A 72,089-nucleotide genomic window follows, 5' to 3' on the forward strand; every position below is an offset into this window, starting at 1 on the left:
CAGAAACACAGTGCCAAGACCCCTCCTTGCAAACATTCATGTTCTGAGCAGGATACCTTTGCAGCCAAGAAACGTCACCATTCTCCTCCGCGAAGATACCATCCTTCCTCTATTGCCAAAAATAGCAAGGAAGATCACCGCTCTCGCCAACGCTCACCATCCTCGCGGCCAAAGAGACAGTCACAATCACCTTCTCCGAAGCCTGCGGTTCATCGTTGACATCATAGGCGAAGTTACAACCGTTCGTCGTCCCCCTTCCACAGCGCCGAAGAGGAAGAATGCCGAGGCCCCCTGTCTCGGGCTATCTTAGAAACTCATTTGACCGTTGGGTTAGAAAAACCTCGAATTCGCCAAGGCCGTGGGCATAGAGACGCCCACACGGTTCGGAATTCACGGCACAAGGAAAATTCCAAGAGTGCCCGACAGGAGGAAGGCTCTCGCCGAGGAGCCGATAAAAAGAAAGAAGACAAGAACATAGCCCATGGGAGTCATTTCCATCCACGATGGTCATGTCTAGAGGGGATTTCAACAAATAAAATTTTATAAATATTTAATTTTTCTTTAATCACAAATAAAGTATTACTTGTGAATGGTTGTGATACAAATGATAATGTAAATTAATTATCTATAGCTATAAATCAATTATCTAACTAAGAACGAAAGATGCCAAGCTTACCATAAACTACCCTTTCTCTCGTCACCATAAACTATCATAAACAACCCCGTTTTGTCTTTATTCATGTTCATGTTCATGTTCATATTCTGTTTTGTCTTGTTTTTACTATTAAAATTCTTTTTCAGACACAAAAATTATGAAGATAGTACACGTGCAAAGGTTGTGCTTTGTAATAGCTTTTGTTAACTTCTTTTATGAGTATTTGATACGCCAATATCCATTCTTATCATTTTGTGTGTACTATTTCTATTGATACATGTTGTAACGCCCCCGATTTTGGTTCAAAATATTACTTTAAATTTCCATTTACTTTTAAAAATGTGACTATTCTTTTTTTTTTATTTTACAAAGCAATCATCCATGATAAATTTTAAAACCATAATTAGATGCAAATGATTAAAATAAGTTGTTTAAGACGTTATAAATCTTCATCTCTAAAATTTTGATGATAAAATAAATCTTTATTTTACAAGGATATGCTTCTAAGTCAATCCGCCACAAAGGCAATCCGCCCGTAAGGCAAACAATTCATATGCCATAAAATGATGATGCAAATGGAAATTTGACCACTTAGGAAAATCCCCCTACTTAGACAATCATACAACCATATTGTATCACATCATGCAACACATCATCTAAAAATTTATTTCACATAATCACTCATCTTCAAACATAACCGGTTCACATCACAACCACACATGATAATAACAATCACGCACTAAATAAAGATTCAGCCGCATCACATAATCATACCCAAAAATCACTATGCCAAAATTGATATCTTGTGTCGCTAATTTAATAGAACTTTTAAAAAAAGTGCTATTAAAAAGGAAAAAACACATTTATAATAGCACTTTATGTTCGGGCGCTATTATAAAATACAGACAATGTGATTTTGATAGCACTTTAGGGAAAAACGCTATTGTTAAACTTCAGTAAGATAGCGATTTTCTCAAAATGCTATTAATATTGTACATTAAGATAACACTTTCGGAAAAATGCTATTAGTTTTATTCACTAAGATAGCACTTTTGTGAAACGCTAATATTAAACTATCCTATATTAGGGTTTATACGAAAAGTGCTATTGTTTTTATAATATGTATTAATAAAATTAAACAAAGAAAACATGTTTCTATGTTAGCGTCTTGAAGAAATCGCTATTGTTTATATAATATTTAATTAATAAAATAGTAAATAAAATAAAAGAAAACCAAAACACGTTTTTTGGCGGATACGTTTCATTTGGGCGCACAATTTTGACCATTCACAGTTTTGGCGCAGAATCTTCTTCATCCCAAAAACTGTTTGATTCTTCTTCATCTTAGTCGTCATGTTCCGGTAACCCCACCATCAATTCACCACCTTCAGCCATCGATACACCACCTTCTTCATCTGTGTCGTCGATTCACCACCTTCTTCATATGTGTCATTGATTCTCCCTTGCCAGACATCGATTCTTCCTCGTCGGCCATCAATTCTCCACCAGAAATAAAGAACGAATCCAACAGCGCACTCTTCTCTATTCGTCGGCCCAGAATTCACAAACCGGAGTTGAAGTGTTCGTCAGAATCTTCAAAGGTAGGTATACAAATTCTTCTTTATTTTGAGGTTTTTTCACTTGCTTATTTTTTCTATTTGAATCATAAGGTTAGAAACATAGGGATTTTGGATTAAGATTTCTTCGATCCGTGCCCGCGACTGCAGTAACAGCGTGTTTCGTTTGCGTCGGTGTCGGTAATATCGGTTCCCTGCTCCATTTTGCTTCTTATTTTTGCTTTACACCTTTTGATTTTTATTTTGTATTTGGTTGGATTTGATGGTTATGAGTGATAGAATTTGTGTTTTGTGAAAATTTGGAAGGTTAGAGTGATATTGTTGTTATTGTTAGAACTTTAAAATACTGGATAATACACAAGTTATTTAAATTATTAGATATCATAATATTGAGTTCACTTTATTCATTAAAATAACTCATGATTGACTTATAATAAATAATTGCTTCTGAGTTACTTAGAAATGGGCAAAATTTGTCGCAATCATAGTATGCTCATCAATAACTCATGTTATATTGCAGCTTTACTATATATGTTAACGTTTTATCACCCATTATGTAGCAGTCTAAATAAGATGAGTGATTTAGGATGGCAATCTTTTCACACATTGTTTAACAACAATTACAGCATATCATTCATGAATATGATTGAAGATTCACCTTATATATATATATATATATATATATATATATATATATATATATATATATATATATGTGTGTGTGTGTGTGTGTGTGTACCTTTTTTTAAATACCTTTCTTAATTGATGTCCGCGGCTGCACAATTAGACTTTGCCAGCAACTTTGATTTGATTTCCATTTTAGCAAGGGGTGCAATGTGCATCATGCCATGAAGTGTGATAATGAGAGATTTTTTAGCTTCATTTATTTTATCTTTGTTAAACTTATTCTTTTGCTTAATAATTCTAATTTACAGAGCTTAACTGTTTCCAAATTTTAGTTAGTTAAACTTAAAGTTAAATTTCTAAGATCTTAATTGTATGCAACAGACATAAGCTTGACATAATTCTATTCGGTTAGACTCATTTTGATAAAAACCATAATTTATTGCAAGTGGTTGAGCTTACTACTCTTGTTATAGGAGAGAAAACATAACTAAACCAGAAATTTAAGAACACCTAAACCAGAGCAGAATTGCTTCTAAACTAGAGAAAATTTCCCTCCTTATCGTCTGTGACAATTTTTTTGAATGCATTACCCTTCCCTGTCTTTTGTAAAAGAAAATTCCCTAAATTCAAGGAATATCCCAACAAATATTATTCCCACAGCTTCTACAATCTTCTAGAAGTTGTGCTTATGTGGATTGAATTCAATGATTGAGTCATCACACCTGTGGGAACTCAATATTCTATCATATTCAAAAAATGATGAGACTTGCATGAGTTTGCATATATAATAATAATAATGTATTGGAAATAAAGGCTATATAGAATGTGGAGGGAGAAATGGGAGAAGATATTGGAGGGGGTGATGGAGAGGTTGTTGTGGAAGGTGCAGGAGAGTGTCCAAAGGAGTAAGAGGAGCGAGAGAGTATGAATAAGCAAGAGCTTGAGAAGGTGTCCGAGAAGTGTACCCACGATGTGCTTGAGGTATTAGTTGTATGTTGTTGTTATTATTGTTTGCGTATTTTAATTTTGTATTGTATTTATGTTGTTTTTATGATGCAGAAATTGAATTTGTTGGGTTTACTGTGCCACACAAATTCAAGTCAGTTGAAATGCACAAGAATGTAGTTGAGAAAGTTATGTGTGGTACAAGCGTGAAAGAAATATTTTCTGAAAACTAGGGCAGTATTGAACCTAAACCAACAAAACAAGATAGCGTTAAGAGACGAGAAATGATGATTGAGAGTATTGAAAACCCATGCTTGGGTATTAAATTAAGTCAAGATCGAGATTAGTTATTCGTACTTTATACGCAGGGCCGTCTCAAGATGATTGGAGGCCCTGTTCTAATGTTAAAGTCAGGACTTAATAAAAAAACACAAAAATTGAAAGAAATTTTTTTTTGTTTAAATTATATAAACAAAAACTTATAAATACCATCAATAACATAAAAAATATATAATCTTATGAATGACCTAAAAAATACAAGTTTAAGCTAATTTATTCTTTTAACCATTTAAAAAAAATATTATTCTAACTAATCAAATTGATCAAGTAAGTGAAAAGTGCTAGAAACATAATAAATATATTTTTTTTAATTATATGATAATTAGATTTTAGTGCTAGAAACATAATAAATATTATTTTTTAATTATATGATAATTAGATTTTAATTAGGTCAAAATATCATTAAATTTTTAAATCCTTTTACAATTTTAGATTAATCAAATGGTGTGTAAAATTTTGTATACTCATTATATGAATCATATGAGAATTAAAAAGAGTTGTTAATATTTAAAAAAAAAGATAATTTGTTAATTCAATTAGTAATAATAAATATAAGAATAGTGTATATTATTTTTCTAAAATTGTTTTTTTAACTATTAGTCACACAATTTTATTATTTTATCCTTTGTAATGCTCACACCAATTTTCAAAATAGAGATGATAAATTTATAATTCTTATATATAAAATTATTAAAAACATTTTATAAAAAATAATGAGTATCATAAACAATTTAAAAAAAATTTAACATACATAAAATAATAAATGAAAATTTAAAAATATCTTAGGTTTAGAGGAGTGAGTAGAGTAACTATCAAGTTAATTTTAGACTTTAGAATTGTTATGTATATAAAAAATATATTTAAAGTAGTGCTAATAGCATTTGCTCATTTGCCTAAAATATAAGTAATAATGTAAAAATCCATTAATAACAAAAATAAAATAAAAGTAGTAACGTTATCCTATCATAATAAATTTAGTAGCCTCTATTTAATGATTGAAAGGATATCATTCTAATAATATTACTATAATCATTAGTTAGTAGAAGATTACAAAAAAAATTTGAAAATTTGAGGCCCCAATAAAGATGAGGCCCTGTGCGGCTGGTCTGCTTGCACAGCCTCTTAATCGGCCTTGTTTATACGATTTCTGTACAAGAATTTTTTAAGGGAGATATGTACTTAGACAATTCCATATTACAAATTTGGTGCTCGTAAGTATAATTTTTATGTTACTTCTATTTATATTCATACGTTCTTGTACTTTAACATAAAAATTTGCTCTTGCAGGTACATCCATGAGTTTTGTGTTGAAAGAAATATTCTAAACAAGTACCCATTGCGGATTGCTCTTACTTGCGGTTCGCCAGGACATAATATCTTAATTTACCTACAAGACACGTTGAAAGGGGACATCAAAGATTGTTATTTGGCCCCGTTTTACCGCGAGTAAGTATATATTAATTTGTGTTTTCATTTAGAAATCAATTTTATACATATTATTAATTATTCTGAATGTTTATGCAATAAACATTGGCAACTAATTATTATATGCCCCAAAAAATACTATAGTTTTGCTTGTTGCACTCTAGACTGCCCAATATTGTGGTTAACGCTTTGAATAGGTAAGTGGTATTATTTTTAATACTCAAATTTTAACTTTAGAACTGAATAATTTTTTCTCATGTTTATTTTTAACCGACATGTGTAAAGAGATGAATGGATATAATGCAATCAAACGAAATGTACTTAGTAAAAAGCCAAACTATGTTAACCCAAAAGTAGGTATCTTGTGCTTTTTGACATTATATTATTTGTGTGTATTAGTGTAATATAAATATATGAAAATTATTTGCAGTGGTGAAAACAACTCGACGACCATTCTTATGGATACCATGTTATGAGATATATGCTTCATATTGTCTCTGGAGGCATTACAATTGGATGGATGGAGAATAAGGTATTAACTTGATTCATATATACACATATTTATATTAATTAATTTATATTATCATAGTTTAAATTTTGTTTTAATAGTTTAACAACATAATACCATACTCAAAAGAAGATATGAATGACATCTGATCACGTTGGGCCAATGTCTTCTTATCTTGTTATGAATCTCGACAATAGTTTTTCTTGATTGTTATAATATAAATTTGTATATGTATAGATGTTTTGTCATTTTTATGTGCAAATATGTAAATGTGTATATTCTGCCTTGATGTGAACAATGTAAATTTTTACATTTGATTTAAAATGATATGATATATTCCAATTCTGGTATTCGTTGGTTAATATATTTATAATGATATGATATAGACAAGTGAAAATAATACAAAATGATATAGGCTATTGAAATTGATACATGAAAAAAAAAAGAGATTTAAACCCTCGGTTATTAGTTAAATCCGAGGTAAATGAATATCTTATTACCTCAGTCTTTAAATACAGCTGAGATGTATATGGCGCACACAACAAAATTTAGAAAAAAAAAAGCATTTGCTAGGGATCTAACTAGTTAACTTTTAATTTATAACATCGGTTTTAAAATTACTGAGGTGTTAAGTGATAACTTTTCATGTCGCCCTTCGTTATCTCGCCTCGGTAGCCGAGGTTAAATACATTTCACAACCGAGGTTAGATGTGTTATTTGTAAAAGTTGTCATACCCAAATTATCCCCCCTAAGATTCCACATCATTTTACATCTCATATATATGTATACATCATCAACTCAAAGCAAATACCCAAAACAAGTTACCTGTTCACCAAGTCTTCAAATTAGGGTTTTGTGCATCAAGAAATTCATGCAAAGGATCAATCAATGATTTAAATGATCCTCAGTGTATCATAAAGTTCAATAAGTCTCACTCATCCACATAAAATCTCAAGATCTCATCATTTCAAGATAATCAAACCTTAAGTTCATAAGGAACACCAAAGTAGGGTTTTTATTCATTAATGTTTACAGTTGAAATTTTCATCTGAGAAGGATCCAAAACTTCAAAACATGATTCAAGGGACTCAAATACACCTTTTAAGTCCATTCATATGATCCAAATTGACCAAAAGAATCAAATCAACAAAATTTGAAAATTAGGGTTTCTTGATAAAATTTCATCTGATACACAAGGGCAAAATTGGAAAATTTTAACAAAATCAAGAATCATGAGCTATTATTTCATAAAATGTGATTTGTTGTTACATTTGATCAAGAAATCAAGATTACTTGCAAAAGGGGTTACCATGAGAAAGTTGAAAATTTCACTTAGTCCTTAAAAATCATGTTTCAGCACCTAACTTTCCAAAGTCATAACTTGTGACTCAAGCAACCAAAATTTTGTGATTCAATGTTAAAATTGACGATCTTACATCAAACTACAGCTTTGTTCTTGAAAATAAGTTTAAAGATGCATGGATTAAAAGATATGAATTGTTAAACTTCATGATTTCAAGTTATCCAAAGTTCTAAACACTTAGAAATTTTTGACTCGTTATGGTAACTTGAAACACCAAACTTCAAGGACATTTTTCATGATGATCCAAGTTGAATCAATGCAAACCTTAAACATGAAGGTTTAAGTATGTCATACAAGCTTTCCAAAATGTCAAAGAACATTCATTTATCTTACTTGAGCAAGAAGTTATGAATTTATGAACATGGTTTCATGCAACTAATTATCAAACATGACTTTTGTTGCATTTTCTTCAGCTGCACGATTTCCTCTTCAAATTTGGCACATGTCAAGCTTTATGATCAGCCAAAGATCAATGAGAATCGTAGTGAATCATATCAAAAGAACACCAAGTGTATGGATATTCCAATTGCATGTGAAAAAGTCATCATTACAAATGAGAACTTAATTTTAGTTTTATGTGAAATTGATGAATCACCAAGAAATATCTCCAAATTCCAAGTTGATGATTCATTCTGATCAGAAATCATCTTGCAAATTGAATGATGAAGAGCTAGAGGATTTAACCATAGCTAAGCAAGAAAAGCATCTTTGCATTGAATGGAATATTCCCATGACTTGTTCACTAAGTTACTTGGATTCCAATTTCATTTGCTCTCAAACTGAACTAAGATTATAGCCTATAAATAGAGATAATTTCTTCTTTCAAAAGGACACAAAAACAACTCCAATCCTTGTTTCCTCACAAAATCTCATTTTTCTCAAAGTTTCAAAGCTCATGGAGTGAGAATTCGAATTTATCAATTCTGAGCAATCCCTTCCAGACCATTCATTCTCACACCTCACATACATCATGTAGAAGTAATCCAAACACTCACAACACTTCTATAAGCCCAAGATCATCATCTCCATATTCAACTTGAGCTAACTGTAGCTGAGGTTTGGTAGAGAGTTCTAAAAGGTTTCAAACCAATGCCAATGGTGCAACACCTTCCATAAGGTCCCAGGAAGCTATTAGGATCATCAAATTCACTATGTAACACCTCCACTAGATAATTCGATTTCCTACTTTGAATCTAAGTCACTCTTTTCCAAACTCTATAATCCATACATCACAAATGAAAACTTGAGTTACCATTAAGTTTCTGCACCTATAAGGATCATCTACCCTCAATCAATTGAACAAAATCGTGCACACTCAGGATTTCATGTTGAAGAATCCATTTTAGGGTTCTTGAGGTTCATATGATTAATCTTGCTCCACACTGTAAATAAATAAAATTGAGTAATACCATTCAACTCCTTGTTAAAAATCGAGCAACTTTCGTGTTTACAACATCTCAAAAGGTTGAGAAACAAGGAAGTTAGGAATTTGAATAATTGAATGATGAAGATGATGATGAACATGGTGGTGGTGCGAAGGATTCAAATTCTGGGGAGAGAGTTTAATATTTTTATTTATTGAAGCGAAATAACCAATGAATGTATCATTATCCTAGTGGTTTAACATCGTGCCTTAAGTACTCTCTCATGTCCAAGATCTGGGGTTCGAATCCCCTCACCCCAGACCTTTTGGGTTTTATTTTTTAAACATTTCAAACACTTGTTTTTAAATATAATCAAATAAACCCATGTTTTAACAAAGCCAACGTGTAGCTCAGCTGGTAAACCTTTTCACTAGTGACCCCAAGGGCGTGGGTTCAAACCTTTGGAGGCACATCCCCTTATTTTTATCACTGTTTCTTTAAAAAAGGTTTACAACTTCACACAATTATTTCACCTAGCAAAATTATTCATTTTGAGCTGATTTTTTGCACACTTTTCATTTATCACATATATTTTATGAATATACAAAAAAATCAGAAAAATAATATTTATTTGATGTATTTTTATTAAGGTGAAAAGTAGTACTTTGTAAGTGTTTTAACACTTGTAAATACTTTCCTTTGTTTTTTTCCTTAACCTAATCAATCTTAAACATTCATGTAAATAAAATACCATGTTCTAAGTCTTGATTAATGTACATAACATGTTTACCTTGACTTATTTGTTTTTATACCTTGATTAAATAAAATTTTTAATACCGTTGACTAACCAGACAATTAGGGTTTTCTTAAATCAAACTCTTCAAATATTTTAAGTCAATCATATTCAATTTTCAAATCAATTTTGGCCCTCTAATAGAGTGTAAGTCTCAACCCCTTTTTCTTTTATTCTTTTACAGACGTATTCAACTTTCGATTTTGCGATTCGATCTCAATAATACTCGGGCCTTTCCCTTGAGTTGTAAGCCCCGTCTTTTCTAATTTATCCCTGATTAAATATTGTTCACATGAGTTTACTTTATACTTGTTATATTTGTTATACACTTGACATATATATATATATATATATATATATATATATATATATATAGGGCATATCTAGTGAGAATGAGTAAGTTATATGAGAATGTGAGAATGAATCTAAACCATTAGATTTTAAAATAAATGGTGGAGATTATATGTCATTCTTTTTTCTCTCTCCTTCATCATTTATTTTAATAATGGAGGAGAGAGGAAAAAAGAATGACACATAACCTCCACCATTTATTTTATAATCTAATAGTTCAGATTCATTCTCATATTCTCATATAACTTACCCATAGACTTCTCTTGGGCTCAGAATGCAAGGGCCCACAGACTTCTTAAAAGTTCCCCAACCTCCTCTTGGACTTAGTACAAGGACCCTCAGACATCCTAAAAGCATAGGGCAGGTCTTAGTCACCTTTATCCAGTCTTTGTGAGGATCAAAACCCTCAGCATATACAATCAGAAACATTTAAGTATTTAGGACTCTCTCCTAATCCCCAACATTGGGTCAATTTCTTAGGAATAAGATGCACATAAATTTATCCTCAGCTAAGTCAGCCTCAATCTCGGGCTTCGTACGAGACATAAATATAATTCCTCATCAGGTTGAGCCTCAAATTCTAGGTTTCATACAAAAATCAATCCCATATAACTCACACCTAGAAGGATCTCTACTAGATTTAGCCTCAATCTTGGGGTTTGTACAGGACATTCAAACTCAAAATCTTCCCTAGAGATGAGACATGAGTCATCTCTATGGAAGAGATGTCTCTTCTATTACACCATATTCAAATCAAACATGGTCAAACATTTCCCATTTAAGTGATGTAAGTGGCACACTTGTTGATTCAAAATCCAAGCTGGAGTCCCTATCTTATTATGGTTCAAAAAAACTTCTTTCATTTAAGTGATGTAAGCGGCACACTTGTACACTCAAGTTAAGGCCCCTCTCTTATTATGCAAAGAACACTCTTTTTACTCTAAAAAATGTTTGTGGTGAAATAGGTGAGATATCTCCCCCGTTAAGATGACAATTTGTCTCTTTCTCTTACGAGAAATAAATTTCAGCTTCAATCTTGGGCTTTGAATAAGACACAAAAAAAACACCAACATATAGCCAGAACTACAACTGCTCTGATTTCTCAAATTCCTTTTGAGAATACGTAGGTACGAGGTCTATCCTCGACGAGCACTCAACCATAATTGCCTATAGTTCCCCGAACTAAGATGCTCTGACTTCCTCTAGGGATATGTAGGCATGAAATTTGGGAGAATCTTTGCGAGCACGATAACCAAAAAAACCTATTTAGGTCCTTACCCCTTTTAACAATTCTTACTCTCTTCCTTACATTAAGGAGAAACTTTCCCAAGAACAAACGAGCAATACAATTCATAGCACAAACATAAGCAAAAGGATCCCGTAGAGTACTACAAATACTTATGGTGCTAATACATTCTCTCTGTATAACCAACCTTCCGATCCTCGATCTCTTAGGTGCTCTGCACTCACATGTCAGTTGGGTTTATTTAGATTTTTTCCCCTTCCTTCAAAGGATAGATTAAAAGTTCAAATGTAACGTGTTTCAAAGCCACTGACCCCATCCTCCGTCTGAGGGTGGGGGAGTGGGATTCATTTCTGCGCGGTACAGTAGTGATATGATTTGAAAGCGAGAAACATATACTTATCTTCAATTTAAGCGCATAAGTATTCTATGTTATATCGCATCATACAAGTGCTAAAGGTACGTGTGACGCTTTACAAACTCTCTATGAGGGAATGAATGGTGTCAAGGATTCTAAAATCAACATGTTTACAAAGGAGTTTAAATTGTTTTGTATGGAACTAGATAATCCCTGAATTCCATGCAAACTAGATTCCTCCATTTAATAAAAAAATTAAGCAACTTGGGTAAAAACTATTCCAACAAGGATTGTGATAACAAGATATTGAGATCTCTATGCAGGGAGTGACAGCCGAAGGTTACTGCTAAATAAGAATTAAACAATTTCGATACTTTGGATATCACAAAGTTGTTTGAAAAGTTAGTCGAGCATGAAAATGAACTCAAACGAATTGCGGATAGCGAAGTAAAGTCGAAAAAGAAAGAGAAAGTAAAAGAAGAGAAACAAGATCTTTCTTTGAAAGCTTTGTCATCAAAAGTTAGTAAACCAAAGGAAGAAATTGATAATTCTGATAAAAAAGATCGTGAGAAATAGGAGATGGGTTTATTCGTCAAATGCTACAATAGATACCTCAAGAGAAACAAGCTCAAACATTTTGACAAAGGCTTGATACATTTCAAGAATACTCACCTGCCCAAAAAGGAACACAAGAAAAAGGATAATGACGTTACGTGTTACGAGTGTGGTAAATCAGGACACTATATAACTACATGTCCAACTCTCACTAAACATCATGAGAAGAAAGATAAGGAAGTCTATAAGACGAAATGAAATAATTCTGAAGGTCCTAAGCCTATTTCACATGGGAAGAAGAGGATGAGAGATTCTCCTCGGATTCTTGCTCAAATTCATATGATGAGGGTGCCAATCTATGTTTGATAATCCCATGACTTTCTTTAACAAAATGTATTCAAAAGGACAACCATTCCATGGAATCATTTAAAAGATAACGGTACCAAACAAAATAAATATAAAGGATCTCACTCATAAGAAAAACACATAAAAAATCTATCCAACTTAAAAGACAATTAATGTATATTTCTATTCTTGTATCATATCATTGAAAAAGTACATAAATTAAAATAAATAATGATCTATGATTTAATAATAATTGGTTTTTAATAACATAAACTATTAAATATCTGATCCAATAATTTAATTGATTTGATTCGGTTAAAAAAATAATCAATTTAATTTAATAGATTTGATTTTTCTTAAAGGTCAATATGGTAATTTATTCCCAAGAGAATAGGAGTTTCAAAAAGCCCCATCCAAATTTAAAAAAAAAAAATCATATTCATGTCTCTATTGGTGCAAACCAAAAGTGAAGGATACTAACAATTGTTGTAACAGAAAAAAATCGTACGCACTCGTACCAGTTTGAGGATGTATTCCCACGATCATCAAAGTGACAATGGATTATTTTCCCTACTGCCGGAAGAACTCATCATGGAGATCCTACTGACATTCACGGTAAGATCCCTCCATCAATTCAAATGCATTTCCAAATTATGGAAAACCCTAATTTCAAATCCTCTATTTGTTAAGCGCCATCTTCAAATCTCAACCGCTGAATCAAGTTTAACCCACCAACGATTATTCTTTTCTCATTTGGGTGACACCAACAAAATCTTATATTACCCTTTAAAGTCATTATTCCAAAACCTATTTACTCCCGTTAGATTCAACGGCTTGGTGAAACCCCGATATGATATTATTGGTTCATGCAATGGACTGTTGTGTCTGTTTCATAGCTATAAAAATATTGTCAGACTGTGCAACCCTTCTATCATGTTCAAATCCAAAAAATCTCCAAAACTTATTTCCCCAAGTACATGGATGATCTTGCAAATTGGCTTCGGATACGATCAAGTTAATGACAAATACAAGGCAATGGTAGTTGCACAAAATAAAGATGATTCTACACAATCTTTGACCAAAATATATACCTTTGGTGAAGATTCTTGGAAAACCATTCCGAATACCCCTCTTACACCCATTAGATCTTTAACTTTGCTAGGAAAATTTGTGAGTGGTACTCTTTAGGGGTGATCAAAACCAAACCAACCCAATAAAAAACCGCAAACCAAATCAAACCAAACCGAAACCGCAAAAAACCGCAGTTGGTTCGGATTAGTTTGGGTCATCTTTTAACAAAACCGCACGGTTCGGTTCGGTTTACGGTTTGTATTTTGTAAACCGAATCAAACCGCATTATGTTACAACCTAACTTTTATTTAACTCACATCCAACCCAAACTTAAATCTATTATACCTTAACCTTATGATTACGAATAATTTTCTCATCCTTACACATATGATTTTAGTCCCGATCTTCTCAAATCTCTAATAGCATTAACGCGCCTTCTTTACCACTTACGTCTTCATTCTTTTTCTATAATCTCTACTCTCTTATATTCTTTCTTTTTCACCTTCTCATTTTTATGCAAATGTTCCCTATTTCAATTTTATTTTTATCGCACATCTTCTTCTCTAACCTCTCAACTCTTTTGTTTTTTCTTTTTCACCTTCACTAATCTCTCGTCTCTTCTACTTTTTTGTTTCATTCTAATAATTTTTATATTGTTTTATACTATTATTTTATGTTTATTATTCCACTTTTGAGTAATTTAATTTTTGCATATTAAATAGAAAGTTGTTGTCAAAATATGACGAGTTTTTTTTGTTATCTTATAGTGTATGAATGTCTAAATACAAAGTTATGTTGTCATCTATATGTATACGTATGGTTCAATAAAATATTTGTAAAAAACCGAACCAACCGAACCGAACCAAACCGCATTTGTTTGGTTTGGTTTGGTTCGGATTTTTTTTAAAAGCCAACCGAACCAAACCAAACCGCACGATTTTTTCTCTTGCGGTTCGGATGATTTTTTTCGTCAAAACCGCCCAAACCGCACCGCGAACACCCTTAGTACTCTTAACTGGATAGATGAAAAGAGTGGTGTTAGTCAGATTATTTCCTTCGATCTTGAGAAGGAGACTTATAAGGAAATATTGCTGCCTCAAGATGATGGTGACAAAGTATATGGAGATACTCTATATGTTTTGAATAATTGCCTTGGTGTGTGTTATGAGACTAACCAAACTCATTCGGTTGCGTGGTTGATGAAAGAGTATGGAGTTTTTGATTCATGGACTAAATTCATAACCATCCCTATTGACAAGTTCAACATGCCACCTTCTTTTGTTTTTCCCATGTTTATTTCAGAAAATGGGGTTGTTCTTCTAATGAACATATATACTTCCCAATTTCTCCTATATGACATAAATAGTGGTGAGTTTCTTGATTCATTGGAAAGTAGAAACACTCTAAGGTTCAATCTACATATTTGCTATGAGAGTCTTGTATCAGTGGCATGGTAAATCACATTTGTAAAACATTTTATGTATTACTTGCATGACTTTTGCTTCATATCTTGTTATGTTGTGATATTGCTTTTTATTATGAACGGTTATCTTTATATACTACATGTTTTGGGATTGAATTATATCATCATCTGGCCTAGCATTCATGAATTATGTGATGAAAAGCTATGAAAGTCAAATACTGTAACCATAATATAATCTTTGCAAATATAAGTTTGTGTCTGTCATTCCCCACCATCATTTTTCTGACTTACTCAAAGCTATGAAATTCAAATACTTTTAGTATTGAAGATATAGTAGGGTTATAATAAACAATTTAGTATTTATGGTTTTGATAGTTGACTTGGATTATATAAAAAAAAAGGTGAGGAGTGTGCTATTGACTTTAAAAATCAGAAGCAACTGTGTTTAAATGTGAAGTTCATAAATTTGGCATTGATAGTTTTCTGTCAAAATTGAAAGAACTAAAAAAAAAAAAGAGTTGAAATACAAACATGCATCATATTGTTGGTAATTTTTTTACTTCAACCTTAAGAAAGAAGACAATTGTTTATGAGATCATGCTAAGTTGAACGAAACTTGTTTCTGAGATCTAGCTATCGGTTTGAAGATGATATAAAGTGTTAAACTTGATGGAGCGTGCACGATGGGACTTTTTATCAAAGAGACTAGAATATAAGTTCCTTCTATTGTCTAGATAATAGATATTATCATATAAAATGTAGCACTCACACTCTTGGAGGGATATTTAGCTTGACGTATTTAAAATTAAAGCATATCTCAAAATCTTTTTTTTAATAGGCAATGATATTAGAAATCGCACTATGGGTGTAACCTTTACATCGAAAAAACTCTAAGAAGAGTTGAACTAGTTCAAAGGTAATTTATACCAATCATAAAAAATAAGCCTAGAATCGGAAACACTATTACACATCCATCTCCAAGAGTAAAACATTATGTTGGATATTACCGCTTCGAAGCTAAAAGGGGCATTATCAAAGATAATAACATTCCTCATTAACCATATGCTCCAAATTAAATTAAGTTTATCTCTAGTCTTGGCTTCTTTCACCTTGTCTTGAATGCAACCGAAGTTCTTGAATTCTTCAAAAGAAATCTCCACATCATTTCCCAACCAAAGGAAGATTATTTCCCAAACCCCTTTCGGTACAAAACATTGGAAGAAGAGATGTTTCAAAGTTTCCGGATGATTAGTACAAAACAAGCAATCAAGAGAAGTAGCATTAGACAAACCTCTATTGGCCAAAAGGTCTTTTAGAGGAAGTCTATTGATAAAAAATCTCCAACCGAAAAACTTAATCTTTTTCGGTATGTTAAGCTTCCAAATGACTTCCAACAATTTGATAGAAGAAGTTGGCCAAGCTAAATCCTTTGCATATGACACCAAATTGGATACACTAGCTACCGAAAAGCAACCATTAGTAGTTAGTTTCTAATGGTAGTTGTCACTAGCCGAAGTGTTCGGAACAATGTCGCTCAAAGTCGCCTTTAACCTCCTCATATGAAATTTGAAAACCGAACCCCTCCCGTGAATGGCCAAGTCGCTTCTGAAGAGAACTTCAAAATTCCAAAAGTGGACACCGTTGTTCCAAGAGAGCACATCACTAATCGCGCAAAGTTTATTGGTTGCTAGATCGAACAAATACGGAAAAGAGGCGCAAAGAGTTTGATCACCCAACCAACTACTATGCCAAAAAAGAATACTATTACCTTTCTTAAAGTCACAAACGACCCAATCGGAGAAACCTTCAACAGAATTTTCCTCTTTAAAATCGTTAAGAATAATGTCCCTCCACCAACTAGAATCCTCCCGATTTAAAACTTCTTTACAAGAGGCAAGCACCTTAATTTTTGGGTTTTGATATCTCAAAAGTAAAAAATTACTCCAAATTGCTTTATCCTCCTTCAAGATCCTCCACTTCCATTTTAGAAGAAGAGATTTATTCATTTCTCCTACATCTCTTATGCCTAACCCACCTTTCTCTTTAGGCTTGCAAACATTCATCCACTTCACCCAATGAATGCATCTTTGGTTAACATTTCCACTCCACAAAAAATTACTAAGAAGGCCTCTAATCTCTTTGATGATTTTGCTCGGAGCTTTAAAAAAGGAGAATGTGGACTCCAAATGCCAAGGAATTTAAAAGGAAAGTTTCCTTTCTTACAAGAGAGAAAAGAAGTAGCCGAGTTTAATAACCACTCGCCAATGTGGACTCCAAAAATGTTACTTTTGTGAAAGTTGATTTTTAAACCGGATACAAGCTCAAAGCCTTGCAACAACACTTTCTTGTTCCAAAGATTATCACAAGTGGGTTCTCCAATAATAACGGTGTCATCCGCAAATTGGAGAATATCCACATGATCTTCTACACCATATTTGAACGGCTTAAAATCACCCACCTCCACCGATTTTCTAGTGAGAGCTGTTAGACCTTCCACAGCAAGAACGAAAAAGAAAAGGAGAAATAGGATCACTTTGACGTAATCCTCTTTGAACCTTAAAATCTATGGTGGCACTACCGTTTACTAAAACGGACATATGGCTAGTGAAAATGCAAGAGTCCATCCATTTCAACCATTTCTTCCCAAACCCCATTCTCCCTAGTATCCATATAAGATAATTCTAAGAAATAGAATCATACGCCTTTTCGAAGTCAATTTTAAGTAAAAGACACCCCCTCTTCTTTTTCTTAGCCCAATCTAGCAATTCGTTCACCAATAAAACTCCATCCATCATACTTCTACCCGGAACAAAAGCGGTTTGATTTGACGAAACCAACATGTCCAAAACACCTCTCATTTCTCTCGGCTAAGATCTTCTCTAAAATCTTATATATGCTTCCCACCAAACAAATAGGCCGATACTCAAACAAGTCTTGCGGATTCTTGTTTTTAGGAATAAGCGTAAGGAAAGAAGAAGTAATGGCTTTAACGAGCGTAACTTTGGAGTAGAAATCGTTGCATAACTTCATCAAGTCTTCTTTAATAAGGAACCAAAACCTTTTGAAGAAATCTAAGGAGAAATCATCCGGCCCCGGGCTTTTTCTCCCATCACACGACCAAATAGCATTCTTGATTTCCTCTTCAAAGAAAGGAACTTCAAGCTCCAAAGATTCTTCAATCGATAATGAGTTCAACTTAATTCCACGAGGTTCCGGTCTATTATGAACATCTTCTTTAAAGAAATCTTCAAAGTGCTTAAAGATAAAATCTTTAACTTCTTTAGTCTCTTCCACTCTTCCCGTCCTAGTGCCAATGGAGCATAAAGAGTTCCTTCTTCTTCTATCTCTTAAGGAATTGTGAAAGAATCGAGTGTTTTCGTCCCCTTCGGCTAGCCAAAGTTGCCTAGACTTAAGTCTAAGAAACACTTCTCTTTTGTTAAGATTATCCCAAAAATCCTCCACCACTTTTAGTGTTTTCTTAACCACCTCTTCCGGTGTGTTACCTGCAAAATGAACAAACAAGTTATCTAAATCATTCATTTCTTTCCCATCTTTGTCTATTTTGAGGTCTATCCAACCATAGACCATTTTGTTCCACCATGAGATCCGAGTTTTGAGGGCTTTTGCAGCAGAGTCTAATTCAGACGTTTTGGAAGTTTCTTCTGATTCAACATTTGACTTACCATTAGTTAGGTCGATTGATCCTGAAAATTCTAGTAACTCACACGCGATGTCGTACTGGATGTTATGACATCCACAATCACACAAAATAATATTTTAAAACAGAAGTTCATAAAAACAGTAAAGAACACAGCAAATTATTCACCCAGTTCGGTATGTAACAATACCTACTCTGGAGGCTACCAAGCCTGGGAGGGAATCCAATATAAGCAGAATTAATTCAGAGTTAAACTCCCCCGTTTATAACTCCTCACTTAAGACCTACCCACTGTAATTCCAATCTAATCCTAGACCTGAGTATCTCCACTCACTCCCCCTCAATCACAGCAGCGATTACAAACAGACATTAATCAAATAAGAGAGAAGACACACTTCAAAACACACCTTGATCTGCTTAAAAGCTTCAATCAAGAGATACACACTCGTGCTTAAAAGCTTAGAGTGACAAAGTACAAAAACAATATATTCCTATACAATCATCACAAGACAATTGCTTGGAGTACAAGAGACTAAACACACAGACACAGAACTACAGTTCCTCACAATTAACAAATCTCTCTGTGTTCCAAATTAGGATTGCAGTCTTCTTATATGCAGCTCTTGGGCGTCGGGCTTTCCAAGAACCAAATTAGGGTTAACCAAGTTAACCTAATTTACACGTCATCAGGTTGTTACAAAATGTGTTGTTAACAAATCTTCTGAGAGAAATATCCAGCACACAATAAAATGTTTCCTAAATTGTAGATTGAGAGAAATCAAGAAACATAATAATAAAATATAACAGCTCCTGCTGTCAGACATGGATTTCATGACATCGATCATGACATTCACTGATAAAACCTGTATTAGCTTAAACATATGCATCCTGCATAACACATATAAACACCCAGGTATGTTTTACCACAAATGCAGCCAACATGAAAACACTAACAATCTCCCTCTTTTGCAAATTTTTGGCTAAAACAACCTGTCACACCATATCAGAGAAACACTTGCAGCAGAAAACACACAACCATACATAATCAGAGCTAATACAGTACAACATACCCCACAAACATGCACTACTACTACCAACAGCCTGCATACACCAACCACAGATACTGCTACTTCTGCACAACAATCATCAAAGCACATAACATGGCTATACTACCACTACAACCATACCACATGAGCAACTGTCAAGTAGACCAGAAATAAACTGCTATACTACACACAATCATATCAATCAGATCAACACAAAATAAAGCATCAAAATTGTTGATCACACATACTTGTTGTTTTGGGGTGACATTACTACTCCCTCTGTTTGACCACAAAAGTTGCCAAAGCAATCAATCCTCTTCTCTCTCCTTTTTTTAAAGTAATTTATGAATCCTCATAGATGCAGACTCCTAACTTGCTTCGCAAGTTTTCAAACTGTGTTGCATCAAGAGCTTTTGTGAAAATGTCAGCTAGCTGAAGTTCAATGGATACATGTTCCAAGCAAATCACTTTGTTTTCTACAAGTTCTCTAATAAAGTGATGTCTGATATCAATATGTTTGGTTCTGCTATGCTGAATAGGATTCTTGGAGATGTTGATAGCACTGAGATTGTCACAGTACAAAGTCGCGACATTCTTTGTAACATTGTATTCACTCAACATTTGTTTCATCCAAACCAGTTGAGAACAGCTACTACCAGCTGCTATGTATTCTGCTTCAGTAGTTGATAACGAGACACAATTCTGCTTCTTGCTAAACCACGATATGAGATTGTTTCCTAAGAAGAAACACCCTCCAGATGTGCTTTTTCTATCATCAGCACTTCAAACCCAGTCAACATCACAATACCCAGTCAGGATAGGGTCACACCCGTCAGTGTATAATATGCCATAGTCAGAAGTTCCATTTACATATTTGAAGATTCTCTTGACTTGGTTTATATGACTTACCTTGGGTTCTGCTTGATATCTAGCACATACTCCAACTGCAAATGCAATATCTGGTCTGCTGGCTGTTAGATATAACAAACTTCCAATCATGCTCCTGTACAAACTCTGGTCAACACTTGTGCCCCCTTCATCTTTAGATAAATTTAGGTGTGTTGGAGCAAGAGTTCTTTCGTGACTAGCATTATCCATTCCAAACTTTTTGACTATGTTCTTGACATATTTTCTTTGAGACAAAAAGATGGAGTCTTCCATTTGCTTAATTTGTAGTCTAAGGAAATATGTCAATTCTCCAACCATACTCATTTCAAACTCAGTCTGCATTTGACTGACAAAGTGTTTTACCATTCCATCTAACATTCCACCAAACACTATGTCATCCACATATATCTGAGCAATCATGATCCTTCCATCTTCATTCTTTACAAAGAGAGTTTTGTCTATTCCTCCTTTCTTATATCCATTTGTGGTTAGAAATTCAGTCAATCTCTCATACCAAGCTCTGGGAGCTTGTTTCAAACCATAGAGAGCTTTTCTTAGTTTGTAGACATGGTCAGGCATATTTGGATCAACAAAGCCTTTAGGTTATTCCACATATACTTCCTCATTCAAGTATCAATTCAAAAAGGCACTTTTTACATCCATCTGATATAGCTTGAACTTCAAGATGCAGGCTACTCCTAGAAGTAATCTGATTGACTCATGTCTTGCCACAAGAGCAAAGGTCTCATCAAAGTCCACTCCCTCTACTTGAGTGTATCCTTGAGCTACCAGTCTGGCTTTGTTTCTAGTTATGACTCCTTATTCATCAGACTTATTCTTGTATATCCACTTGGCACCAATGATATTGGTTCCTTCAGGTCTAGGTACCAGTTCCCATACTTCACTTCTTTTGAACTGTTCAAGTTCATCTTGCATGGCACTGATCCAAAATTCATCTGTCAAGGCTTCCTTCACATTTTTTGGTTCAATTTTGGACACAAAGCAAGAGTTGGCAATGGTTTCTCTTGATCTGGTCATTATACCACTGTTGAGATCACCTATGATAACTTCCTTGGGATAATCTTCCTGAATTCTGATAGATGGATCTTTGTTGATTGCTTCAGGTTCAGGTTCTGAGGGAGGCTCATTACTGACTTCAGGTCGGTCTGTCCTCTCATCCTGAATTTCAAGGAATGTACTGACATTCTCTGTGACATCGAATTCTCCATTTTGGTCATCAACAATAACATTGATGGATTCCATCAAGAATTGTGTTCTGGTGTTGAATACTCTATAAGCTCTTCTATTTGTGGAGTATCCCAAGAATATACCTTCATCACTTTTGTAATCTATTTTTTTCTTTGTTCACGATCTGTCAAGATGTAGCACTTGCTTCCAAACACATGAAAGTACTTAACAGTTGGTTTCTTTCCTCTCCACAGTTCATAAAGAGTATAGGAGGTTCCTTTCCTATGTGACTCTATTATGAACATAACAGGCTGTGTTCGTCGCTTCAGCCCAAAAGTACATAGGCAGCTTCTTTGCATGGATCATAGCTCTGGCTGATTCTTGTATAGTCCTATTTTTCCTTTCTACTACTCCATTTTGTTGAGGTGTAATAGGTGAGGAAAATTCATGACTGATTCCTTCAGATGAATAGAATTCAGCAAATTTGGCATTCTCAAATTTCTTTCCATGATCACTCTTTATTCTGATTACAGCACTTTCCTTTTCTCGTTGCAGTCTAGTGCATAGGTTCTTGAACACCTCAAACACATCTGATTTTTCTCTAATGAAGCTTATCCATGTGTATCTGGAGTAATCATCAACCACCACATATGCATACCTTTTCCCTCCAAGATTTTCTACTTGCATTGGTCCCATTAGATCCATATGTAATAGTTCCAGAGTTTTGGAAGTAGTGAGTTGATTAATCTTTGGATGAGACATCTTAGTTTGTTTGCCAGCCTGACATTCTCCGCATACTTTACCTTCATCAATATGTAGCTTTGGAATTCCTCTCACAGCTTCCTTGTTTATGATCCTCTTCATTCCTCTCAGATGTAGATGACCCAGTTTTTTATGCCACGGTCTTACCTCTTTTTCTTCTTTTGCCATGGAACATATAGATGAATGACTTGCGGTTTTGGGTTCCCACAAGTAACAGTTATCTTTGGATCTGACTCCTTTCATGACCTCCACATTTTCTTCATTAGTGACTACATATTCATCTTTAGTAAATCTAACTCTTAGACCTTGATCGCACAGTTGAATGATGTTGATTAAGTTTGCAGCTAGTCCTTTTACCAGAAGAACACTATCTAGTTGAGGAGCTCCAGAATGTCCTAGTTTTCCTACCCCTTTGATCTCCCTTCTGGCTCCTTCATCAAAAGTCATATAGCTAGTGGAATGAGGCTTGATATATTCTAACATGTTCTTCATTCCAGTCATGTGTTTTGAGCATCCACTATCAAAATACCAGTCTCCTTTGGTTGACACCCTCAAGGAGGTGTGGGCAATTAAGGCATAAACTTTGGCAACCCATTGTTGTTTCTTGATAGGATCATGCTGCTTGGGCTTGTCCTGAGCTGTTTGATAGGGGTAACCATACAGTTTGAAGCAAAACAGTTTTAGGTGACCAAACCTTCCACAGTAGTGGCATCTCCATCTTTGACATTTCTTCTTTGTTTGGTTCCAGTTTCTCTTTCCATGATGTCGTGACATCGGTCATGACATCTGGTTGAACTGGTGAGCTTCAGGTTTTGACCTTTTGCATCCTAAAATGGATTCAGGTTTTCCTATAAATCCTAACCCAGACATGTTGCCTACTTCCTGTCCAAGTTCCAGAATCTTTTCCAAGGAGTCAGTTCTATTGTTCAGTATTCTGATCGATCTTGAAATCTGATCTAGTTTGAAGTTAAGCGTGCTGACTTCACCATTGAGATGTACTATGGTTGCCAGATGTTCTTTCTTCTCAGCTTCCAACTCTTCTATAAGTTTCCTTTGCTTCTCCCTTAATTTACATACTTTAGTACTCTTGACACATAGCTCATTGTATGAGGCTGCAAGTTCTTCAAAGGTAGGATCCTCTTTACTGGATTTGTATTCAGGTGTACATACACTAGTTAGTGCAACACATTTCTCTTCAGTATCACTCTCTGAATCTCCATCAGACCAAGTGACAGACAACCCTTTCTTATGCTCCTTGAGATAGGTAGGACATTCAGCTCTAATGTGTCCATATCCTTCACATCCATGACACTAAACCCCTTTGCCTTGATTGGTCTTCTCTTCAGCTTTGAATCTTCTGCTAGGATCATAGGTCTTGCTGATGTCATTGGAAGTGTTCTTCTCATTGGGTCTGGACTTCTGATCAACCCTTTTAACGAACCTGTTGAATTGGACTTTTGGACTTCTGATAAATTTTCATCACTTCCACCATTGCTTTCTCTTGAATTATCTTCAGTGTTGGAAACAAAAGCTATGCTCTTGTTCTTCTTTTCAAAAGAGTCACAAATACTCATCTCAAAGGTTTGTAGAGAACCAATAAGTTCGTCCAGCTTCATGTTGTTAATGTCCTGAGCTTCTTCTATAGTAATCACCTTTATAAAAAATCTCTTAGGCAATGATCTGAGGATCTTTCTTACCAGCTTTTCTTCAGACATTTTTTCTCCTAAGGCTCTTGAGTTATTTGCAATCTTAAGGATATTCATGTAGAACTCATGAATGGTCTCATCCTCTTTCATCTTGAGATTTTCAAACTTGGTGGTAAGCATTTGAAGTTTAGACATCTCCACCTTGGATGTGCCTTCATGAGTTGTTTTGAGAATATCCCAAACTTCTTTAGCCAGATCACAGTGTTGCATAAGTCTGAATATGTTCTTGTCAATTCCATTGAACAAGGCATTTAGTGCCTTGGAATTGCCCAAAGCCAGCTTTTCCTTAGTTTTGCTCCATTGTTCTTTAGGAATTAGAACAGTGGTTTCATCTTCCATTACCTTCTTAGGATGTTTCCATTTATTTTCCACAGCTCTCCAGGCCTTGATGTTCATAGACTTTATGACAACTACCATACGAGGTTTCCAGTAGTCATAGTTAGAGCCATCCAGAATGGGTGGTCTATTCCTAAACAGTAACAATTCCTTCTCCATAGTACCAGAATTTTGTTGTCCCTATATCTCACCCAGATGTAAACAGGCAAGGTGTCTGCTCTGATGCCAATTGAAAATTCTAGTAACTCACACGCGATGTCGTACTGGATGTTATGTTATCCACAATCACATAGAATAATATTTTAAAACAGAAGTGCATAAAAACAGTAAAGAACACAACAAATTGTTCACCCAGTTCGGTATACAACAATACCTACACTAGGGGCTACCAAGCCAGGGAGGGAATCCAATATAAGTAGAATTAATTCAGAGTTAAACTCCTCCGTTTACAACTCCTCACTTAAGACCTACCCAATGTAATTCCAATCTAATCCTAGACCTGAGTATCTCCACTCACTCCCCCTCAATCACAGCAGTGATTACAAACAGACATTAATCAAATAAGAGAGAAGACACACTTCAAAACATACATTGATCTGCTTAAAAGCTTCAATCAAGATACACACACTCGTGCTTAAAAGCTTAGAGTGACAAAGTACAAAAATAACCCATTCCAATACAATCATCAAAAGACAATTGCTTGGAGTACAAGAGACTAAACACACAGACACAGAACTACGGTTCTTCATAATTAACAAATCTCTATGCGTTCCAAGTTAGAATTGTAGTCTTCTTATATGCAGCTCTTGGGCCTCAGGCTTTCCAAGAACCAAATTAAGGTTAACCAAGTTAACCTAATTTACACGTCATCAGGTTGTTACAGAATGTACTGTTAACGAAATCTTCTAAGAGAAATATCCAGCACACAATAAAATGTTTCCTAAATTGTAGATTGAGAGAAATCAGAAAACATAATAGTAAAACATAACAGCTCCTGCTGTCAGACATGGATGTCATGACATCGGTCATGACATTCACTGATAAAACCTATATTAGCTTAAACATATGCAGCCTGCATAACACCATATAAAACATATCATGACATTGGTCAAGACATTAAACACCCAGGTATGTTTTACCACAAATGCAGCCAACATGAAAACACTAACAAATCCAAAAGGAGCAACAGGGATATCCTCAGTCAGAACGTGGGTAACCTTTTTCAAAGTTAAGAAAAATTTCATCTTAGCTTGCCAACATTTGAAATTAGATCCCTCAAACTTGAATGGACAATAACGGCCGCAGTAGTACCGATATTTTCCTCAGTAGACATGGCTGTTACAGAGAACGTCTTAAAATTGTTGCTTTTTCGGTTTTGAAAATATTGCCACGAAGAAAATTATCAACTAAGTTGAGGATCGGTACGCTTTCTTTAAGATATTTCACGGTATTCCCAAAATTATGCAAAACATATCTTAAAACCCACGACGCCTCTAGGATAAAACAACTCGTTCAAGAAATACGATTCTCACTTGCACTTTTGATGAATCGGTTGAAGTAATACACCTTCAGATGGTATAACAACCAGTCATAGTATCTAGAATAAATCCAGTTGGAAAAACAGAAAAGAAATATTTAAATGAAGCAGAATAGGGAAAGAGAAGAAAGAATTCAAATGTGAATTCTAGAGTAAGTTGCAAATGAACGAAAGAACTCTATTTATAGGCAACAGATCCAACCGAGTGGAAAAAATCGTGGGAGAGTGGAACTGGGCCAATCAAACTAGCTGTTTTTTCAACCGGACTGAACCGAGCCGGCTGTACAGCGGCGCGCACGCGTGTGTATCTTGACGGCTTATGGGTGTGTCCTCCCTCCAAAATTGTTGGTGCCCTTGGGCCCAACAACAATTGTCCAAGTTGGAATATGTATACACTACTAATATTTGTATTTCCTCCAATGTGGGACTAAAATGAATCTTTTCAAATTCATTTCCATACTAGTTCTCACTTGTGCTCATTTATTGCCCATTTAATGTCAATAAATCATTCCAACTCCCACTCCAAGTTGACATCATTCCAAGAATTCTAACACATAATTCCTTGAGTCAATAGTATTTGGTGCAAGAACATTCCACCATCTAAGTCAATGTTTGTTTGGAGATTGATGTCATTCAAAATTGCTATTTATGATGCTATTATATCTAGAGGGTGCTCATTGGCATCTTGTTGTTTATTGTGCAAATCAAGCATAAAATCTATGGAACATTTATTCTTCAATTGCAGTTTTGCAAGATTGCTATAATCTATAATTAACCTACTCAATTAGAGGAGCTATAAAAAATTTGTTCTACTGAGTCCCCACAATCTTCTCTTATCCTCAAGTCTTCTTTGATAGGGATTCTCAATGGTATCTGGTTTGCTAGGAAGAATGTCTGATACATGCACACATTTATCTCTAACAACAACACAATTGTAAGTATAAAAGCTCAAGCCACCATCTCTGGTAATAATTCCTCTGCAACTGCCAACTCCTCCATAGGGAACTTCACTTTTCTCAAAGCCTTTGACATCAAGATTCACTACCCTAGAGCCTAGATCATTAAGGAAGTGATATGGCAACCACCTCACTTAAATTTGTTAAAGTGTAATTGTGATGGTGCTTACTACCATGAATCTCACAACTCGGGTTGTTGTGATATTTTCAAAAACAACCATGGAGAAGATACTCCATCATTGCCTTCTCGGAAAATCTCAATATTATATTTTCCATTCAAGATGAATTCAAGCAGTAATTAGAGCTATTTTGATTGCTCTAATATATGAATAGAAACGGATTCTCTTACGGTGGTCCAAGCTAAACTAATTTAGTAATCATAATACTTTTATAAAACAATCCACATCACTATTACTATTTAAAAATGGAAATTAAAGTTATTTAAATTTTAGAAATTAAGAATATAAATTTAAAACCAACCAAATATTTTTAATGAAATAAATTATATTTGGTTAAAAATTTATAAAATAATATAATATATGGGATATGTGTTCTCTTCTCATGTTAGCAAATGCATCTACTTACTGCTTTACAAAATATTAGGTCATTTAAATTTGACATGCAACAATATTAACAAATTCTATTTTAATATATATATATATATATATATATATATATATATATATATATATATATATATATATATATATATATATATATATAATATATTAACTATATTTTAATTTTTAAGAAAACAACAAGTGTCAGACGCGCAAGTGTTTTTTGTTGGCCTTTTATTTTTTCAACAATTATTTGCATATTTTTTTGGGGATAGTTGATAATTTATACCTATTATAAAATAGATTGAAAAAGAAGTTAATATATATAATATATATTAATTATATTTTAATTTTTAAGGAAACAACAAATGTTTTTTGTTGGTGTTTTATTTTTTCAACAATTATTTGCATTTTTTTTGGGGACATCTATACCTATTATAAAATAGATTGAAAAGAAGTTAATATATATAATATATATTAATTATATTTTAATTTTTAAGGAAACAACAAGTGTCAGACGCCCAAGTGTTTTTTGTTGGCCTTTTAGTTTTTTGCATATTTTTTGGGGACAGTTGATAATTTATACCTATTATAAAATAGATTGAAAAAGAAGTTCTGGTTAAAAATCAATGGAACTAAATTTTCTACACACCTTTGTCATTACGTTTGTCCAGAGTTATAAAAGTTGTGTAGCTTTGATCTATTCAGGGGCTAAATTTTTCTCTCCAGATGGGGATGTATTATGGTGTCATCTACCGGAAGAACTCATTCTCGAGATCCTACTGAGACTTCCGGTAAGATCCCTCCATCAATTCAAATGCATTTGCAAATCATGGAATACCCTAATCTCAAATCCACAGTTCATAAAGCGCCACCTTCAAATCTCAAAAGCTAAACCAAGCTTAACCAACCAACGACTGTTCTTTTCTTTTTTCAACGAACCCCACAAACTTTTTTATTACCCTTTAAAACCATTATTTGAAAACCAATCACCTCCGGTTAGCTTCAGCCACGTGAAGGAGCCCGAATATAATGTTATAGGTTCATGCAATGGGTTGTTGTGTCTTCATGATAGATTTCAAAATAGTGTGAGACTGTGGAACCCTTCAATCATGTTGAAATCCAAAAAATCTCCAAGAGCGCTTAATTTGGTAAGTAAGCATAGTGGCTTTGGATATGATCAAGTAAATGACAAGTACAAAGTATTATTTGTTATGCAAAATTTGAATGATCCAAGTCATATTTTCACCAAAATTTATACATTTGGTGATGATTCTTGGAAAACCATTCAGAATTTCCACCATACACCCATTAGGCCCCTTCGTTTGCCTGGGAAATTTGTTAGTGGAACTTTAAATTGGATTGTTAAGAAAAGAGATGTTAGCTCTAATCAAAGTGCGATTCTTTCCTTTGATCTCGAGAATGAGACCTACAAGGAAATGGTGCTTCCTCGAGATGATGGTGATGACGAAGTACATGGACATCTTCTTTATGTTTTAAATAATTGCCTTGGTGTGTGTCATGTGTCTAACAAAACTAGTTGGGTTGCATGGATGATGAAAGAGTATGGAGTTGTTGAGTCATGGACTAAACTCATGAGCATCTCTTATGACATGTTCAACAAGCAACCGTATTTACCCATGTACATTTCAGAAAATGATGTTGTTCTTCTAATGAACAAACATACTACCCAATTAGTCCTATATAACTTAAATAGTGGTCAGTTGATTAATTCATTGTATGATACATTGGAAAGTAACGATACTTTTAGGATCAATCCGCATATTTGCTGTGAGAGTCTTGTATCAGTTCCATGATAAATCAGATTTGTGAAACCTTTAAGTATTACTTACATTACTTTTGCTTCATATCCTCTTATGTTGGACTTGGGATAATGCTTTTTATTACGAACAGTTGTCTTGCAATAGTTGTAACCTTTATATACTCATTATGTATCTTCTGTTTCCATATTATATTATAAAATAACAAGTGGATTGGATTCTATCATCATCAGGTATAGCATTCATTTGCATTAGCTGTTGTTAATAGTTGTCAATATCTTGAAAAGAGGGTCTTCACATAAACTTGTTGAGAATGCTGTTTATTGATAAAATTTTGCTGATATGACTCATGTACAGAAAAAGCAAAAGAAGTTACTATTTGCAAAAAATTAGTTTTATAATTTGTATTAGGAAAAGGAGTATTAGGAAAATCGCAAGTGCAATTAGCAAACCAGTTATAACCGATGAGTTCTAAATTTCTAGATCATGAAATCATCAGTATTGTTTAAGACACAACAAGAAAATCTGCAATTAGCTACGACAAATATAGCAGCTAGTTCGAAGCTAATCTCTATCAAATAGAGTTAGTTGGAGATTTACTATGGATTAACTACAATATAGGCCGTAGCATGGATTGAGTGGCTAATTATCTTGGACAAATGTTCGTAGCAAAATTCCAACTAATATTTATATAACTCTAGCAAAAGCACAACTAAGTTGTAGTAAAACGAAAGCGTATAATTTAAGATTCCCAACTACACAGCTAGAAAACTACCTTAAAAATATCGTAGCGAATCTCAAGCTAAATTATAGAGTGATTTAATAAAAATCATTTATTTGGAGTTTTATAATTATTTCTAATCAAAACTAATTAAGCTAAATTGTAAACAAAATTATTTCATATTTGTATATCTTCATGACTAATCCACTAATCATTGAAGTTACCAAAACTCAATTTTATATTATCATTGACAAAACCAAAATACATCAAAATCACATTCTATTTCAACTTAACTTATCATAACTTTTATTTCATCACAAATCGGTTTACAATAGACTGAAACTACTCACATTTGATTAACTCACTCTACATTTGCAAATATGCATTTAAGCATTTGACACTACAGTAGTTTAACAAAACAACTAACATAAAAGTGTTGATAACTCGTGAACATCTTATGGGTCTCTTAGAGACCGCCTTAACAGATATTACTCTAAGGAACTGAACTTCGGTTGTTGGTTGGTGAATCAGAGGGTGTGGGAAAGAATCTAAAGTAGTAGTGATGTTCATCTTCTTCATGTCTCTACTTTGGATTCAATTCAACTTCATGACAAATTAATCCTTTGAACTTACCAATGACATATAAGAGTTGTTGTGTCTTTAAATCTATCCAATAATATAAGAGAAAATTGTTAGATAAAGCTCCAATACATAATCACATATTACAAGGCTATATATTGACAAACCAATAAACAAATCAACTAACCTGATCAACCATCCTTGGAAGGTTTCAGGCCCCATAAATACTCTTATGTCAGACAGGAGTGTGGTCGATGGCGGAGAGCCAGAATCCTGCCATATCGGCCTCTTTGAGGCGCCGTTATAGCGGGTTATGGCGAAAAAACACGCAATATCGGCTGATATTTACAATTGCGGCAAGCCCAAAAACTGACATATATATCCGCCATAGCGGCCATGCCGCCGCAATTTGATAACACTCACAGACCTTTTGCCAGCATCAAATTTTGACTCAAAAACACATTAAATCGGACTACACAGATAAAATTAAATGAATAACACCAAATATCGAAGAGAGTAAAAGGAGAAATTAGGATTAATATCATATTGGATTTTAATTATAGTACACATTACAAATTGATTTACAATTACAGGCAAAGGCCATAGAGTTGATGCAACAATATATCCATCTTTATAAATGTTTTTTCACATTTCAAATTATACTTATGATCTGAAACAATAACTTCTATGTGAAAATACAATGCCAATTGTAGCTAGCTTATGAGAACTAATGTAGGCTTGACAAAAAGCTCCAAAAACAATATCATTAACATTTAAATATTATGAGACAATGTTGAGCTACTTAGACCTTAATCTTAATATCTTCTTCACAGCTTAAACTTATATACGAGTGTTCTTTAACAGTTTATTTATAAGTCCACTAATGTTATTAGAATTGATTAATTGAAAGATTAATTTGGTAATTATTATTTTTAAGAATCTACCATTAGGTTTGTACCATCCTAAGCCAATGTGTTACTTAGCTCCATCTCTAAGTTTTTCAATTCCCAGGTCTGACTCCTTTCACAAGCATCAAACACAACATATAACTAAAAATAGGATTCAATCAAATTTTGATTTAAATGAATGTAAATATAAATATGTAGTTACATACACACATACCTTTATGAAGTTACCGATGTAATCACAAAACACCGTCGAAAAGTCATCTTCCTAGCCCAATTGACCATGACCACTCTACACGGAAGCCAAATTTTCAATAAATTTAGAGTGTTCGAAACAAAATTTTGTACCATAGAAACATAGTTATACACATTGTTAAAAAATTAAGGGTGAGATTGATGAAGTAGTTTTCAAGTTGCCCAAATACTAACCGAAACAAGACAATATCATCATATATTACAAATTAATAAGCTTTGTTCTTAATTGAAGCATGTACTTAGCTAACTTTAACACATCACTGTCACATAATTATATGCATGCATTGATGATCAAGATGGATCATAAAATAAAACCACTTGCAGTAACCGAATATTTTGGTTACATGCATTTTAAATGATTTACAAACTCATCTACAATGTAAAAGTTCCTACTATATTAAACAAGACTGTAAGTTTGTATGATAAAAAGCTTTGTTGGAATCATAAATTGAAGAAAAAAATTTAAGCATAAGATTAGGAATTTCATAAGCTTTGTTGAAATCATAAATTAGTCACAGGGGCCTTGCGAGTTTCCCTTTTGGTCTCCAACATTAAAGTGATTACTTTGAGTCATGAATTATAGATAAGAACTGAACAATTACCTCAAGTAAAAAATGTGTTTTATGTTCCTGGTAGTTTGTATTGGAATTGGACTCATATATCTTCATTTTTCATATCAAAAATCACTTTGCTTCTCTCATAATGAATGGAACAAAATTTCCACATACAAAGCTTGATACTGTCTCATATTGGTGGCCCTGCAATAATAGAAGAAAAATATGATTATTAAGAAGACAAACAGTTCTGAAACATCTTATCAATTTCTTATCAGTAGGCACACATTATTCTAATATGAAATTATTGTATCCATCCAATTACTCATAAATTCCTGTTCTTGTTATTGTATAAGCTGGAAATGATGTGGCCACAGAGCTCATGACCAGCTTCTACTGCATTCCACAACTCATTTCATCCTCATAAGTTCCTACTACCTCATATGACAAAAAGAACAGGACAAGTGGAATCAAAATGTTTCCAAGAAAATAACAAAGCATTCCACAACATAAAACATACATTAATATCATCAAGATTTTCACGAGCTACAACTGATGAGTCCTGCAATGCATTTCATAGAGAAATACATCCAAGACAAAATGAGAATTAGGACAATCACACTTTCTGAGTGGGGCTATAAGGTTAAAACCGCTTACACATATAATGGCTTCTTAAACAAGTTAGGAATTCAAATGTTTTATAATTAAAAGATAAAAAATAGTCAACGTAAAAACACCATAAACATTCAAATCTATCAAATTATTCGAACATAGTTAGCCAAAGACAGGGACTTGAATTACATTATACACATCTGCAGACTCTGCATAATGTTTAAACATACAACTCTTTCAATTTATATCTTATGGAGCACCAACACTTCAAATTGAAAGTGTGTATGCTGTCAAGACACAAGACAGCATCGACACCAACACAAGTAATTCTATTCAATTAATTTCATTTCCTAAAATTATCATTAGAGATATCGTGTCGACATTGAATGGATGCTCAATAGTATCATCAATATCATACACATTATTAGCGGCTCTAATCATTTATTTTTCCTATCATCAATATAACAGAAACATACAACATAATCAATTTACATTATTAGATTTCAAATTCCATGTCACCTTTTTTGAAGCTCACACTCTGAGTTTGGAACTTGTTAACGATTTGTTCAAGCAGCTTCACAACTTCTCTTAGAGCATTTCGTGACTCTTTGAAGCTTCAAATATTTTTTCTTCAACTGGATACAAAAAATCAAAACAGAACATGCGGATTTCAAATTCAATCGGAAACCGGAAGAACCTGAAATTGACAAAATACCAATTATAGATGTTAAACAGCTAGATTAGGGTTTCATATGAAAAAATGAGCAAGGATGATATAATGTGAAAATCGATTGGAATTGGAGAGAGGATAATAGATCAATATGATTGGGACAAGATCTAATCGAGAATGAGACGAATTCGATCGCAGACAGAGACATCGATCGGAGATGCAGACAAGGTCGAACGAAGATGCAGATGATCTTGATTGATGCAGACAAGGACGATTGGAGATGCAGGCGAAGTGGATCGGAGATGCAGACGAAGTGGATTGAAGATGCACAGGAGATCGATCGGAGAGGAAGAGACGAAGCTAGATCGCAAAGGAAACGCATAGTTGAATTTTTCTTTATGGATAATTCTTTTTTTTAATGAAAATAATATATATTAAAATTCTATACATACTATTTTTCTGCGAACTTGTTTTAAAAAATTGTAAAATTGAATCAACAAATTATTTAATTGTTCTTAAAAATGATTTTTATGTTTATGTAAAATTGAAAATGTTTAATATAATCTTTTTTTTGTTTAAAAAATTGTAAATTACATGCAAATTTGTTATGTTTTTTTCTTACATTGTTTTTAACTTCAAACTTAAAAATAAATAAAAAATAGAAAATACAGTAAATTAAGAACTGGTTTAGAAAAAAAACAAGTATTAGCTAGAAATTTTTATTGGTAGTTAAAGCATATCCAACCAGTCTCAAATTAACTTAAATATATAACTGTAGCAATATTTTGGTAGCTAATATGATATTTTCTTGTAGTGAGAGGGGATCTATAAGATTTAACAATCTTTGCAAATATATAAACTATTCAAATATTTGGAATTGCTATTGTAACCAAGTAAGAGAGTAGCCTTGAAGTGAGATAGGTATATAACTTGTAAGCAATTGCTTCTGTACGTAACCATTTTATGCTAAATGAGATGAATGATTCTAAAAAACCAATGAATAGCACAACTAGAGACCAAATTAACACAGACACTAACTAGTCTTTTGATAAAATGAGTCTCTAACATCTTTAAAATACAATTAGAAATAAAATAATAAAAATATTTCGGCCTCATTTTTCCATTCATCTAACAATGAAAGTAAATATAAAATAAGTCACTCTTAGCGACATATATCATTAGGTCTGTTTGATAAAAATAGCGGTTAACTGATAAGTTAGCTGATAGTTTATAGCTTATGACTGATGGCTGATGACTGGTGACTTGTAGCTTATAGTGGATGGTTGAGACTGATAGCTTATAAGCTCATTGAAGTGTTTGGTAAAATTAGCGGTTCAATTAACTTATAAATGTAAAATGACATAAAAGATATTTAATATATAATTATTTTATTTTAAATTAAAATAAATTATAAAGGTTAAAAATAGATTTTAATTAAAATAATAAGGATAAAAAAGGAAGAAAATATAATAAGCTATAAGACATAAGCTAAAACGCTATTTGAAGTAGCGTCTGGAAAATAAGCTATAAGCTAATAAAATAAGTTATAAGTTCGTGATGAAAAAATCGTTACCAAACGGGTCTAAATTATCATATGAGCTTATAAGACATAAGACATAAGCTATAAGCTCGAAAACATGTCTTACCAAACAGAGCCATTGTAATTTCTTGAATATAATTCAATGATAAAGATATATGGCAAGAGATTCATCCTTCATACCCCAACTACCTTGACCCCATATACATTTAGAAAATAATTTCATTTTGCTACATAACACCTTGGAAATACCTCTTTTATCCTTTCATCATCTAAGATTTTGTATGCGAGTTTGGATAGGAGGGATTTTATAAAATAGGAATAATTTGGTGAAACAAATATAAAGGTTTTAGTTGGGAGGATTTTGGAGGATTAGATTTTATTCATAATACTAAAAATCCCCTAATTTATGGAACTTAAAATTTATATTGAAGGGAGGTTTTGAAGTTTTTGAGAGCTTACATAAATTTTTCAAATATCATTTATTTTGTTATAATATTCTAAAAATTAAAAATATAATAATGATAAACATTATTTTATTATTTTATACTTTTGCCTATATTTTTATTATATATTTTTAAAAATATAGGCAAAAGTACTATCATAATACATTTTGTTATATATTTTTATTAAAGAGACCTACCTATCCTTGTAACTTGTGAGTACAAGTAAATCTATTTTTCTTAAAATGTAATTATTTTATTTCACTAATTTGTAAAAACAAAATGGTATGTGAGAGCAATTTCTGGAACAAATAATGTTTGTAAAACTTTGAATAGCAGTTTAAGGGATACCTCATCATATAAAGTGTTTTGGTTTGGGTTGAGTAGGTCCACAGACGAGCAGGCCCAATCTAAGGTTTAAGCTCAATTGGGCACACGTCTCCTGAGGACCGTTAGAGCGTCAAATCCACGTGGGCCACGAAGGGCACGTGGTCAACCCATTAGCAGAAAACTCGGACTGTCACCTCCAAACTCTGCGGTCGGTTCACCCAAGACGTGAGTCACTCGCTGACTCTGCCCTACCACGTAGGATCCTGGAAGTTTCTTATTTCTAGGAAAAAAACAGTGAAACTTGGCCAAGCGCTGCGGGCTATAAATACCCTCTTTCATTAGAGGGCCAGGTATTCATTCCTTACTACTCTTACTCATGTACTTGCGCACCTTTACTCTCCTTCTTACTTTGACATCTGAGTACCTTGCAGGTACACCCCCGTTCTCAGAAGATCATCCGTTGCAGGCCATGGCGATCTACTCTGATCAGGTATGATCAGTGGCGCCGTCTGTGGGAACCACTGCTTCCCCGTCTTTTTCTAGCACAAGATCAAAGTAGATTCAAATCAACCTGCGATCATCATGGCCAACAACAGCAACGCCGATAGCTTAAATCCAAAAATAACTCAATATATATTATTTGACATATTTTTCTTGAGTTAGAATTTGCATTGATGATAATCTTTGACAATAAATTAAAAAATAAAGTTATAAATTTTTTAATATGATACACATGATAAAATAAGTATTTGAATTGTAAATAATACCTGACAATAAATAGTGAAAAAAAATTTTCATTTATTTTTTTTAGGATGCAAAACATTTTATTTACTTAATTTTTTTTGTAAATTTGTAATTATAAATTATAATTAGTTATAAAATATTTTATTTACTTAAATAAATTTTAACTCGTGTCTCGCATGGATATACTTAATAGTAATAATAGAGTAAAACAAATATCTTTTTCGGACTAAATTTAATATGCAATCACTATTTATTATTTCTATGCATCAATAAATGAAAGATTGAATCCAAGACCAACTTGAAATTAGTGTATTTTATTTGGAATACGTGCGAGAATTAATGTTTAATAATTAATAGTACTTCATCCGTCTCACAATAAGTGTCATCTTTCTAATTTTTATTTGTCTCAAATTATTTGTCATTTTAGAATACTAATGTGATATTTATTATTTATTTCCATTAATTTGCCCTTATTTAATTAAAGTAAATATCAATTACTAACTTTAAAAAATTGCGAAACCTATATTTCCACTTAATTAAATAAAAAATTATTTAAAATACCCCACACATGTTCCTCTTTTATTCTCCTATAATAATTAATTAATTATAATAAAAAGCATTAGTTAACTAACCAACTACCTTCTTTCTTTTTCTCTTTTTTACTTTTTTAAATTTAACCAAAAAAAAAAAAAAAACAACAATTTAAATATTCTTTTGTCAAGTCTTCTAACCCGAGCGATTCTAAAATGATTTTCAATGCTATAAATCATTTGTAAAATCATTTCCAATACTCCACCATTTTCTCATGCTCTCACTGCCCATTTAGCTCTACATGATTGCAATTGATAAAAGGATTGTTTAGGATCCATCCTTAATGATTTTAGATGGAGCATAAATTTAGTAATTTTGGCATAAAAATAGAGAATAATTTTGTAATCTTATATTTTTATATTTTTTCTATAATTATATCACATTGATTTATATTATTATATTAAAATAAATATTTATCAATTTTCAAAAATACATCAATGTTAAACCATTACATATATAACATAAGAGGTGTGCTATTTATACACTATTTTTTCTACACTGTATTTTACACCCAGCATGATAACAAAGGAAAATGTATTGGCACATAAATCCAAGTTAAATAAATTATTGAAAAAAATAAAATTGATACATTTACTGATATTTATACGGTGTAGTGTAAGATATAGTGTACATATAACTTTTCTCATAACATAAGTGTTCGCTTATTTCATAATTCAACCATAGTTTTTTTTCCGAAAACATTTAATTGTTCTTAAGAATTTAAAATAATATGATATTTTATAATTAATATATTTATTTTTTATTAAAAATGCGAATAACGAGTACAGATATTGATACTTACATACTCAGAAGACACTGGAACAGGTGCTAATGTTGTAACCATAATGGATATAGACTCGAGTACAAAGATTATTTCCAACAAAAAAATATGGAGATGAGTATTATAGATTTGTGTACCCTACATCTAACTGGCCATCATTATTCCACTAACTTATTATTTTTACTTTTAATTAATATAATATTATTTTTTAATTAATAAAATATCACATCTTTTATAATTAATAATTCCACTAACTAATACTTTTTTCTTTTAATTAATAAAAAATTATAATAAATAATAATATTTAATTAAAGTAAATATTAGTTACTAATTTTAAAAAAATGTAAAACATATATTTCCAGTTAAATAATTAAATAAAAAATTATTTAAAATACCCCACAAGTAATTAGAGTTGTTAAAATGGACTCGATCCATCGGGTCGATCCATAAGCCCAATAATTTAGCGCGGGCTGGACTGTAACATACCTTACAAAAAACACGATCCTATCTTTTTGGCCAAACCCATCGGGCCTATGTTTTTTAGAGTCGGACCGGGGAAAGCAGGCTTTGGGATGGCCCATTCAAAAAGTTTTTGATAAATTTTGGGGAAAAAAGAATGAGATAAGAGCATCTCTAATGGTGCAACTTACATTTGAGTTCTTTATGGGACCCACTAAGCCACATCATATTAAAAGAATTTATTTAATTTTAATTTTAATAAAAATCTGATATGGGTCCCACAACTTTACCTCATAACTTAATTTGATTGGGTACTACAATCTTTTAGTTGTTGCATTGCAATGCAACTCTATTATGACATGGCATATTTAATTATTAAATTAATGGTACATGTGGAGAACTCAATAGAAGAAACTACCTTTGGAGATGGTCTAAGATATGATTGATAAATGTGTTTTCAAATGATAAAGAAAAGTTATACAAGATGAAGATACATTTTCAAGATGATGTGATCAAGAAAATGATTGTGAGATGAAGAAAAAATTTAATAAGCATTGGTGATAATATTAAGTTACTTTGTACATTTCCTTGGATATTAATTTGATGAATATTTTAAACATCACTTAACTAGGTTTATGATGACTCTCTACTTATGTTATGTACTTTTATCCAATACACATTTTTTTATAAAACTAACACAATAATATTGAAATACGGGCCGAATTGGCCCATAGGACTATACGGACCTTTCAAAAACGGATATGATTCATTTTCTATAGCCCATTAAGCAATCGGATCAGGCCGGCCAACCCATTTAAACATATTGGCCCATCAGACCGAATCGAGCAGGGTCACACCGACCCATTTGACAGCTCTACACGTTGTCCTCTTTTATTCTCCTATTATTATTAATTAATTAAGTAATTAATCATAATAAAAAAAATTAGTTAAATAACCAACTACCTTCTCTCTTATTTCTTTTTCTTTCTTTTCCTTTTTTTAAAATTTTTCAATGCTATAAATCATTTGTAAAATCATTTTCAATACTCAACCATTTTCTCATACTTTCAGTGCCCATTTACCTCTACATGATTGATTGTTTAAGATCCATCCTTAATGACTTATGATGTGTGCATAAATTTAATAATGTTGGCGTAAAAATAGAAAATAATTTTGTAATTGTTATGAAATTAACTAAAACAATATAGAGATGAATGAGGGAAAGAGAAGAGAGAAAGTAATATTGTATTATCATATTCTTTCAAGTACCATTTACATTGCAATGTGGGTATTTATTTATAGGACCCAAGGGAGATGGAAAATCACATCTATTAAGTAGGGAATAGGAAGATGAAAAACAAGAAGAATGATGGACATCCACTAATATAAGTATTCATAACACCCCCCCCCCTTGGATGTCCATTGAGGATATGCCTCATTAAAACCTTACTAGAAAAAACCTAGTAGGAAAAAAATCTAGTGAATAAAAAAGAGTACAATATCCTTTAAATGTGAACTGCCTCGTTAAAAACCTTACCAGGAAAACCCAATGGGACAAAACCATGGTGAAGAGAAAAAGACTACAGAAAATATTTATTTCTCCCCCTCATGCATACATTTATATGTGAGACGATATTCTTTGTAGTAGTTACTTAAAATGTCTCTTCAAAGTGACTTCATGTAGTGCTAATAGTTATGCAGGATTTTACGGAGTTGTTGCCATGATTTGTTTTATAGATCTCCATGAAATGGTTGTACCATCACATGTAAATAAATAACCTGTCTCTAATCTACCATTGTGAGGATATGACAAGTAACTTGTATCTCTAAGATAGCGAAGTATATGTTTGACTTTGTTCCAATGTCTCCGAGTTGGTGAATAATTGTATCGTGCTAATAGATTAACCGCAAATGATATATCAAGAAATGTATAATTAGCAAGGTACATTAGTGCTCCAATTCCACTAAGTTATGGTACTTCAAGATCAAATAATTTTTCATCCTTTTCTTGATTCCTGAAAAGATATTTCTCCACATCTAATGAGCTAACAATCATATTGAAGTAGGCAACATGTGACATTTATCCATATAGAAGCATTTCAACACTTTTCTATATAGCCTTTTTGATGTACAAATATTCCTTTATCCAAATGCTCAATTTACAAGTCTAGACATATTTTGTCTTTTCTAGGTCCTTCATCTTAAACTCTCTATTTAAGAAATTTATAGATTTTGGAATCTCTTTAGGAGTTCCAATAATATTTATGCCATCCACATAGACATTTATTATTGCAAATACTTGTCCACGTCATTTTATGAAAATACAAGGACAAATTGAGTTATTTGTATATCCATCCTTTAGTAAATATTCATTGAGGTGATTATACCACATGCGTCCAGATTGTTTCAACTCATAGAGAAACTTGTTAATAAGTGCCAATTTGTAGTGCTTTTGTATATATAGTTTTGTGGCACTTATCGTGTTTTTGTGTAAATTTCGTTGAATAATCCCCTGTTTAGTGTGTAAATACATTTGGTTTGTATATACTCGTGTTTTGATTCATTTGTGTACCTTTTGATAGTTTTCTATTCATTTCGTAGGTATTGATGCGTATTTGGAGCATGAGCAATAAAGTATCGAAGATACGGCTTCAAACGCGGGATTTTGAACAACAGAACCAACTCATCAACGAATAAGGCTCACAATCAAAGAATAAAAAATATCAATTTGGTTGATGTTTTGTCATATTTAGATAGGAAATTGAATAAGCTTTCCAACGCTTCAAACCGGGCGCAAATCGGAGTTACGGTTCTCAAGTTATGGCCAAAACATTGATGTTGCTACTGGTGTAATTCGTCTGATTGGCTCGCCCGGCGAATCTGGCAGGAAAAAAATAGGTTTTAAGGGCCAAAAACACATTTTTTTAGGTTATGATTTTGGGTTATTTGTTCCCAACTCCATCAACCTTCATTTTTTGGTAGAGGGAGGCTTTGAAACATCAAATGGGGTTGCATCTTGATGATCGGAGGTCGAATTTTTCATCGATTGGTCTTGACAAACCAAGAAATATTTGGTTCCTCTTCTTCTCTTCTCTTTGTATACTCTATTTTTTGGGTATGTTTGTATATTTACTTTGAACATATATATATATATATATATATATATATATATATATATATATATATATATATATATAGGGCATATCATATGAGAATGTGAAAATGAATCTGAACCATTGGATTTTAAAATAAATTGTGGAGATTATGGGTGAATCTTATTTTTCTCTCTCCTGCATCTTGAAATAAATGAAGTAGGAGAGAGAAAAAAAAGATTCACCCATAATCTCCACCATTTATTTTAAAATCCAATGGTTCAGATTCATTCTCACATTCTCATATAAATATGTCATTCTCATATGATATGCCCTATATATATATATATATATATATATATATATATATATATATATATATATATATATATATATATATATATATATATATATATATATATATAGGGAGCATATCAAGTGAGAGCATTTTTAAATGAGAGATGAGAGGAAGAAATATCAACCGTTGGATTTATCAAGAGAGAGAAATTAATAGCCTCATTAATGTATTAACATTCTCTCTCTTGATAAATCCAACGGTTGATATTTCTTCCTCTCATCTCTCATTTAAAAATGCTCTCACTTGATATGCTCCATATATATATATATATATATATATATATATATATATATATATATATATATATATATATATATATATATATATATATATATCATGGTTGTATAATACATGCTTTACAAATCAATTTTGTGCTTTCCTTGATCTTTTTGCATTTATGTTTGGATTTGTGTTGTTGTAGAGTTAGACCTCACAAATCTTGATTAGGGAAGGAAATCTATTAGTTTCTAGATTCTATAGATAGATTTAGAGCTAATAATCATGTGGATATCGAAGCTTAATGCTTCTGTATTGTTTGAGTCGGTTGAGAGATCGTCGACAAGAGTAATACGGTTTTTCTCTCAACTCAGTGTTGCAGAGATGGGCACTATTGTGAGCGATATGTGATATTTTGATGAGTATTATATGTTGAGTGCGACTTATCAATATGTTTAAGTTTGTTTTGAGTAGCGTAAATTCATGCTTGATAGTTTCTCCTCTCTAAAGAATGTATTCTTTCTTGTTCATATGTTTAATTCCCACATTTACTTTTTACCAATTCAATCCAAACTTATAACTACGGACATTGTTGAATGGCAGTTCAATATCACTAATCTCTGTGGACACGATAAATTCTCGGATAAATACTTCCAAAACTTTTGTTGCTTGCCGCTTTACCGCTTCAGCACTTGTTCAATTTGATGGATTTGTTTTCTCGAGATCCAAAATTATGTGTCTCTAGTACATTGAACCTTTCATGAAGTTTCATGTAAATGTCACTATTAAGTGAACCATATAAATAATATGTCATAACATTCATCATGTTCAAATTAAGTCCTTCATGTGCTACAAGGCTAATTAAATATCCAAAATCGATTGAATCCACTACAGGTGAATATGTTTTTATCAAAATCAATCTTAGGTCTTCATGAAAATCATTGAGCAATAAATCAAGCTTTATATCATTCTTATTTTGTTATTTCACAAGAACTCATTTACATCTAATTGGTTTCACACCTTGAGGTATTCGGACTACAAGTCCAAAATTGAGTCACTTATAAAGTGAGTTTAATTCTTCTTCAATTGAATATATTCATTTTGGCCAATTCTCACTTAGTCTACAATCTTTAATAGAGTTTGAATCATGACCCTCATTATCATTGATCACTTTTAGCGATATATTGTATACAAAAACTTTGTCAATATTGACTTTATTTGGTTATCTCAATTTCAGTTTCATTCTATTTCATCCATAACATAATTTATCGAGATATTTTTATTTCATACTTCAAGTACTTGATTTGTTTTTCTACAACTGAAAATTAAATTAGTTCAAAGTGCTCTTAGAATTTTCATATCCTCACTTGGGTCATCTTTAACTTTAGTTTCTTTTTTTGGTAGAGGACTTTTAACATTGGAACCAACTTTCCTACTATGCTTCATGCATAGTTTTAATTCATTTGCAATATTAGATTGTCCAATAGGAGAATCCACTTCAATTGTAGTATTAGCATCTATAATTGGTTGTATAAAATTTGCAAATGAATAATATTTCAAACTTCTGGTTCATATTGGTTTGTACTAGGATCAAGATATAAAATTGTTCATTAAACTTCTTGTTCATGATTTCAACTGCTAATTCCCTCCCCCTAATATTGAAAAAATTAATTTATTAAGTGATAATCAGCCTACTGGGCCGTAATCAAGTATTTTATTATTTGCTCCAATTGTATCCTCAAAATTGGGATTCATATCAATTATATTTTTTCAATATTCTTTCATGATTCATCTTATTGTATTATATTGGAGCAATTGGAATATACACAACACATCCAAAGATTCACTTAGATGAGAAGTACTAGAATAAATTAGGGAGGACTAAGATATAGTATCTTGTTTGCTTGATGCGAATAAATATTTTAATGTACTTGATTGCATATTTCCAAAGCATAATTTAGAAGTTATAATCTCATAAGTATCAAACATATAACTAACTTTAGACGTCTAAAGAATGGATCTTCAAGTCCTTTTTTTTTCATATGAACATATCTTACTAGATGTTCAATATTAATTTTTAATAATATATGTGATACTTATCAAGAAAGTTCTGAAAAGAAATAAAATTCAGAAAATGAGATCGTTGTCTGAGAAAACAATTTGACAAACTTATAGTTGTGAGTAGACAATAAATATTTTGTATGATATTTTGGTCGATGCAACAATTAATGTCATGAAAAAAATTAATTTTTCTGATTTTTAATTTCCATTAGAAACAGACAAAATTTACCGGATTGAAGAAACTTCGGGTTCTTTAATATTAATTATTCGCATCATATTATATGTGAGATGACCCAACCGGTTTTACCAACGACACATTTAAGTGTAATTTGTAAACTCCTGGTTTACAATAACATGTGCTTCAATTGTACTAATATAAGTATAGAACAAGCCTGAGAGAAAAGCTGCTAGCTTTTTTATTATACATTTTAGGTCTAAATTCATTTGTGTAATACAAAGATATTCAATACCTTCAATATAATTCATGTGATTTATCTATGACAAAAATATTTGGCAAGACATAAAGAGAACACACAAAAAGAAAATATAAGAGATTAAAATTCATTCGAATCTCTGCTTTATCAAAATATGAGAATCTCGGCTCTATCAAAATATGAACTTACTTTCTCGTGTCTTTAAGATGGACTAACAAATGTCATCCATACACTATACTTGTAAGAAGAAAAGAATAGTATAATCAAGATTTATATGAGAAATTTAAGCACTATTATAACAACTTTAAAATATATGCAACTTTAGACTATTGATATATTATTTAATAGGTTGCAACATGTATATAGTTTTCAAGTAATGCTGACTTAAACCAAAAAAAGAATTCTCAACTTTTTTTTCTATGAGAAACAAAAATTTCCTACTCAATCTTAAACGAAAAATAGTAAATAGAGTATTATGAGTTCTTCAAGAACTATACAATGATATGTTGTTATCCTTCGGGGATAATTTGCTTTATAAATTTTTCAAAAACTATATAACTGATTTGTTACCAACAATGATCTAAAAATTATAATCATCCTTCAGGGGTGCGTTAAAATTATGTGTCATTCTTCTAGAATGACAATCTTTTATAAGCATGCATCGAAATTACAATTAATATTATCCTAATTGAATAAGATATAATAGGTTGTTGAATAACTAATATATTTTATGAAACTAAAACAAACAAAGAAAAATATACCTAAAAGCTTGGTGCTGATAACGTGTTATGAAATTAACTAAAACAATATAGAGATGAATGAGAGAAGGAGAAGAGAGAAAGTAATATTGTATTATCATATTCTTTCAAGTACCATTTACATTGCAATGTGGGTCTTTATTTATAGGATCAAAGGGAGATGAAAAATCACATCTATTAAATAGGAAATAGGAAGATGAAAAACAAGAAGAATGATGGGCATTCACTAATATAAATATTCATAACAGTAGTCTTATATTTTTATATTTATTTTTATAATATTATATTTTATCCCGCTAATTAAGGATGACAATTTAGTTCATCTCCCGTGGGTACCAATAAAAATACCCATAACGGGTAGATAAAAACCTGCATAAATAAGTATAGGTCTTTGTTTTATTTTTTTATTTTTTTTACGTTTGTGTTTATTATGATTTTTTTTAGGATAAAAATAATTCAATAATTTGAAATTGAAAGTTTAAAATTAATTTTAAAAAATATAGATGAAATTTTAATTGAAATGTTGCTCAAAATTGATTACCATAAATTATTCATGAAAGATTTACTATTATACTTAATAGTATAGGAGTATGTTTTAAAGAATCAATATCAATGAATTATCACTATTATTATTAATGATTTACTTCTTTTCAATAAAGTGACAATAACTAATATCTATTATTGACATGTTATTAAGTCATTTACAGTCCATTCAATTATAGAGTACATGGACACTTGTGGATTCAAAAATTACACAAAATACGGTGGTGATGGAAAACCCTCTGCTAGGGTTTATTGGCCCCTCTGCTACGACGCTAGGGAATTCAACTCCGAGTAACACGGAAAAAAGCAAGGCTGAAGTTGACCTTCAGAAGAGAGTAGCAAGAATGTAAAGGAAGGGAAGGGTGGCTTGATTGAGAAAGGTGTCTCATTCAGAGACGCCATGGTTGGGAGGAAGGGAGAAGCAATGGATGAGGAAAGCGAAAGCAGTCAGGTTGGTGTAGGAGAGTCAGAGGCTGAGTGGGGGGAAATCAGAGTAGAGGAAGAACTGATAGGTGGTTATGAGTGTCCTAACTTCATCTTTTCGGAGAAGGAAGAGAAGCGTATTCAAAGACCTTGGAAGAGAGGTGTTATAGTCAAATTGTTGGGAAAAAGAATTGGATACAAGGCGCTGGAAAATAGGTTGAATCAAATGTTGGTTCATAAAGGCATTATTGGTATAATTGATCTTAGCAATGATTACTATTTGCTGGTATTCTCACATGAAAATGATAAGAAAGCGGCAATGGCGAACAGTCCGTGGTTTATCTACGATCATTACCTAACAGTGAAAGACTAGAGGCCAAACTTCCAACCGGAGATTGATACTATTAATGAAGTGGCAGTGTGGGTTAGAATTTCGAGTCTCCCGGTTGAATATTATGATACGAGGGCACTCTTTGTTTTTGGTTATCGTATTGGTCATACAGTAAAGGTGGATAAAAGAACTATCAAGCAAGAAAGAGGCAAATATGTTCGGATCTGTGTTACTATTAATCTGGCAAAGCCTCTTCTTGCAATGCTGAGAATTCAAGGGAGCATTTATAAGATAGAGTACGAGGGATTACCCTTGCTTTGCCTAGTGTGTGAACGTTATGGAAATTACAAGGAGAACTGTCCAACAATCATCAGAGAGAAGCACGCTGTGGGAGAAAGCAGCAATACTGGGGGAGAAGCATGAATTATGTGGGGAGTGGCGGTAATGGTAGGAAAGGTGGAAGAGGGTCCTTGGAAAATAGTTCAGAAGAAAAAGAGGGTTAGGAAGACGGTATATGGTCAGAGGAACATAATTCCGGGAACGTTAATGAGAAAGTAATTGCAGGAGGATCTCATTTTCTTATTTTAGGAAATGAGAATCAAGGTGATATAGATGATTGTAATAATAATAATGTGAATCATATTAATTTTGAAAATAATAATGCTGATAAGGTGATCCCTAGTAATCATACAATAGAAGGAGCCTTAAATGACATAAAAGTTGGCATTAGCGTAAATGATTAGGTGGCAGCAGCGAGGAAAGTTGATAAGGAAGATATCATAGATTCTTTAACATCGTTGGGAGTTAATGGTGAGGCCGAGAATAATATTACTGCTTCACGAAGTCAAAGAAGTGGTACCAGGAAACATAAACTGAACGCAAAAACAAGAGATCAACCCTAGAAACACGGGGAGGTATTCAATTGAAGGAGAAAGTTGGAGGTATCAGCAGATCTGGTGTGGAGTATACCCTAGAGAAGTTTATGGCGGGAGAAACTGAAGAGGTTGCTCAGTATAGAACTTTTAATTTATAGAGGAGAGAGAAAAATGAATTATTGGAGGAATTGAGAGGATTAATGTGTAGGAATAAGGTTACAGGTGTTACACATGCAATGATTATAAGACCCGTGCAAATGAGGGAGATACTATTGTTATCGATGAGCCACCCGATATAAATAGTATACGTAGAATTTTCTCTTGCCCTATTGAGAACCCTCATACTTCGGAGTGTCTCAAGATGGATGGGAGCGAGAATAGTTCTGCTGAGGTAGCAGGATTTGAAGACGATGTTGATGTTATGAAGGAGACTCCGTGTTGAGTTGGATTGCGTCTGGAACTGGTTCACTCATATTTATCGTTATGATGTGTACAAACTTAAAAATAATGTGTTGGAATTGTAGAGGGGCCACTAGTAAGGCGTTTTATAGATATTGCAAGCAATATTTGGATAGTAATAATCCTAGTGTGTTAGTAATCTTTGAGACAAGGTGTGATCCTCTAAAGATTAAGAAGGTTCTAATGAAGCAGGGATTTGATATGATGGAATATTCAGATAATATGGGGTTTGCTGGTGGTATTGTTATAACTTGGAAATCTAGTGATATCAGTATCTAAGTACGTACGAAAAATCATCATTTATCCACACCAAAGTTTGTATGGAGCATAGGGAGGAGTCGTGGTTTACGACCGTCTATGCAAGTCATAATGATAATAGTAAGAAGTTGTTGTGGGATGAGATGAAGAATATAGCTCGAGATTTGAATGGGAGTTGGATGGTTGCTGGTGGCTTTAATGATATTGACTTTGTTAATGATAAGAAAGGAGGTTTTCCAGCTTCCATTCAAATATGCCAAAAGATGAAAGATATAATGGACAGTTGTAAATTGAACAATATGGAGACTCGTGGGCCTAGGTTCACGTGGAGAGGTCCTGTTTTCCATGGAGGTCAGAGAATATATGAGAAGCTCGATAGAGCCCTTAATAATGATGATTGGAAAATTCAATTTCCAGATGCATCCGTCCAAGTTTTAGTGCGTGTAGACTTTTCAGACCATATCCCCATTCTCATTAATCTTGATGATAGCCAACGTTTTTACCAAAAACAATTTTTTAAGTTTGAAAGAGCTTGGCTCATGCATGAGACATACCATAATATGCTGCAAGAAGTGTGGAAAGATGATCAACCATTTATCTGTAATCTTAGTAATGTGGTTAATGGTATTGATAATTGGAAATTTGAATCTTTCGACCAAATCAAGAGAATGAAGAAGAGAATCATGAGAAGATTAGAGGGAGTTCAACACAAGCTTCAGGTCAAGGATAATTATGGAGGTATGAATATTCTTGAGAAACAGTTACAAAAGGAATTAAGTGATATTTTGAGTAAGGAGGAGATGGTGTGGTTTGAACGCTCCATAACCATATGGCTGGTGGATGGTGATTGGAACACTAAATATTATCACCTGAAAACCTTAGCAAGACGTAGGAGGAACAAAATTGTGATGCTCAAAGATGATAATAACAATTGGATCAATGATCATGATAATCTTAAGCTACATGTGACTATGTTCTTTAAAAGGCTTTTCTCGTGCGCGCAAGGCTGGTGCAGCTGGAGCCAATCGCATATGAGCTTTCCCAAGTTAACTACCGACAATTTGAAGCCTCTTGGGGAAGATATTAGTGGAACAGAAGTTAAGCGAGCCCTTTTCTCCATGAAGCCTTGGAAAGCTCCTGGGCCGGATGGTTTTCCTCCTGGTTTTTATCACAAATCTTGGAAGATTGTAGGAACATATTTGATACAGTTTGTTCGAGATGTGTGGAAGAACCGAAGTGTTATGTATGACTTTAACAAAACATACATTTGCCTCATTCCTAAAGTCGCGCAACCTAGTACAGTGGCCCAATTCTGCCCCATTTCCTTGTGCAACACGAGCTACAAAGTTATTAGTAAGGTGGTGGTTGCAAGACTCAAACCCCTTATGTCTCATCTTGTGTCTCCCCTTCAAACAGGATTTGTTTCAGGCAGATCCATTCACGAGAATATCATTTTAGCCAAGGAAATCATGCACTCCATGCAGAAGAAGAAAGGTAGGAAATGTTATTTTTCTATCAAAATAGATCTTTTGAAAGCATATGATAAGCTGAATTGGGAGTTCATCTGGAGAATTCTAGAGGAGATTGAGCTGCCAAAGGATATTGTTAATGTTATCATGCATGGTGTTACGAGTGTAGAGACTAATGTCAGCTGGAATGGGAGTAAGAATGATTTCTTTCATCCGCAAAGAGGAATCAGGAAGGGAGATCCTATCTCTCCCTATCTCTTTCTTCTTTGTATGGATAAGTTGACTCATTTAATTGATTATGCTATTCATATGAAGCAATGGAATCCATTTCATAATGGTAGAAATGATACTAGCATTTCCCATTTTATGTTCGCGGATGACTTGCTTATTTTAGGTGAAGCTAATGAAGCTCAGTTGAAGTGTGTGAAAGACACCCTTGATCAGTTATGTTGTATGTAGGGATAGGAAATTTGTAATGAGAAGTCCAACATCCTTTTCTCCGATAATGTTTCTCGCAGCATGAGGCGCAAGCTGGTGCAACTTTATGGCTTTCGCGAAACTCATAAGTTTGGAAAATACTTAGGTATTCCCATCAAAGGAAAAGCTAATAAAAAACAAGATTTTCAGTATGGTATTGATCAAGTGGCGAGTAAGCTTTCCGTTGGAAAGCGAGAAACCTTTCCTTCGCCGGTCGTGTGACCTTACCTAGAAGTGTTATTGAAGCCATTCTGGTTTATCCTATGATGACTAACTCCCTCCCTAAAGCTTGTATGCGGGAAATTGAAAAACACCAAAGAGATTTTATTTGGGGAGACACTGATTCTAAAAGGAAATACCATGCTCTTAGTTGGGATAATATCACCAAAGCCAAATGCAGTGGGGGGATAGGTTTGAGAGATCTTACCACCATGAACAATACTTGTATTATGAAGTTAGGTTGCAAAATCCTTAATGGGGATGGTGACTTGTGGTGCAATATCCTGCGTAGTAAGTATTAGGTGGCCAAGAGCTGTGAGACCTTGCATGCTAAGCACTCAGACTCTCATTTGTGGAAGGATATTGTCAAAAACTCTATTCACCATAGGGATATAAGTATTTGGAGGATTGGAAATGGCACAACTATTAACCCTTGGAGGCAATGACTACATTGAAAAAGGCTTGATTTTAGCTGAATTAAATGTTAACATTCCTTTGGAATTGGTTAATATTACAGTTAAAGATTTATTAACTGATTCAGGAGGGTGGAATTGGGATTTACTCAGTTGGCTCAAAGTTAGCGTGCAGATGAAGATTGCTGTTGTACTTCCTCCAGAAACTGATAAAGAAGACGATGAGCTTGTGATTGCTGCCGATGAAGAAGGAAACTTCTCTATCAACCAGATGTATAGGGACCTGGAGCATAGTGGTGATGGTGTTGATTGCAAATAGTGGAGTAAAATCTGGAATCTAAAGGTGCCTGAGCGTGTCAGGTCCTTTGTGTGGATTCTGAGTGTGTAAATTATTTCAATTTTTAAATCATTGAATACAAATATTTCCAATAAAATATATATTTTGTTATTTAAACGAAGTCAATTATTTTTATTTTTAATGAATTGAATACAAGTATTAATAACATAACATACCTTTTTAAACTTTTAACTAGTACTTCTGGGACACTCGTTAGCATTTCCCATAAAAAATAACAATAAATATTCAGGTTTTGAAATATTATCGACCATTATAATAAACATTTATATTATCGATCTTTTTTTTAATTCATTAATATAAAACGGGACAAATGATCCAAATATCTTTAAATTGTGTTATTTTTATAAACGAAAACAAGTTACTATTGTTTCAAACATTTTTTATAAATAATAGTAAAATAAAAATAATATTTATATTTAAAAAAATATAATATTAATTTAAATATTTTTATATAAAAAAATTATAAACATCCATTTACTATCTCTTTTAAAAATAATATACTCATTTGGTTAAACAATTTTATCTTTATTTTATTTTATGTTATTTTAATTTTATTTTAGAAACAATGTGCATCATACTATTATCAGAGTGTGAAAGCTCGTGTATCATACTAGTTAAAAAGATGAGACACAAAAAAAAAAAAAAATAGACGCATCCAACTCAATGGACAACAAGTACTAGTAGTATAATTTTTCTATTTTCATTATATTATTAAAATAGTATATTAAAATAAAAGGAGAAATAAATAATAGTAATATAATTTAAAGGTAGTGCACTGATAATTTAATTTTACACATACAACTAATCAAAATCTTTACACTTGTTATGTCATATTAATTTTTTTAATTGAATACAATTGTGATTGATTTACAGCATAAAAATATTTATTGATTTTGAATGGGATAACTACATATCCGATTAAATCAATAAATAGTTTAATTGACTTGATTTGGTTTTTTCAAAACAAATCAATCTACTTAATATAAATCTAAGGTTGTTATGACGGCAACTTTGAACACAACTCTAACCCTAATTCTTACGTGGCATTATATTAGAATACTAATGCTTATGTGGCATCATATTAAAATTTAAAATTTTTATCACTCCTATTTTAATTCTTCACACTAACTCCAATTCAATACCACAATTAATAATAATATTAAAATAAATAATAATAATAATAATAATAATAATAATATAATAATATTGAATAATGACTATATATTAAACCATCACTATTAATAATAATAAAATAATATCTAACTAATAATAATAATAAAATAGTAATAATTATTATTATTATCTACTTAATATAAATTCAAGATTGTCATGACGGCAACTTTGGACACAATCCTAACCCTAATTCTGGCATCATATTAGAATACTAATGCTTATGTGGCATCATATTAAAATTTAGAATTTTTATCACTCTTATTTTAATTCTTCACACCAACTCCAATTCAATACCACAATTAATAATAATATTAAAATAAATAATAATAATAATAATAATAATATAATATTATTAAATCATCACTATTAATAATAATAATACATTAATATTAAATCATCACTATTAATAATAATAAAATAATATCTAACTAATAATAATAGTAAAATAGTAATAATAATAATAATAATAATAATAATAACAATATAATAATATAATAACCGACCATCCTAATTATAAATAATAATAATAATAATAATATATTCAATTAACACTATCATGTCTTAATTAATATCCTAATTTTCTTTATTTTATACAAAAATTCTTTAATTCTTAAATTATAATAATAATATAATAATATTAAACCACCACTATTAATGATGATAATATAATATCTAGCTAATAATAATAGTAAAATAATAATAATAATAATAAATGTGTATTTATTTTAAATATAAATATCAAATAAATTATGATGATGTGAGAATCTCACAATTGCTTCTCAATCTAAACCAAAATAAAAAATCTATATTTATTTTAAATATAAAAATCAAATATATTTTGCTTTAAAAAATTGTCAAACAAATATATCATAAATATATATATATATATATATATATATATATATATATATTAAATAACTTTAATTATATTATTTATTAAATTGACATTATAATAATTATTTTTATAATAATAATATTAAGCCAATGCTATAACATAATAATAATAATAATAATAATAATAATAATAATAATAATTGTAACACCCCACACATATATGTCTAGAATAATATGCATAAAGTAGTAATTATGGTTTCATAAAGACAACAAGTACATAACGTCGCAGCGGAAAGATAATAGTACATCATAAGTACAAGGTACAAAAGCCGAATGTATCATGGCCAAAAAGACAATACATCTAAAATAGTACAATATCCAGCAAGGTACTATAAAAGCATGAAATATGAACAAAAGATAACATCTAGCAATAATGTCAAAGGAGTAGTCCGCCTTGCCTTTGCCACGATCTTGTCTCGAACCACCTGAAAAAGATAGAATTGGAATGGGATGAGATTACTAAATCTCAGTGAGTCCGCCTATCCTATTAGTTCACTCGGATCTAAAGGGTACATGCATAACAAACGAATCCACCATGGATTCAGGGTTATCCTCACATCCGTTACAAATACGGAGCAAACAAGGGACTTGTCCACCATTGAACTCATCGTGTCACAAATACACAATTGTATAACAAACAAGTATGCAAACCCATACCCGTGTACGGGGAATCCAGAAGCGCGTTAATGCCTCGACTAGGTTATAAAATACACACCCTCGATGAGTTACACCCATGCCTATTGCCAAGAGACTCGTACAAGCACACTGCAAGAGTAGTTAAGCGGGTTCGCACAAGCCTATTTGTTCGCGAGATGACATTAGCCGAAATGGTGCCATTGTCCCGACAACTACCTTTACGCACGTGTGTTCACACCAAGTACCGAATTGTCATCTTGACGCATGAGCCCATCGGACGAAAGCCTAGTGCTTAGTATACTTGACTTCACTAGAGGTGAGTTACCGATTATGTATTAGCCTACATGGTCACATAACCCCACCATACCGAGCACGCAAGTGTGTTAACGCCAAGTGAGTAAAATGCCACGCGACCCTCACAAGCACACTGCAACGGTAGCTCAGGTGTGAGCCCCAATGATCACAAGATCGAGCTATATCATGAACCACAAAGTCCGGGACACTCCATTAACCATAAAGTCGGAGTCATGTTCCCAACCTAGCCCCTGGCCCGCTTCGATTCAAGCATACACACGCATAACAAGCGTAAACTCATATAAGACAATCCAATCCAATCCGAATGTTTAACCGAAACATTGGACATCAACACATTTCATACCTTGTCTCATCATAACATTCAATATCAATTACAAGGATAGACAAAGAGTTGGTAAATAATCATACTTAGCATTATGCATAACACGCAACATATGTAAATGAACGGAAGGACGATAATACGTGTCATAAAACACCGCCCATATAACATACAGAAGCATATTATTAGTCGGGGAGGAGCTCGGTTCCGAACACGGAGCCAAACTGCACTCAGGGGAAAGAAAAGATAAAATTCTGCACAGCATCACCCGCTTAGCGGACTGCTAGCGGGCTTTCCAGTGGCGAAGCTCAAATGTTCTTCCGCTTAGCGGCCTTATGTCCGCTTAGCGGACTCGCGATTTTCTGGAAAAACAAACAGTATCCGCTAAGCGACCTTAGCCCGCTTAGCGGACCATCACAGATACAGAAAAACGCAGAACTCACCAGTTCTGCTATGGGGTACCTTAACCCCTTGAATCCACCTGCATGCACGAAATAAGGATGTATACGACCAAAACACAGCATGGGCAAGCATAATCTAACACCACAACATGTTATTAGCAAAGATTTCATGCATTCTTTCTCAAATCCCTAAACCCCAAAAAAAAAATCCCCAAATGGAATTAAAACCCCATTTTCTATCTAATGGACTCACCTTAGAGATGAAGATGAAGTGGCTACGAAAATCTGAAGGAGATGATTGAGAATAGCTTGACCAGTGGTGCATGAAATGGATGTGAATGGTGTTGTCTTCTTCTTCACTTCCTCTCTTCCATGTTTCTTTCTCTCCCTCTCTACCAAAAATCTGTTTTATTTCACAATTATGAGAAATTGTCTTATCCAAACAATCCCTTATGTCTAATTAAAGGGTACAGAGACTAAGATGCCCTTCAACTGAACGTCAATTACCATTCTGCCATTTAGTTCCATTACAACTAAATAGTATTTCTCTATTTATTCTTATGATAGAAAAATAGGATATTACAATAATAATAATTATAATAATAAGGTTTAAACTATACGAAATTATTTAAATAAAAAATTAAATTTGATTTTATCACTTTAAATTAACACATTTATGTCACAAAAAAATTCTCACTGTCTCCAATTATTGACAATATTTTAAAATTTTATCTTATCCCTTTAATTCTCATATTTCTAACATCATTTCTTCTAATTATTTTTTTAACTTTTATTTATAGAGGTCTTTTTTTAGTACATTCTAATGTAAAATATTCTACCACATGTTTTTGCTTTTGTCAATAAAGAAGCGAAAAATTAAGATTTAAATATATTATGACAAAGACTTTTATAAATTTATGAAATTTTTATAATATAATTTTCATAGCTAAATTTTGATATTATCATATAAAATTTATATTTATCTATATCCCATCAAAAAATATCTCTCAAGTAAATAATAGGATAAAAAAATATGATAATTAAAAATCCCCTATATTTCTTAATTGACATTCTTTTTTTTTTTTTTAATTTTCTTCCTTAACTTTTCCTTAAATTGCCCGTTTCAAACTTCCTACATTTTTGTAACTTCTCACATTTATAATTGGCTAAATTACAGTTTTGGCCCCCCTATTTTGGTCAACTCATGAAACCAGTCCCTCTATTTATTTTTTAAACAGATTTGGTCCCCCATGTCCATTTTTCATTCAGAAAACACTGTTGTGTACTATTTTTTTAGATACGTAGCATACTTTTATTGACTTGGAATAAGAAATATTAATTATTGACGATGTTTTCTTCCTTTAACCATCTTCTCTGATCTTCGTCTTTTTCTCCCAGCTTGTTCGTTCATCTCTTTCATTTTCTAGAAAGCGCTCTCTACGTTCTCTCTCGTTCAGAAAATATCTCACGAAAACAAAAAACTGAAAAATCATCATTTTTTGGACGAAAAATGGACATGAGGGATCAAAACTTTAAAAAAATTAAATAGGGGGACTGCTTTCGTGAATTGGCCAAAATAGGGGGACCAAAAGTGTAATTTAGCCTTTAGCCTTCTATTTAGTCTACTTATTATTTTTAACTTTTATTTATATAGGTTAAACTTTTAGCATCTTTTTATGTAAAATATTCTACCATTTGTTGTTTGTTTTTGTTAATGAATATAAACGAAAAATTAAGATTAAAAAATATTATGACAGAGACGCTTATAAATTTATTAAACTTTTACATTAAAGTTTTTATAGCTAAATTTAGATAGTATAATATAAAGTTTATATTCATCTATACACATAAAAAAATATCTCTCGAGTAAAAAATAGGATAAAAAATATTGTTTGAAAGAAAAATATCTCTTCTATCTCTTATTTGATTTTCACCATTTTATTTTTTTCTTTAACTATTCATTTAATTGTTCGTTTCAAATTTTATAACTTTAATTCTCACAAAATATTCAGTTTAATTTCTCATATCATGAATAGAAAATGATAGGTCATAACATTAATGATAATATAATAAAACACTAATAAAATGTCATGTCTCTTTGCATTACTCCACACATATATAACCTCACTTAATCTCATATTCATATGAATTGTCTGCTACATATTTCACAAACTCACCATTTTATATGATTTTTTTTATCATGTATGCTAATAATACAACTTCAACAAATAAGTTGTTTTTTTGTTTTTCTCCTAATGTTTTTTAAATTAGTGTGTTTTAAAGGTAAGTTTGTAAGTAAGTTTATCTTATTATTATATCTCATATTCAATTATTATATTTTCATGTAAAATATATTATATGTTTTTGTTGATCAGATGTAACTGAGTTTATTATTGAAGTAAATCTAATTGAGAAGATCATACATACAAATGTTGATATCAAGTCCCTCAATATTTAAAGAACCAAAGACACATAGATTAAAGATAACTATTTCTTCCTATTTCTTTCTTTAATACTTATATGGATGAACTATGTATCACGTCAATAAAAATTATATCAGAACTAACACTATTTAGCTTCAAATTGTGTAAGCTAAAACAATATTTGTCTACTTTTTATTCAGATGCAACTCTTTGTTCAAATCGACTATTGGAGATCTAAGTGATGTTATGGGAGATTTAGATCATCAACAAGTAAAGAATTGATGACAAAAGAAGAAGGATATTATGTACTCCCTCCGTCCAAAATATAAGAGAAAAAATGCATTTTTCTTGTCCCAAAATATAAGAGAAAAAATCATTTTTTATTTCTTTCGAGGTAAAATTAAATGCAGATTGTATTTAACTTACATTCTCTCTCATCATTTCTATAACCAACAACCAATTAGAACTTTTTTACATCTTCCAAAGCACTTTATTTCAAAAAAAAATCATAAATTAAGTGATTGTGTTTTTACTTTTTTTAATAAGCATGATTTTGTTTTTTTCTCTTATAATTTGGGACGGAGGGAGTATATTAATAATTTATATTATACTATAATAAATTAATAATAGTAAACATGCTTATATTATTAAATTATTTGAGATATTTTTATTCACTTTTTAAATTGATGTTATTGAACATGTTTCATATATTATGAAATTGTATTAAAAAAAACCTTTTACTCTATGACTATTTTGAAAATATTGATTCAATATTACATTATTTAAAAAATTTAATTAAAAAAATTTCGCAACCGTTTTTTGAATATTTTATACATTCCTATATTATTATTAAATTTATAGAAGGAAAATTATACTAACTTTTAAATTTATAGTTTTGAAATTCTTAAGTGTATCTACTATGCTATTAAACATAAATTAAATTCACTAATAATAATCATATATATTTAGTACCAATAGAGAGACTAAAAGTTATTTATTTGATATGATTGTTAATTGAAAACACTTTTTTTATAAATAATATAATATATTTTATTTTAATAATATATAATAATCAATCCATTGACTCAATTTTTAAATATTTTTTAGTTGAGTTATATTTTATTTTAATATTTAATACTTAAACCATTTTCTCATTTTTTGAATAAAAATGATTGGTCATAAGATTAATACTATTACAGATTATAAATATAGATTATTTAGAAATACATTCGTCTCTTACAATTCTCCTATATATTTTTAACCATTATAATTGCATATTAAAATAGACACTTTAATAATATAGTATCAGGTATTTTTTAACACATTATTTTCTATAATCAAATAATTTTATATTTTAAATTTTAATTTTATGGTTGCCTAAATCAATTTAAATTCTCATAGCATTAGGAGAATTCTTGAGGTTGAATGAACTATAAATTTCAAAAAAATCTTTTTAAATGATTTTTTTTCTTCATATATCAATGAAAAAGAATGTTCTAATCATTATAATTTTTCCAAAAAAAAAAACTAAAAATAAATACATTTTAAGATTATTATTTTTGTTTCCGCCTCTTAGACCACTTTTGTTATCATTTGTCCTCACTATTTTAATATCGAATACAGTTTTTTCTTCTTTTATTATAGCAGCAAGCAAATCCTTAATCATATACATGTAAAGCTAATTTAATCATAAAAAATATGCACGTTTTTCTCAAGCCATAATTTTTATTTTTATTTCTCTAACAAATAATAAAATTCATTTTCGTAATTATACATATCAAAATTATCATTTTATTATAAATAATTATATTCAAACATATACAACTATTTATATATAAAAAAAGAGTTTAATTGATATACACTGTCAGCGTAAAAAAATTTACACCATCATTACATCATGGACATCCAACTGTATTACTTTAAAAGAAGTTAAAATAAAAGTTAAATTTTTTATACTTATCAATAGTTGTGATTCACTGTAAAAAATCTTTACACTGTCAGTGTATTTCAATTAAATTAAAAAAAAAAATCAAGTAAACCAAAATAATTTATTTTCCTATGATAAAAAATTTATTTAAATACATTCTAATTAATCTCGTGCAAACACATGGGTTTATTACCTAGTTTCATTTAAATGATTTGTATTAGGATTAGAATCGATATTGGAAAGGAAGTTAGCAAGGAGATTTTCCACACCTTTATATTTGGCCAGAGATGTAAATGTTTTATATGAATGAAGAATCCACGCCTTCTGTTAACTTGAGGATGTATCCCCACCAGCATCAAAACGACAAAGTTTCCACTCAACCTATTTCTCCCAACTGCAATAAATCATGTTCCCAACGGCCTGAGGAACCCATCATCGAGATCCTCCTGAAACTTCTGGTAAGATCCCTTCATCAATTCAAATGCATTTGTAAATTATGGAAAACCCTAATATCAAATTCGCAATTTGTAAAGCGCCATCTTTAAATTTCAACCACTAAACCAAGTTTAACTCATCAAGATTGTTTTTTTCTCATTTGGGTGACTCCAACAAAATCTTATATTACCCTTTAAATCTATTATTCCAAAATCTATTAACTCCCGTGACCTTCAACAACTTGGTGAAGCGATATTTTTGGTTCACGCAATGGGTTGTTGTGTCTGTTTCATACCTATAAATATGTTGTTAGACTGTGCAACCCTTCTATCATGTTCAAATCCAAAAAATCTCTAAAACTTATTTTCCCAAGTACATGGATAATCATGCAAATTGGCTTTGGATACGATCAAGTTAATGACGAGTACAAGGCCCTAGTAGCTGCACAAAATAAAGATGATTCTACTCAATCTCTGACCAAAATATATATCTTTGGTGAAGATTCTTGGAAAACCATTCCAAATGCCCCCCTTACACCCATTACACCTTTTAGTTTGCTAGGGAAATTTGTGAGTGGCACTCTTAACTGGATAGTTGTAAAGAGAGATGTTAGTGTGATTATTTCCTTCGATCTTGAGAAGGAGACTTACAAGGAAATATTGGTGCCTCAAGACGATGGTGGCAAAGTTTATAGACATACTCTATATGTTTTGAATAATTGTCATGGTGTGTTATGAGACTAACCAAACTCATTGGGTTGCGTGGTTGATAAAAGAGTATGGAATTGTTGATTCATGGACTAAACTCATGACCATCCCTCTAGACAAGTTCAACATGCCATCTTATTTTGTTTTTCCCATGTTTATTTCAGAAAATGGTGTTGCTCTTCTAATAAACATATGCATTTCCCAATTTCTTCTGTATAACGTAAATAGTGGTGAGTTTGTTAATTCATTGAAAAGTGCCAACAGTCTAAGGTTCAATGTACATGTTTGCTGTGAGAGTCTTGTATCAGTGCAATGGTAAATCACATTTCTGAAACCTTTTATTATGTATTACTTACATGGCTTTTGCTTCATATCTTGTTATGTTGGGATATTTCTTTTTATTATCTTGCAAGAGTTAAAGGAAACATTTTAATAAAAATGTAATACAGTAAAAGTCATTTTTGTAAAAAAACATGTTCCATATTTTTGTGAAAACTCAAAATTGATTATTTGTTAATTTGATTATATTAAATAATATGGGTGTGTTGTTGAAGGTCCGTGTAGTTGAGAGTAGATGGAGGGGAGGGAATGAGATATTTATAAAAATATGTGTTTGGTTCATTTTTTTATAATGGGAGGGGAGCAAAATCTCTCCTAGACTCATTTTTGCTCCCTTCCAAATTTGAGAGATTTGGAGGAGAGGGAAGATTCAATAATCACAATTTTATGGTTAACTCATCAAGATTTGGTCAAGGGATATTGTTGAGTGGTCAATGGTCAACAACTAGTCTCAATCATCTATTAATGGTTAACTCATCAAGATTTGGTTGGCTCGTGGATACTTGAGCTCACTTGCGAATCTGATTCTGATATCTTGTTCATAGAGTATAAGGATATCATAAACACAGTTCTCTATGACTTTTGTTAGGAAGAAAAGAAAACAGAGGAAATACATGATAATTCTAGTAAGAGAAACTTAGACAGATAATGGTAAAATTTTCTATGATTATATTCTTAGAATTTGACGGATCTTTTAAATATCCAAAGGAAACTTAGAGAGAAAATGATATAAGCTATTTGGAGTTCTTGAGATTTAGATGACCTTTAGGGGTACTTAGAAGAATTGAGAAAAACTTCTTAACACTTTGGGTTAGTGTGGTTTGTATATGAAAAGTTGGAGAGAATAAAAAATATTTAGGTTGAAATTATAGTTTAATTTTAGAAACTTGAAAGACTATTTTCTATTAAATTATTTGTAATCTCTTGTAACATCTTTTGGAAAAATAATGAATCCGAGAGCAACTATCTCTCTCAAGATGGTTGAGTTAGACTAACAAGTTCTTTGAGTACTCGTCTTTTATCTTTCTCTTTCTTGTGGTGGAATTTCGTACATTATGGTAGATTAATTTTTGTTTGAGGCATTTATTTTAGTTTTCATTGTTCTTCGTCCTACACATTGTTATTCTTGGCGTGGATATTTTTATCATTATATTTTTCCAACGAGAAGGTTTTTGTGTGGATAAAGCTTTTAATTTTACAAGAAGTGTCGTTCACCTTAGGACAAAAGAGTTAAGTTTACAAGTGAGTATCATAAATTTTAAATGAGATATCAATAAGTTTGCTGAACACAACAAATTTGAGTTGTAGAAAGTTAAGATACAAGCAATCTTAACTTAAGAAAAGTATGTTAAAGCATTGAAGGATAAAATATCGATGTCTGCACGCCTAACACAAGTAAAGAAGATCGAGATGGTGGATAAAATCAGAAGTACCATCATCTTGCGCTTCATGGATGAAGTTTTAAATGAAACCCTCTAGGAGAAGACTACAACTTAATTGTGGACAAATATTGAATCATTGTACATGACCAAGTCTTTGGCTTATTGTTGTGTTTAAAACAACAATCATATTCATTTTGAATGGTAGATAATTTTCTTAGTCTTGTAAGAATTAGAACAATCCATGTGAAGACATTTAAATTCACTCGTCACATGTGATTTTTGTTTGCACAATTTAGACTTCACTTATTTTTAGTGCAACAAATGACATCCTTGTGTTTTTCAACTTTGGTGGGATATCCGTCTTTGTATTTTTATATCTTGTGACACATGTGCAATCTCATATCTACATGTGCATATTTATAAAAAAGGTTGTAGCTAAGGCTGGTGATGTTATGGAAGTAAGTTTATTTTTTAATGGTTGACTAATTAGTAACTGATCACATTCAAAGTATTGTGTGGTGGTAAACTACTAGTGAATGGTGTTGTTGAAGAAGAGGAATTTGTATTATAACCTCTTGCATTATGAGTCTGCTCCAATGGTAACACTATTGGTGTGTTTGTGCTTTGTTTAATGATTGTGTTGTCTGGCATTAAAAAAAATAGAAGCATAAATCTGGCCTGTAGTCTGTCGTAAGCTTATTTCTTGACCTCAAGCGACAATTACAAGAGTTAATGACCTTCAAGGCACACTGGTGTTCATACGTGAGATACCCGTTTGTATTGATCAAGAAACAGTTGGTCCGGCATTCACATGACGCGACGAGTTCCTGCTACAACATTAAACCTTAAGCTCCCCTTTCGGACACCTCTCCAACTATGCTTTGCACTTAAGTCTCTTTCCGATTTTCCTCCTCTTTCATTCAGACAATCACATTAAGGCACTCCATTTCTTATAATAATCATCACATGCATGAGACGAATCAAGGCTTTTTATTTTCTTTTTCTGGCACCAAACAAGCATCATTTACTACTTTTAATTACCGATGAAATTTTCAAACTTTGCAGTTATATATTATCCTTTTGGACGACGTTTGGGGATCAATCACCTATGGTGCAAATCTACACGTTAGACTCGTATTTCTTTTAGGGAACCAAGGGTGTTTAAACAAACCTCTTCTTGTCACATTATTCTGAACTTTTTGTCCTCAAACAATCCTCCCTTCATCTCTATATACTATTCCCGATCGCTCTTTAAGATCAAAACTTCTTCAACAAAAATTTAAATTTCGGTCAAAATTTGGGAAGAATTCACTTTATTATTTCACATCATACCAACAACACAAAAATATAAAATGCAAAGAGAAGAGCCTCCTCCAAACTTGAACTAAACATTGGCCTCAATGTTTCAGAACGAGCTCGAGGGAGGTGACTCACTGAGGGTATTGCACTCTAATGATCACTTCCGAGCTTTCACTAGAGACGTCCTCTTTTATTTCCTGAAAATAAAACAAACAAACAGAGAAATTAGTTATTAAAACCGTGGGTTTCCTCCCACGAAGCGCTTCGTTTAACGTCGCATGGCTCGACGGTCCATTACCCTTTATTATGGAGGGTATTTCCTTTTTCAAACCTTGTTGCTTGTCACTTCCGCAACCACAAACTCATGAAGATGAAAAGCATGGACAACTTTTCTCTTCAATTCACTTCCCACGTTCTTCTTCTCACCTTGCTCTTTCTCTTCCACCTTCTTCTTGACTTCCTTAGCCTTCTTAGGACTTTTGACAGCTACATAAGTTGGTTCCACCCGAGAGGCTATGCTTGAAACTTTTTCTTGGAGTTGTTCAGGCCTTTTGTCTTTTTCCTCACTTTCCTGCATATCCATAGAAGTTTGATCATTTACACCTGTCCTATGTTTCTTAACTCCTAACATCTTCAAGGTTACTTCTTCAACAAATGATTTAAGCGTTAGTGTCCCTTTTTCAATGTCAAAGTTGCAGCGGTCTGTCAACAAAAAGGGTCTCCCAAGAAGGATAGGAGTTTCTTCATCTTCCGGAATGTCCATGATGTGGAAGTCAACAGGGAATACAAACTTATCAACCTCTACTAGTACATCTTCAGCTACCCCATATGATTTCTTGATGGTGTGATTAGCGAATCTTAACTTTTTCTTACTTTCCTTAACCTCTCCCAATTCAAGCTTTTTGAAAATAGATAGTGGCATTAAACTCACATTGGAACCAGAATCGATGAGTACCTTTTTGAACATTCTATTCTTGATAGTGCATGGTATCGCCACAGCTCCAGGGTCTTTCCTCTTGGTTGGGATCTTCCTTACTGACGAGACTATACCACACTTCTCAGTTGCAATCTTTTGTTCTCCTTCCACTGATCTCTTTTTTGTCATTACCTCCTTCATAAATTTCTTATACAAGGGCATATGCTCAAGTGCTTCGAAAAAGGGTAGATTGACCTCTAACTTTTTGAACAAAGCAGTAAACTTCTCAAAGTCTTTCTCTTTTGAATCCTTCTCTGTCACTCTGGAAGGGAAAGGTAGTTTGATCAGCGATTCCGCATCTTTCTTATTTTTTTCTTCAAATGGTTTAACTGGTGGTACCACAACTTCTGGCTCTTTCGGATTCTCTCTTATTTCCAAATCCACCTCTATTACCATGGGGTCATCAATTTCTTCTTTCTCTTTTTTCGATTCTGACACTTTTTTACTCCTTGTTGTAACAGCATTAATCTTCGCTTGGTCTTTCGGATTTTTCACAGTTAAGCTCGGAAAGGCACCTTGTGCCTGTAGAGTGAGGTGCTGTGCTATTTGACCCACTTGAACTTCCAGATTTTTGATTGAGGTTGTGGTGTTCCTGTGGTTGTTTATTGTCTCTTCTTGAAACTGAGAGCATTGTCCAGCCAATCTCTCGATAGCTATTTCCCACTCTGCCTTCTGAGGGCCTTGTTGTTGTTGATCTTTCCCCGAGAAATTTGGATGATTCTTCCACCCAGGATTATAGGTGTTAGAATATGGATTGTTTTGCCTCAAGAATTTTATTTCTTCAATCTGTTTTGGAGTAGCAATACAACATACAGTTTGGTGAGGACCATGGCAAATTTCACAACTTACAGGTTGAGCTTGTTGAACTTGAGCCACCTGTTGTGTACCTATGTTCATAGCTTTCAGTTTCTTTTTAACTTCTGCAGCTATGGCATCTTCAACCTGAATTTTTGAAGTTTCCAGCTTAAGATCAATGATTCCTTCCGGTTTGCTAGCACACCTGTCATACAGCTCCAAATGCTCATTTGCAGCTATTGCTTCAATGATTTTTATGATGCCGGAGGCTGTTGTGAAATTTGTTGAGCCTCCAGCTGCTGTATCAATCAACTGCTTTGTTTTCATTCTGAGCCCATTGACAAATACTTGCATCTGTTCAGTCTTGTCCATATTATGAGTGGGACATGCTACTAGAATTGTTTTGAATCTTTTGTAGGCCTTTCCTAAGGGCTCACCCTCCTTCTGCTTGAAGTTTAAGATGTCATACCTCTTCCTGATAAATACAGATGCGGGAAAATACTCATTCAAGAAAGCCTTTTCCATCTCTTCCAATGATGTAATGCTGCCCGCTGGAAGAGAATAGAACCACTATTCTGCTTCTTCGGCCAAGGTGAATGGAAACATTCTCAGCTTCTTTGCCTCTTCTGTATGTCCTTCAATTTTTAAAGTTGTACTCATGGTCAGAAACCTCTGTAGGTGCTTGTTTGCATCTTCATTAACCTTTCTGGTGAAAGGTTTTCTTTCAAGCTGGTTTATCGTGCTCGGATGCAATTGAAAGTTGGCCGCATTAACCAGTTGGTTGACAATAGTTAGTCTACCCCCTGGCGTGTTTGTAGCACCATAATCTCCGAGAAGTCTCTCCGGTGGTGGTACCTCGCCCATGGTCTCTTCTTCACTTTCGGTGTCTGAACCAGAATGAACTGTAATCACTTCTTTCTCGGATTCCAGTTTAGCTTGATGAGCTTGTCTGCGCCTTGCGTGCAAAGTCTATTCAATTTCTGCATCAAAGATAAATTCAGCTGAGGCCTCGCATAAAAAGATTAGACAATTATCAGAATGGGAAAGAAAAATAAAAATTTGCAGGAAATAAAATTTTAGTCGCAGAGCAACAAAATTCTAATTGAAATAAATCTAAAAACTCTATAATCTTCTGCAGTCCCCGGCAACAACGCCAAAAACTTGATCGGTAAAATAGCAAGTGTACTATTTTGCCTCTGTAGTAATAAAGGGAAATTCCCCGAATGTTGAATCTCAAGGACTGCGTGACGATACAGAGTTTTATCAGTATTTCAATTAAAAAAAATTCAAAAGGAGTTTAGGTTGGTTTTGCAAATAAAGTAAATATACAGGATAATAGAACGATGAACAGAGATGAGTAGGATGCTAGGGATGGTGAATGATTTGATCATGCAACAAATATAACTATATCTTGCAATAATGGTTTGCCCAATTGACTATCAGTTCTTAAGGTTTATTATTCTCAAGTCCTCAAGTAATAATTCTTTAATCCCTCAACCTAATCACTATGTCCATAGAAATTATGGCTGACATTAAGCTTTCCAATATCAAGAATATTCTGATTATTAAAGGGTATTCCTAGTCCTAGGTAATATCTACTAAAATATGTTCTCAGACAGATCATGAACAACAGCTGGTCCGGCTTAATTGTATCACATAAAATCAATTTCCGTTTGTCCGACAGAAAAAGAAATAAGACAGTAAGAGAACAAATCAATATAGAACAAACCACATTATCATTACAAAAATATAAATTTATTCATTACAGATCAAAATCAGGGTCACCCCCTAGCATTGGAGGGTTTAGCTACTCATAACAATAAAAAAAATCATAGTTTTGATTGCAGACATTACAGATAAATGAAGGAATCAGATCTTCAATGGCAAAAGCTCATGGAATTCTTCACTCCTTGCATCAATCTTGAATTCTCCAGCCTCTCTAATGTATTTTCGCACCCAAAACTGTCCAACCCCTGTTCAAACGCATTCTCCTCCTTTTAATTCTGCCTGATTGGGCTTTTCAGCAAGAAAGCCCAATTTTCACGTGCACACGCGTGTGGGCACGTGTTTGGTGCTGTGACACGCGTCCTAGGACGCGTCTGGGCAGAAGGGCCATTTTCCTTTGCTTTTCTGGCTTCTGGGACGCGTGTGGGCATGCGTCTGGTGGTATGGAACGCGTGTGGGCACGCGTTTGATGGTCTGGAACGCGTCTGGGCAGAGGTGTGTCTTTCTGGCTCCTTGCAGGTCATGGGACGCGTCTGGGGACGCGTTTGCTCAGCATACTGCATTTTTCTACTCCCACACGCATGTGAGGATGCGTACCAGTAGCAGAGGTGTTTTTCCATAAGTCACACACGTCTTGGGACGCATTTGGCCAGCGTTATGACTTTTCTTCAGTTTTGCACTTTTTCACACTGATTTTTTCCATTTCATTCATCCGAGCCTACAAACACTTAAACACAAAACCAAAGCATAAAATGACGAATAATGAAATAAAACATAAAATAAAATACTTCAAAAACAACTAAAAACAACTGTAAATATATGTGTGAAAACCACTGATCAGGGTTCCTCTTCCTCAATGGTTGTGTTCTTTGTAACTTTTGGTGTTTTGACTCCAGGTGCCATGTTAATCTCCTCGTAGCTTGCTACAGAAATAGATTCAACATCTACATTGGAGCTTCTTTTAGATCCATCCTTCCTTACGCTCTATTTCAGCGCCGTGGTGAGAACCGTAGTCAGTGGAACCTTTTTCTTCGGCCTCCCCCTTTCTCGACCGTACCCTATAGAGTAAGTACCAACTTGAAATCTCTACAAAGACGTCCCTACACCTAAGTTCGAGGAATACCGAATTTGATTTTTGGTGAAAACAACACTTGGCCAGAACCATGACCTCTCGGCACGAACTCTGGATGACCAGAGCTCTATTCCCCTGGAAACCAAAGCGCATAAAGCAGAAAAAAAAAAACAAAAAAAATATGATACTTCCTTTTCACTAGTATCATTTCACGATTTTTTTTTCAAATCATTTGCAAACATAAAATTCAATTAGATATACGATATTAATTCTTGAACATTTGTTTACAAAAAATATGAAACTATTCTATATTTTAAAAGTCTGAAAATATTATAAAATTTATAGTAATATTTTATTATATTATATTATATTATATTAAAATTATATTTAGCCGGATCAACCCGCTTAAACTCCCGTCAAAAACCTCTAAACCTTGATCTCTTGTCTATTTCAATTTATTTAAGTTTAATTTTTGGTCTGATTTTGATTGTCTTACTTTTATCATATCATTATAAAAATATACAAATTTAAATAAATAATGATATTATGATTTATAATAATTGGTCATTAATAACATAAATTATTGAAAATAAATTAGATCAAATTAATTGATTTTGTTTAGTTTTAAAAAATCAAATTAATTTAATAGATTTGATTTTTCTTAAAGAGGAAGATAATAATTTATTCATAATGGAATTGAGTTTCAAAAAGCCCAATCCAAATTAAAAAAATAAATCTTATTTATGCCTCCATCTATGCCAGGCGCCAGCGAAAACAATTCAACTTGTATCTTGTAACCTAACAAGTACGAACTCGCACCGGCTGCTTGCGATGTATTTCCACAATCATCATAACGACAAAGTTTTCACTCAACCTCTTTCTATGAATAGCAATAAATCATGTTCCCAATTGCCGGAAGAACTCATCATCGAGATTCTCCTCAGACTTCCGGTAAGATCCCTCCATCAATTCAAATGCATTTCTAAATTATGGAAAACTCTAATTTCAGATCCGCAATTTGTAAAGCGCCATCTTCAAATTTCAACCGCTAATCCAAGTTTAACCCACCAGCGATTATACTTTTCTCAGTTGAAAAAACCCGACAAAATCGTATATTATCCTTTAAAGCCATTATTCGAAAACCTATTACCTCCGGTTAGCTTCAGCAGCATCATGGAGAAACAATATAGTATTATAGGTTCATATAATGGGTTGTTGTGTTTGTACAATGTATATGAACGTTGTGTCATGCTGCGTAATCCTTCTATCATGTTCGAATCCAAAAAATCTCCACCAGTTTCCCTTGATTGGACTATCCAACATCATGGCTTTGGATATGATCAAGTTAATAACAAGTACAAAGTATTACTTGCTATGCCTTTAGAAGAATGATCATGCTTTGACCAAAATTTATATCTTTGGTGAAGATTCTTGGAAAACCATTCCGAATTTTCCTACATCCCGTGCGCCCTTGAGGTTGTCAGCGAAATTTGTGAGAAGCACTTTTAATTGGATAGTTGAAAAAAGAGATGTTATTTCTAATCAAACTGTGATTCTTTCCTTTGATTTGGGAAATGAGACTTACAAGGAAATCTTAATGCCTCAAGAGAAAATGGTGTTATTCTTCTTATGAACTCAGATAGTTATCAATTTGTCTTATATAACTTAAATAGTGGTAAGTTGGACTATTTATTGGAAGATACCTACAATTTTAGGTTTAATCTGCATATTTGCTCTGAGAGTCTTATATCAGTGACATGGTAATTCATATTTGTGAAACCTTTTAAGTTTTACATACATGACTTTTAATTAAAATGGGTTTACTTTTGCTTCATATCTTGTTATGTTGCTTTTTATTACTTTTGCTACATACATGACTTTTAGTTAAAATAGGTTGGGATATTGCTTTTTATTAAGAAACCTTTATATATTAAATACCAAAACTCATTATGTATCTTCTTATGCCATATAGTGGATTGGATTGTATCATCATCAGGTGTAGCATTCATTATGCGATGATAATTACCAAGGACTAAGCCATTATTGAAGAAAAAAATAGAGTTTGAATACATGAGTCACAATATATATCAGTGCAATTTTGTTGATATAGTCATGTACGTGCAGGAAATACAATACAATTAATACTCTTTGCCAACATAAACTGTAAAAATAGTCATGAACAAAATATTTACATTGCATTTTGATGTATAGATTAAAAAAAATTGAAGAAAGTTTGTGTGGGAAATTATTAACACAATGGAAAAAAAGTTGCCACTCATAAAAGAAGAGAGGAGATGACATGTTTCAATTTCTCTGAGGCGGTGCTTTAAAAAGAAAAATAAGTTAGAATTTCTGGTTTTGTAGAATGGTTTAAAAATATAGAAAAAATTTAAATAACTAGATTTAAAAAAAAACAAAAATTAAAAATTAAAAAAAAAAACAAAAATTTCAAAGTATTTACCTGGGTAACCAGGTTTGAGGGGTGTCTTACACACAGGAGCCACCCCTCATGGCGTCAATGTGCAAAATTATGTGTGTATGCGCCGCCCCAGGTGGTGCCTTAATGTAAGGGAAATTAGGGTTTAGGGTCAGGTGGCGCATATGTATAAATTTTGTAAATAGGAGTTATATGGGATGGTTACTATGTGTTAGGGATTTTCCTATAAATATACCCTCAATCACCCTTCATTTTCCACACATTTTCTCCACCATTTTTTCACATTCTCTCCAAATTTTTCAGCTGTGAAATCTCCGATTAAAATGAAGTTTTGGAAAATTTATTTCATGAACCATCTAAAGAGGTCGTTGATGCGCTGGTTAGATGGGGAGTACGAAGTTGGTCAAAGCATCAGAAGAATTCAAAGTCAGAGAACGAGGACGTCAATTGTCACGGGAAAAATCGAACGTTGATGGGATGAAGTTAAGAATGTCATTGATGTTTGTGTCATGATGCATGACACATATGACATCTTTTTTATGGTTGTGATATCGTAAAAATGTTGTTGTATTAATGATGCTTATTTTTTTTCCGTGTTGTTGCTTAAGGGTTGTTTGTGTTGTTGTTGTTGTTGTTTAAGCGTTGTTTGTGTTATTGTTGTTTAAGCTTTGTTTGTGTTGTTGTTGTTTAAGCTTTGTTTGTGTTTATTTAGTTGTAATACCCATATGTTTCACGAATAAATAAAGTCTAGCTGATTTCTATAAAAGATAGTAAAAATAGAGCATACAATTATTGGTTGGTGGAGGTTGCTCCACGAATAGGACAATTATTTCTATTATGTCCGACCTGACAACATAAAGATCCTATCACCCATGAATCATTTCTCTTCATATATGATGCAGACTACCTGAATTTATAATCAGGGTTTACACACAGAATTTTGTACCTCTCTACGTTGCTGTAATCTACTTTAAAATCAACATTTTGTGCCATGTGAAATTTTTTTATGGCTCGCGCACAGGCCTCCTTTGAATGAAATTTATCTCCAACTTTTAACAGCTCGTCAGAGTGTATATACGAGTCGAAAAAATATCAGATGATGGTTCATCCCCATCCAAGTTCAAGTTACCCATGTCTGCAGGAGACTGTACACATGAGCTGGAGGCACAACAACGTCTTGTTCGTCTTCGGGTTCCTCATTGACCATGTGATCAACTTCTAACTCTGATTCTTCCTCTTCTTCGTCAACAACATCGACCTCTGCTTGCTCGTCGACCAATGGACCAATAATTTGTGACTCAACCAACAGTGATAGTTGCGTTTCTTGTAGGATAACATACAACTCTATGGAGTCGTAACCAGAATGCTCATGATTAGCAAACATATTCTGTGAGTCTTTGTCATCTTGGACCTCAACTTAGAAAACCTTGACTGGGTTATTTTCACAAAAAAATGGATATTGGTAGAAAATTTATGATACAGCACCCCGTGCAAGCTTCGCCTCTAATCTCTTTTTGAAGAAAAATTGCTTTTCTGTATAAAGAAAAT

General features: G+C 32.6%; 4 protein-coding genes and 1 long non-coding RNA gene across 9 annotated transcripts; 3 read left to right on the forward strand and 2 right to left on the reverse strand.

Moving 5' to 3' along the window:
• Positions 1–16,433: 16,433 nt before the first annotated feature.
• Positions 16,434–20,955, reverse strand: LOC131649975 (uncharacterized). Its single transcript, XM_058919718.1, has 7 exons — positions 20,557–20,955; positions 20,021–20,079; positions 19,672–19,733; positions 17,778–18,446; positions 17,522–17,602; positions 17,254–17,433; positions 16,434–17,101 (listed from the first exon to the last, which is right to left on the reverse strand). The coding sequence occupies exons 1-7, from the start codon at positions 20,953–20,955 to the stop codon at positions 16,434–16,436; spliced, it is 2,118 nt and encodes a 705-aa protein (XP_058775701.1).
• Positions 20,956–28,195: 7,240 nt separating this feature from the next.
• Positions 28,196–29,428, forward strand: LOC131613214 (F-box/kelch-repeat protein At3g23880-like). The gene has a single exon (XM_058884906.1). The coding sequence runs from the start codon at positions 28,210–28,212 to the stop codon at positions 29,395–29,397; it is 1,188 nt and encodes a 395-aa protein (XP_058740889.1). The 5' UTR covers positions 28,196–28,209; the 3' UTR covers positions 29,398–29,428.
• An 877-nt stretch (positions 29,429–30,305) lies between these two features.
• LOC131643663 (uncharacterized) lies at positions 30,306–34,077 on the reverse strand. Of its 5 annotated transcripts, none has more exons than XR_009296257.1 (5): positions 33,507–34,077; positions 32,424–32,579; positions 31,784–31,858; positions 30,849–31,133; positions 30,306–30,748 (listed from the first exon to the last, which is right to left on the reverse strand). It is a non-coding gene; the product is annotated as an uncharacterized LOC131643663 (long non-coding RNA). The 5 variants fall into 5 exon arrangements; XR_009296255.1 differs by having other exon boundaries at positions 30,309–30,748; positions 30,849–31,088; positions 33,507–34,076; XR_009296258.1 differs by lacking the exon at positions 30,849–31,133 and having other exon boundaries at positions 30,312–30,748; positions 33,507–34,073.
• Positions 34,078–46,404: 12,327 nt separating this feature from the next.
• Positions 46,405–47,181, forward strand: LOC131649978 (uncharacterized). The gene is made up of 2 exons (XM_058919725.1): positions 46,405–46,713; positions 46,801–47,181. The coding sequence occupies exons 1-2, from the start codon at positions 46,405–46,407 to the stop codon at positions 47,179–47,181; spliced, it is 690 nt and encodes a 229-aa protein (XP_058775708.1).
• A 21,754-nt stretch (positions 47,182–68,935) lies between these two features.
• LOC131649993 (F-box/kelch-repeat protein At3g23880-like) lies at positions 68,936–69,496 on the forward strand. Its single transcript, XM_058919738.1, has one exon. It carries the CDS (start codon positions 68,936–68,938, stop codon positions 69,494–69,496), a length of 561 nt encoding a protein of 186 aa, XP_058775721.1.
• The last annotated feature ends 2,593 nt before the right edge of the window (positions 69,497–72,089 follow it).

The sequence above is a fragment of the Vicia villosa genome, linkage group LG1 (assembly GCF_029867415.1).
Source record: "Vicia villosa cultivar HV-30 ecotype Madison, WI linkage group LG1, Vvil1.0, whole genome shotgun sequence".
Taxonomy (NCBI): domain Eukaryota; kingdom Viridiplantae; phylum Streptophyta; class Magnoliopsida; order Fabales; family Fabaceae; genus Vicia; species Vicia villosa.

Bases quoted from the DNA above. Each gene is read 5' to 3' on its own strand.
- LOC131649975 (XM_058919718.1), bottom strand. From the start codon at position 20,955: ATGATTGCTCAGATATATGTGGATGACATAGTGTTTGGTGGAATGTTA. The intron at 20,080-20,556 runs GTAAGTCATATA...ATTGAACTTCAG, and splicing joins GATATCAAGCAGAACCCAAG to CTAGCTGACATTTTCACAAA. The intron at 18,447-19,671 runs GTATGTTGTACT...TTCATTTTGCAG, and splicing joins TAGTAGTGCATGTTTGTGGG to GTAACACACCGGAAGAGGTG.
- LOC131613214 (XM_058884906.1), top strand. From the start codon at position 28,210: ATGGAACTAAATTTTCTACACACCTTTGTCATTACGTTTGTCCAGAGT.
- LOC131649978 (XM_058919725.1), top strand. From the start codon at position 46,405: ATGGTTGGGAGGAAGGGAGAAGCAATGGATGAGGAAAGCGAAAGCAGT. The intron at 46,714-46,800 runs GTATTCTCACAT...GTGAAAGACTAG, and splicing joins GCAATGATTACTATTTGCTG to AGGCCAAACTTCCAACCGGA.
- LOC131649993 (XM_058919738.1), top strand. From the start codon at position 68,936: ATGTATTTCCACAATCATCATAACGACAAAGTTTTCACTCAACCTCTT.